General features: G+C 44.5%; 2 protein-coding genes across 8 annotated transcripts in view; both read right to left on the bottom strand.

The window, feature by feature from the left end:
• Positions 1 to 27080: 27080 nt before the first annotated feature.
• snx2 (sorting nexin 2) lies at positions 27081 to 47840 on the bottom strand. Of its 3 annotated transcripts, none has more exons than XM_018758481.2 (16): positions 42790 to 42857; positions 41953 to 42070; positions 41611 to 41774; positions 40131 to 40197; positions 38877 to 38920; positions 38541 to 38682; positions 38198 to 38276; positions 35836 to 35911; positions 34745 to 34858; positions 34165 to 34258; positions 32204 to 32409; positions 31438 to 31581; positions 29749 to 29760; positions 28559 to 28639; positions 28124 to 28195; positions 27081 to 27612 (listed from the first exon to the last, which is right to left on the bottom strand). In XM_018758481.2, the coding sequence occupies exons 1-16, from the start codon at positions 42811 to 42813 to the stop codon at positions 27562 to 27564; spliced, it is 1488 nt and encodes a 495-aa protein (XP_018613997.1). In that variant the 5' UTR covers positions 42814 to 42857; the 3' UTR covers positions 27081 to 27561. The 3 variants fall into 3 exon arrangements, with proteins under 3 accessions (XP_018613997.1, XP_029115398.1, XP_029115399.1); XM_029259565.1 differs by lacking the exon at positions 42790 to 42857 and adding an exon at positions 47640 to 47840 and having other exon boundaries at positions 27082 to 27612; XM_029259566.1 differs by lacking the exons at positions 29749 to 29760; positions 42790 to 42857 and adding an exon at positions 47640 to 47840 and having other exon boundaries at positions 27083 to 27612.
• Positions 47841 to 67282: 19442 nt separating this feature from the next.
• sncaip (synuclein, alpha interacting protein) overlaps positions 67283 to 72089 on the bottom strand; it is a 14245-nt gene continuing 9438 nt past the window's right edge. For 3 of the 5 annotated variants that reach the window (XM_029259632.1, XM_029259633.1, XM_029259634.1), the window contains exons 7-10: positions 71679 to 71804; positions 70619 to 70788; positions 70150 to 70239; positions 67283 to 69128 (exon numbers count right to left, since the gene is read on the bottom strand). In XM_029259632.1, the coding sequence (XP_029115465.1) occupies positions 68162 to 69128; positions 70150 to 70239; positions 70619 to 70788; positions 71679 to 71804 (1353 nt within the window). In that variant the 3' untranslated portion in view covers positions 67283 to 68161. The remainder of the gene's footprint in view (positions 69129 to 70149; positions 70240 to 70618; positions 70789 to 71678; positions 71805 to 72089) is intronic. The other 2 variants (XM_029259636.1, XM_029259635.1) reach the window with 2 other exon arrangements.

The raw sequence follows: 72089 nt of genomic DNA on the forward strand, positions 1-72089 counted from the left end.
CATTAAACATTGCAGAGTGGGATGTGAAACAAATAGCGAAAAAAGACACACAAAAAAAAAAAATCACAGCGGAGCGAGAAACTCCTGAAGTGGCAGGATGCCTTTTCCTGAGCTGACAGCAAACAGACAGAAGACATTCCCCTGATCGAACGACACGGTTTGCTGTGATTTTTCTGTCTGTAACGGGGGGGGAAAAAAAAAAAAAATCAGCGCACATATTTTCAGCACCAGCACGGTAGTAACACTTCATTAGCTGCAGTGTGATACTTTGAAATGTGATGCGCTGCGCTAAACTCCATTAATTGCTCCCAATTAAACTTCTAAAATACCTCTGAGGAGCCCAACACCATTTTTTAAAAATCATTAGGCTTTCCCCGGTCTCGGGGCGGTGAGGACGACACCAGGTGCACGGCATTGATCGCCCCCCCCCCTCCGCCTCCCCACGGCGCCTCGCCAATTGTCTGGATTTTTCTCTTTCAGCCGTTAAAATATGGTCGCAAATTTACAAAAGGGACTTGTTCTGTCTCGACCCCTGCGAGGTACCATCACTCTGCGGAAAACACTGCGCAAAATATCAAAGGGAGGCCGGCGCTGGAGGTATAAACAGAGTAATGATTTCCCCAGAGTTTCCGCTGAGGAGCGTTGTCACTGATAGCGCCTCGGTAAATGGTGACATATCTTCACTTAGAATCCGGGGGAAATCGAATGCTGACATTCTCTAAAACCCCGGGCCTCCTCATCAGCCAATTACCATGGTAACTGAGGAGCGCAAGTGAGCGGCGCTAACCTTCCGAGATCACGGCTGCGTACGCTGCCAAAGAGGACGACCGAGCGCTCGGGCCTCGCCACTCCCGTGCCCAGAGGAGCTATTTATAAATGAATTTCGGATCCTTTGCGGCAGTCCCACATCGGACCTCCCCGTAATAGGGTCTTTTTCACCAGCTGCCAAACAGACAAATGACCATTTCTTTGTTTGTTTGTTCCTTTTCCTCCTTTTCTATCGCCTCTAAACGGATGGTAATGCATGGAGAAACAAAAAAATACATATTTGAAGAATGCTCCCGCTTAACTAAAATCCTAAATAACAAGAAGGCGGTGACAGAGTTTGCCGACGGAGAATAGATGAAGAGGTTAGGCGGGCGATCACTGCGCTGTTTAATCATTAAGATGAAACGTCCACGCAGGACCCATCGTGTTAAATTTATGCATAGTGCCACATTTATCACCGGGCGGATGCGGCGCTCTGAACCTAGAAAAAGAATGTGTTGCTTAATAAATCAGGCGAGGCCGAGCGTGACTGCTTGCGCTTTTCACCTGTGGTGCCTGGGAAAGGGCGCGCGCCAACGCCGCCGCCGCCGCAGCTGGGCCTGGCCTGGCCTGGCCTCGCCTCCGTGTGGCCGTGGGCGCTCCGCAAAAAATGAAAATGAGCGCTTTCGCGCCGCAAGGTTAAAGCTCATTAAGGGGCCCCGCTGACAGCTTCGCTTAGCTTTCCAGGAGCCCGCCGACCACCAGGCGTCGGCCGTCAAAGTCAAGAGCGTGGAATCCGTTCACGTTTTCATTATCGTTCCTTTTAGCAGACGCCTTTGTCCAAGGTGACTTACAATGCGAGACACGCGGCTATAATGAGCTAATTAGTATTATGTACACCCTCCCCCGCGCCGCAGAGCAGCGCAACACGCTCCGAGGGCAATTTATGAGGGGGCACCGTTCGTTCCACCTGGAGAATGTCTTCGGACCGCGGAAGGACACTCGCGCAGACGCTGGGAGAACGTGCAAACTCCGCACGGGCTGCGCTGGACCGGAGCTGCGTCGGAACCCGCAGCCCAGGAAACCGTGTGGCGCCAGCGCTGCCCGCTGTGCCGCCCGCGTTAACGAACACACGCCTTCGGTAAATTCTTACGGAGAACATCTCTAAAATCCCACAACTGTTAGTATTAGCATTATTGTTGGATGACGTGCATGTTTAAAAAAATTATTTTTCATCACTGGTCGCTGCTCGTTTTGGTGCACTCGGAGAGGCCCATCCATGGTACGTATGAGCGAACCGCTCTTTCCACTCGCTTCGTACTCAGACCCAACCGGAGCGAGCCGAGGACCCGGGGATGGGCTCTTATCGGCCCTCGGCGGCGCCATCCCATGGATCGGCTGATCTGCGCTCAGGACGATCCGGCCTGCGTTTGTCTCGCTCGTGTCTTCAGTCTCCTCCTGCACCGAGCGGGACGGGGGGCTGCGCTCTGCCCTCCTCTCCCACAGAAACTAATTACGGCCGAAAGCCGGAGCTCGAGGCAGGTTGTAACGGTGATATGGAGGGAGAGCTGGGAGGGGTGACGCAGGGGGAGGGGGTATTTGGGGGGGTGCTCTCCTGAGGAGCCCACTCAGCCTTGAGACAATGCAAGCTGAGCGACACTGGGTTCGAGCGAGCAATAGGGCCAGCTTCAGAGCGGCAATAACGGAGCCGCCGTTCGCTCGCTCGTCCCAGAATCGCACCCGGAGGCCACTTGGCGCGCTGTGTGTTCTCCGCAGGGTCTCTTCCCATTCCTCTTGTATGAAACGGAAGAAGAACGAACGCAAGGATCAAAAACGGGCGGTTTATTACACTGCGAAAGGTTGTAATTCCGCTGCAAGGTCAAAAAGGGTGTGAAAGCCTGGTGCATCAAGAGGAGGAGAGGATTAACCTGACCTAACAAGAATGTGGATGAGCTAAACCAGTGAGATCTCCATTTGCCTGCCCAGCCCCCCCCCCACACAGGAAATAACACACTTTGGCTACAGATGTATTGATCAATGCATTTATTTACCTGTCCTGCTATAGAGTAAGATACCCCTATCGCCAAACATGCACACTCCTCTTTGTCTGGGGGAGCAGCGGCACGAAAGAGTCGAGGAGGGGTGCAAGGGGCCCGCAGAGTGTGCCCAGTTTTCGCCCACCCACCCCCAGCGTGCGCACCCCCCGCCCCGCCTGCAGGGTCCGGATCGATAGCAGCTGAATGCCATCTGCTTGGGGCAGCAGAACAGCACCAGAAGACTGCGCCATGCATCTTCCCCTATTGAAAGGTTATTTCTATGCGAGTAAACAATTCATCCTCTGGCTGCGTGCTTGATGCTCGTTTACCGCGTCCAATCAATACAATATGCAAAACGAAAAAAAAATTGAATCCTAAGAGTGAACCTGATGCCAAGGTGACGTGTAATCGATCAACCGGCCACTAAACTCTGACATAAGGGTTGGGGTGTTTTATTGCCATGGATGCAAATGATGTTTAACTCTTGTGTGAAAATTTAAAACCTTTTGTCAAGCGCACGCATATGACACATATGATAGAAGAGCTCTGTGAGAATTATTACGGCAGTTCATAGGAAAAGTGCCCAGCTACAGTTTCATAGACTTCCCAACAAAGTATGATAGGGTAGCGGTTAGAGCTACCGCCTTGGGATCCAAAGGGTACAGGTATAATCCCCACCTCTGACCCTAGTGCCCTTTAGCAAGGTACTTACCCTAAAAGTGCTCCAGTAAAATTACCCAGATTAATAAATAGTTGTGACCAGTTGCTCTGGAGAAAAGTGTCATGTAGATGTATTTAAACTATTAATTATTGTATGATCACTGGCTGATACCCACAGTACTTTCAGCGATATGCAATAGATACATTTTCTCTTCAATATACTTTTCAAGCAAGCAGAGCCGGCCCAAGCCAATGCGGTACAGAATAATTTATCTTGTTTCACGCGATGTCACAGGGCAGCGGCATCAGCCGGCAGTTGGGGGGGAGGCTGCACCCGCGGTCTCTCCCGGGTTCCACGGCGGTTTCGGCAAGACCGCGGACGAGCAGGCGTGACGGGGCTGGATGGGCCGTGCGTTCTGGGGGGCATGATCGTTGTGATGGTGACTGCCTGACCCGCCCTCCCCCACCCCCCCACAGCAAGGCGGGAGCAGTGTTGTCGGGGGAGACGCAGACATTTCCACCGCACGCTCCGCTGGTCACACTGAACCTGTTACTGCTCCGGAGGGGATTGCTCGCCTCCTATTAGATTTTCTACAGCACAGCCATTAGTGATAAATGTACTGGTGTATTCACTGTCAAGTTAATCAATGCTGCCAAAGTTTTGTTGACCTAACAGCAATCCATAACGCGAGGCGCTTTTCTCCCCCCCTCTATGACAACTCTGTCCGCCGCCAGGCCTCTAAGAAGCCTGTTTCTGACTCAAAGGGGGGTAGCGCGATTTGAAGCGCTGTCTCCAAATTGAAATACTGTCTTTAAAGGCAGCCAATTGCTGTGATGCTTCGCCTGTCTGAGAAATTGTTTAAAAAGCAGAGTCACTCAAATAGATCCAGTTTGATGGTTAAAACACTGGCAAATCGATAACTTCACAGATGATAGAACGTTGTCAAATAAAAAAAAAAAAAAAAAAGAAAAAAAAAAGGCACGGGATCGCCTTGACAACAAACCCCTCATTTCCACCATCCGCGCTCGTGAGGGATGAAAGACGTTAGGAACTGGTGGGATGTTGGGGGGGGAGGCTGGTGAGTGAAGGGGGCTTATGGGAATAAAATAAGATTTTGTCCTTGCACGTAAGGTTCTGTCATCAAGCAACGGCCACGCGGGCCTCCAAAACAAATTGCCGCCGCACACTTTCACAAGCAATTATGGGTTTATGAAATATGAAAGGGCATCGATTTTGCTCTCCGGCGTTGCTCTGCTCCGCGTGTGAAATATCCTCGGTATAAATTGTGAGAGAGAGCTGACATTACTCGCGCTTGTTTATTTGTGTATTTTTGCTGGGAGAGCGAGAAACATAATCTCTGCGCAATCACAGATAATTCATTGCGGTGCCCGCGGACCGCGACCCTCGCTCCCCCCGTCCGCCGGCGGTGAGGGACAGGCTGATGGTGGGACAGAGAGGCACAATTACCGGGGAGGAAAGAAAGGCCGCTGTAACCTGGCTGGAGAATACTGATTAACCTTTTTTTTTCCGTGCTCCGGCTGACAAATGAATTGGCTCAACAGGGCAAGACTGCATTCATCACTGCCTATCTGCACTTAGGTCCCCATTCAGCTGAAGAAAAATAACAACTTTTTGCTAATAAACCCGACTAGCCTGCCACGACACGTTACGGCGCCGTAGGCCTCACGACCGAGCATCAATCCTCCCCGACCGTCCGCAGAAAAGCGGCACGCTGCTCTATTAGCCAAGCACATTAACAGGTAAGCGAATAAACAGCGGGCATGAGCACGGAGCATAGATGGATGTTCGGCCTGGGAATTTATATTAATTATGTACAGAATGATACGAAACCGTTCGTGTAACTTGAGGTCTTGTTGAGTCGTACCGTGAGTTCGCAGTTGTCGAACACGACGCTTGGCGCCGGTTCAGGGCCGTTGAAAGCGTAGCCTATTCATCCCGGCTGTCGCAGCCGTTCTCCTCGTTTATGACTGACAAATTCACACTTTAAGGAAAATTCCGGAAAAAAAAGCACGACCGTTGTTCTTTTTTTTTTTTTTTTTCCTCCCTCAGAGTCTCCGATCCCGTTATATCAGAGTGAGGCTGCGTCGCGGGACGGAGCGCGACTGTCCCCCAGACGATAAATCGAGCGGCGCAGAGCAGGGGGAAAAAAACTGCCTGTGCGTGCCAAAGGCCGCTTATCTGACGTGTCACGGCGCCATTTGCATTTAATTGTGTGTTTTATTGACCTTGGGCTTCAGCGCTTTGACTGCATGCCATTACGGTGCTCCGGTACCACCGCGTGATGTGTTCACTCAGCAGATACTGCGGCACACACAATTAGCGCTGCTAGCTAATTGCACCGCTCTTTAGCCACGGCCGCGCCGCTGAGCAAAATTAAGAACAATCGGGGGAGATTCGTTTAATTTTCTCCCCGTAATGAGGATTTAAAGGGAAGAGAGCCTCTACAAATGATGATACAATTCGCCCGAGCCGAGCAATGCGTAACGCCATCATCGGCGGCTTGCATTTTCGGCCTTCCTTCTCCTCTCTTTCGCCGGTTTGCACGCGGGCCCGGGCGCCGCCTCTGACGGCGATGCGGACGCGAGGGTTCTCTCGGAAAACAAACCGAAATCAAGGCGCGAGAAGGAATTATTTTTCTTTATTAAGAGACTCGGCTCCACCGGGACACAAAACAAACCAAACAATTAATCTTTTCCTATTGGTTCTGCGCTGAAGCGGCTCCGGTTAGGAGCCAGACAGCTCATACCTGTAGCAGGCGGGGGGCGCAGTAATTAGGTCCAGCCAGGGAACGAATGGACTCGAGCGGGAGGCCCTACTCTGGAGAGATTTTCCCCTCTGACAGCAGGTTGCACTGCTAATAACACAGGCTCTAAGCCATGCCTGAAAATGACCCGACAACAAGTGAATAATTAACAAGGCCCGGGATTTTAAAAGCGTGGAAAAACGTTAATCCCCGCAGCTAACCGAGTGCTTAATCAAATTAAGGCGAGACAAACAGCGTACGCTTTATTACAGAGTTTCAACACTCCCTGGCTAGAGTAACAATAACCGCTTATGTCAATAAGTCTTCCACCTTAGTCCCAGGAGGCTAAATAATACGTGATATTCTGCGATGCAACCAAATGTCGCTCATTCGGATGTCCAATCGAAGCGGAATCGCGGCGTTTGTAACGCGATGTTTGCTTCTCTTTCTCCTTTGCCGAACACCTATGAGTTGTCTCGAGATGCGTGCTGTAAAAATCTACTTACTCGGCTCCATAATCAGCAGCCAAACACCTGCTGACGTTTGTCATTTTGCTGTAGTGCTTCTTGTGTTTTTCAAAATACAGTCCAAGTTGACTTTGAAAACCTGCAACGATTTGACATCGATACCTGAGAAACAAACAGGGAGATCCATATCAGTGTAATTTTTCAGTGAGGCTATTAAAAACCTCATCTCATCCTACTCCTCCCTAAAACCTCATGACCAATTTGTGAAAAAAGGGAGTAATTTTCAATTTCAGGCGGCGAATGGTAGTCGATGTCTCGACGAAAGGTCATTTTCTCCATCAGCTGCCATTAAATTTTTGCCCGTTCGGAAATCTTATTTGTGCAGGTTTATAATATGTAACCCAGCGTGGAATTAGCGTGGGGCCTTTTGATGTGCGTTTAAAGAGCCAGAGCTAAAGCAGATCTCCTGTTCTATATCACTGATGAAAGACCATACTTTCCTAATAGGACATTCTCCAAGTCGTCATATTTAAATGGGGGGCTAAGAAAATATCCACCCCGAGTCTCTTAAAACCGAGAATGGCTGGAGAAAAGAGAATTGAATAGGTACAGCATATCTGGAAGGTGAAGAGTACGCGGATATTTGGCAGGGATACCTGAAAGCGGAAATGGAACGGGAGCCTTAAAACTCACCCTGTGCAATCCTTTAAGGTAAGAAAAAAAAAAAGAAAAGGAAAAACAGATAAGCACTGCCGTGGCAGTAGTCACCAACAATTAAGTTACTAATTTAAATGTTAAACAGGCCCAGAAAAGCGCATTCCAAGTTATTCAGTGAGGGAAAACGGGGAAAAGGTGCATTTCTGCCTTCCCCCTGCTCTGGCTCGGAGGTACGAGAACGGCGGCCGGTTTCCACCGCACACTGACAAATAACAGTGGCCTGTGCGTTGTCCTACATTCCTAAACCGGCTCCCTAAAACCTGTGGGCTCAGGAGAGGAGGAGAGCAGGGTGATAGAAGCAGTGATGGATTTCAGTTATTAGCAGATCAGAAAGATGGATGACGCTCTGCTCCTCCCAATCAACATCATCATCTAGATCTATTTAAAGATACTGTGTGTGCTAATCAACTTATTTAAGCTGGCGATAATATCAGGCCAGAATAATCTGCTGCTTCATGCCGCATCCCCGCCGATCGATAAAATCACTTGAGCCGGCACAAACTGCAGTAAGTAATGACTATTCTGGTCATTAATATTATTTAACACTCTTTTCACGGGGCCTAATGAAGAAGAAAAACTGTGTGCTACGCCGGACCGCGGTGTGACTCTGGCAGCCGGTCGCATCCCCTCCGCAGAATAAAACACGGTCCAAGCAATGCCTCTAATTACAGTTTAACATGCAAATAAAACCAGCAAAAAACAGCAACTTTCCACTCTATAATTGCATTTGCACTAAAAATTCTTGCCATTACACTAATGTGAAATGTGAAATGTTGTAATTAGGTGAAACTATGAAATGCGCAATACTGTATAAGATCAGTGACTGGGCTGTTTTTTTTTAAATTGGTTTTCATTTATTTTCGGCATGTTTCGGAAAGCTGTTATTCTGCGGTGTCAGGTGAAAGGACATACAAGTATAACAAAGGCAAAGTACCAAACGAAATAATTTGATTTTGAAAACATTTCTTCTTTCTTATGCATCTTATGAATTCCATGGAAACCAAGAAATGTTGGCTGTTGAGAATTTTCTTCCAGAATTAGATTTTCTGAGATGATGGTAATTATGCTGTTTTAAAAACTTTTTTTAGATACACCAAGTGTAAAAGTGTAAAATTGAGGGTAAAATCCAACACCGAGGCACAGAGTGCTGGGGGTTTGCCAGCCCATCGAAATACTGCACAGTGGCCATGTCCAGGTGGCCTGGAGTAAAACTGGGGAACTGTCCTCTTTTCTATTACCACCTTTTATACTAAGGCATAGGAAAGTTGGTTGCATACAGCATTTTTCAAATTGGTAAACCTGCGTGGTCATCAGCCAAGGCTGATCCTGTGCTTAAGAAGGCTTTATTTGTTGATGTTCTTAAATTTCTTATCCTCACTCTCAATTTCGAAACATTCATGTGTAACTGTACACATATAGATGGAAGATAGAATGCACGATTTTAGGATTATTTTTTACATAGTGTAGCTGCACTTAGACCTTGAGTACGGATACTCTGCTGTGTAAATTATAGAGATTGCAAGATTTTTTTGGAGAAGAGAGTCAGCTAGTTGAATGAATGAATGAATGAATGAATGAATGAATGCAAATATTGCTCATATTGTACTCACATCACTAGTCTCTTACCACTCCTGGGCTGTGGGTTTGAATCCAGCTCAGTCTATGTGGAGTTTGCATGTTCTCCTCATTCTCATGTGGGGTCCTTATGGCTTCTCAACGTTTCTCCCATAATCCAGAGACTTGAGTTTCAAACATGTGACTATATATATGAGTGATTGTGTGTGTGACACTGCTCTGCCATGTAAACTGTAGATTGTAAGGACTTACATCACTATCTAACACAGTAAACTACCTTGGTGAAGGGTGTCAGCAAGCATCTGCTATATGAATTAAAGTATTGTAACAAGCAGATGTAAATGGTTCAAATGCTACGTAGTTCATGGCTACCATATTGCTGAAATTCTGATTTCAGTTTACATTCATGCCCTTAAAACAGGAAGCGAAAAATCCACGACTTGAAACTTTTAATTTGGGGTTTATGGCGAAAAAGTTTCCAAAAACAAAGCTAATCTGACAAGGCTGCAATAAATACTTCACGGTGAAGTCCTCTGTTATTTTCATTGCTGTGATTTATTAGTTCTAGGCTGCCGCACTGTAAGCTGCTGAGACATTACAACAAAACATGGAGTAACAGAAATGCATAACTGAAAGTCCATCCCTCATAAACAACTGTCTGTGATGTTCCAGAAGAAGGATTTTCAGGAGGGAAACATCAGAGCGTGCATTTCAAGAGCTGAACCAAAGACTCACACAACAGTGCATCCACAGGAGCTCCTCTTCGCTGCAGTGTCACCCTGCCTAATCTCACACTTTCTTCTTCTGAGTCCTCTGCTCATAAAGGGTGTAAAGAAGTTTTTCATACGAATTAAAGATAAAAGTCAGTTACATGTGGATGTTTGTCTGGATGAAACACGATGCGTCTCAGTACTTAATTTAAGAACAAAGAACATGGAGAAGAGCATCATGGACCAGGATACAACCCTTCAGCTCAGTGGTGTGTATCATAGTCAGAAAGCTTTCCTTCCATGTATAAATTTTTGTGAAACTTCTCTCGAAAGAGGAAAATGCAACACGCTCACAGTGTAAACGCTGTGATTTTATAAATAATAAACTGGTGGGCACTTGAGGTGTGACGACCTGCTGCTCAAAGACAAGTCTGCTGGCCAGGCTCCGTTCGGCTTGCTCTGTTTGGCACACGTTCACATGATAGGTGTATCGTGGACTTTCGGTGTCCCCATAGCATCTCGGGTCCGAAGCCGTCTGGTGCTTCGTGGGCTGAAGCGAAGGCTTCGTCCGCGGCAACGTGACGGACCGTCTCCAGGGTGATGATCACAACCATCAGGCCGCTCTCATCACATTGTGTTTGCCACCTCCCCTGTCAGCTCCTGCACCAGCGCTGGACTGGGATACAGGGTCAGCCGTGATTGAGCCTGTGGATCAATATGGCCCTCATACGCTTGACAGCAAAAAAAAAAACTAATCCTGATTTCAAAAGTTAACAAATCATCTACCGTCACATTTAAAGGTTCGCTCATACTTCATAAGGCAAACCATGTTCCATCTAAATAAAAAGATTTGACTTGTTTTGTTCAACGCCTTTAGAAAAAGATCATCTAATTTTTGTGGTTTTTGGGCATCAGTGTGATAGTTAAAGTATTGAAATAGTTCACACATAATGTTGACAAGAAACACATCTTTATTCACTCTCAAAACAAATATAAGGTTTTTTTTTTTTAATTTTATTTGTGCTACAGATTTAGAAAATCCATAGCTAGATCTTCAGGAAGATAAAAATCTCAGCTTAATTATGTAAGTAATCATTATGAAATAAAATATTAGTCCTGTCTACACAGGGTCCTATAAAGTATAGAAAGGAATATCTGCTGATGTAATTTACAACGTAATAATAAGCAGACTCCCTTATCCAGAATTTTGTTCGTTTTATTCGATAACTGGGAAAAGCTCCCCTCCGAAGCTATGCATCCATTCCCGGATACCTTGTTCTCCAAGACCGTGGGAACCTGGTTGCACGCAGTTTATATAATCTGGATTCTCAATCCGCTATAGAAAGGTAGATAAATAGTTGATATTACATTATTAAAGATGGCATTATGTTTTATTATTTTTTTTTCCCTCCGCTGAGGTGTAGCAGAGTGTCTGTCAGAGCAGGTAGCCAAGGCCGCAGGCAGCCTGTAATGGATGGCTGTGGCTGAATTAAGACAAACTGGAGACAAGCCCAGTTTCCAGTAGGGCTAAGCTGCTTACAAGATAAATACTCGCCCAGTGCCCCTTCAGCCCATGATGAAGAGCCCCCCTGCTTCCCCTGGTCATGGACCCACCCTCGGTTGCCAGATGCTGGGGGGGAGGGGAATTACCCCACCGCCTCATGCAGTTAGAGGGGTCCGTTCCACTGCTGCACACAGTGTGGGTTGTCGGTATCTCCGGTACTCAAAGACCAGGAGGGAATACCTCCAAACCCAGTATGACCCCAGTGACTCCAACAACCTTCACAGAAGGGGCTGGAGGTTACAAACACCATCAATAAACTAAAATCTATTATCAATTGGTGTATAGACAGGCAGCTCAATAGCTTTATTGTGGTGTGGAGAAGTGGACGAGCGGACCTCCTGCAGGTGCTGTATGTTAAGAGCGGTAAAGAGCATCATCCACACTGGTGGGATCCTGGAGCGCGTGTCAGGCGGCAGCAACCTGAACAAGATCTGAGTTATTTTTACGTTCGACAAGCGAGTGATTACAGGTCGCGCGAGCGATTTTTCAAGTTCAGCACGTGCAGATTTTCCAGAAGTTTTGAAGAGGAAGTACAGCCCCAGAACTGAGAAAAGGCTAAACATCACTTAGAGAAATAACGTCATCCAAGTGATTCGGAAGTCAGCTGTGAGAAACACCTGCTCTTACTGTGACGGTGTAGCACCGGGACCTGTAGTGGACCGGACACGCTGGTCTGATTCGAGAAAAGTACTTTTAGCTCAATCGTGAACATGAACGTGAACCTCAGCAGCCTGGCGGGGTGGCAGTAAATGCTGAATGAGGTGGACCGTTTCTCCGAAAACCTACCGTACGGTCAACCCCTCACAATCGACAACTTTGGAAGTTTTATGCAACTGGCCATGTCATCAAAAGCTTGACACGTTAAATTCTTAGAGCGTAAATATTTTGAACGCCGAATATTTTACATCATAAATGAATAAACTTCTAAATTAAATGGATCGTCTTGTAATGTTTAAGAAATAATGTGGGAACATAGTAGGTGTTTAATGAACCGGTACCAGTAAATGTTGGGTAATATCAGATAATATTATGCCACATGTGATATAAGTAGACAAATAAAAAAGGAAGCACAAGAAACAGCAAGCAGTGCGTATGTATATGTACATTTAGATTTACATTTATTTGCTTAGCAGACGCTTTTCTCCAAAGAGACTTCCCATGAACTCTGTGTAGTGTTACTAGCCCACACACCTTAGTCACCAAGGTGACTTACACTGCTGGATACACTACTTACACTGGGTCGCTCATCCATACGTAGGAGCAAAAACATAAATGAGAGCGCTAAAAGCAAATGAACGAAAATCTATTTGTGGCACACAGGAGCGCAGACAGCATCCACTTTTATTATTCGGATTATTGTCTGTGCCTGAGCGGTGGATGAGCACCAGGTGCAGCCAAAGTATGCGAGTGAACTGAAAGCAAAAATCAGGGATGGGACTGAGGATCCACAAGACTGGTGGACTTTGAAAGAACAGTAAGAGTCTCAGTGTTACTGCTGGTTGTGGAGGAAAATCATTTTTATCTCTAATTTATTTTCAAATTTCATGCTCTGCACTTTTTCTTTTCAGGTTGTGAGAAAACTCCCTAAGCGCCTCCTCCTGCCTCACGCATGGTCGTTCTGGACCGGACTTGCGTTATTATGTCACAATAGTATTACATGAAGGTACGCTGTTGGAGGTGTAGAAGATATTTCGGTAAAATGTGAAAATACTGTACATATCCGCCATAGAATTATTAAAAAACAAAAAATCATTACTCAGCCTGTGGCAAGTAAGTGGTGTAATGGTTTCAAACTGCTGCCTCTGGACTCAGTGGTTGTAGGATTGAATCCAACTTTCTGCTACAGTACATTGAACAAAGTAGTTATGCTGAAATTCTCCAGTGAAAATGACCCTGCTGTATAAAGGGGTAAATCAGAAAAGTGTCGAACGAATGGTGATGAATGTTTCATTATCTCTAAAAACCAAAAGACCGATTGTGATTTCCACACAAGCGACGCTGTCAAACTTATGTACTCGTGTACTGTGTTATTACCACGTGCCGTTGACCGCATTTCTGTTTTTGGTCTTTAAACATCTTGTAAAATCCTATAGGGTAATCCAAAATGTGAACTAAAAGCAAACATGTAGGGATGCAACTTTTAGACTCTGTTTTCGGAAGCGCTGACATTTTTTGCTCATTTGAAACTTTTTGGAATACGTCCCGTGCTCGTACGGCGCGTCTAAAATAAAACGGACCCGTAGGCACCCGACCAACGCAACTTACGGTCCAGTTGGATGGAGTTTTATTGCGAGGCCAATTAGAGTCCAGGTTTTAGGGCTCCGAGGGACACTTTCTGCACCCTGTGCTAGTGACACCCTCTATAGCCCATCCTTCAGCAGGACCCAGGGTCACCAGGGGCCACTAATTACAATACGGTGACGTGACACTCTTGTCTCTCTGGAGTTGCGAGGTCGGAGGTCAAGCCCAGGGCTCGAGAAGCAGAAAAAGGAGCATCTCGGCAGAGTTCAGACTTAGCTGACAAAGTTAAGAAAGCCACGTGGGATGACTTTCTAAGCGAAAGTGTAATTTCGCCGGAGTGTGTGCAGCATTATCATGGCCAACAGCGATTTATAGTTTGCAGTGAACACTGAACGCTGTGTATTAGTTTTCTTTTGTGTGTTTAATTCTTCCAATACAGAACCAATATTGGTATTGGCATATTCTTCAGATCCATTGAATCATGTAATTGTCAAGCTTATTATTTGAATATTTCCTTCTGGTTTCATTCATTAATTACTCTTAAAGAATGATTACAAATTGACAGAAGAAAAATCAATACAGCGCAATTATGGGTGTTTTTTTTTCAATAAAAACCCCAACATTTAATTTTTCAAGTGGCTCATCTCCTACTGTGTTCATAGCCAGGAAAGTCATTGATTTGCTGTGGTTGGATGATGATGGAATAATTTTTTCTTTTACTTCTGTTTTGCATCTTTCAGCTTGGAATAAACAAAAGATAATCAGTGGAATATGTAATAAATAAACAGACCAAAATACAATTTTTTTTTTTTTTTTAATGTGGCTGTAAAAATGAAGTACTCAATAATTTCTCTTATTGTTTGCACATTACCATGGTATACCTTAAAACATTCTAGACAACGGAATTTTTTACAGGGGCTGGATGAGCTATTGAAAGCAACATTTCAGAAAATGAACTCAAACTGATCCCCAAATGATAAATGTATTGGTCACAAAAAAGTTAAGTTATTTGGCAAGAGATAAAAACATGAGCAGAAATGCCAAAAAAGATCCTTTTCTGATTGGAAAAGAGGAAGAAGCTTCCTGACAGCGTTCCCATATATTTACAGTATTTTTTTTTGCTCTTTTTTTTTTCTTTTTTTTACCAATTACACCTTATTCCAGTCACTTGGAATGAGATCTCTCTCTGTCCTTTTCTCTTGACGCATGTATGATATCTTAGAATCAGATTTGTGGCTCAACGCAGCAATAGTGCACATTTCCCTTTCGTTACGTGTTAATCGTAACTTTTCTGTTGAATGAGGAACTGTGATTCTTCCCAAGAATGTCAGTGCACCCGTGAACAGTAATCCACTCTAATAAAAAGAGTTCTGATAAGAAGATTAATGATCATTTGAGATCCTACAAGCTGTAAAGCCCCTTACGGCTGCACTCTTATCCCGAGTCCTGAGCCGCAGCCTATTACCGCACCTCTTCCTCCTGCACCTGCCGTGTCTCCTTACTACAGCATCGGTGCCGCCTCCCGCAGGTACGCCGCAGCTGTCAGAGGCAGGGAGCGAGCCAGTCTCCTGCCTTCGGTCTTAAAGCCCTAATCTTCGCACAAATGAAACCAGGTGTTGTTTTCGAGCACGTTCATCATATGCATCGATGACATTGACTTTGCCGTGCCCGTAGCATCAGCTCGATGTAAACCGAGAGTAGGTCCACTTTTCAATTTAATTCAATTTTTAATGTTACAAGCAACACCGGCCCATATAAAGAGACAATGGACAGGTCTCCTATAACTTGCTAATATATCCTTGTACATAAACTTATGTTACAGTTATCTGACACTTTCCTCCAAAGCGACTTACAATGTTAAGCTACTTTACAGTTATTTACCCATTTATATGGCCGGGTAATTTTACTGGAGCAATTTTAGAGTAAGTACCTTGCTCTGGGGTACTGGAGTCGGAAGTGAGATTCGAACCTGTGACCATTGGAACCACTAAACTACCAGCTGTCCCCAGGTAAAAAGTCAAAGGGTTACAGTATTTACAGGTATGATCACCTGTCCAGTAAGTTCCAGGAGGGTATCTAGAAATTGTTGAATTGCTCTGAACTGCCATGCAGATGAATGTTAATTTTTCGATCTGAAGAAAGTTAAACACTTCAATCATCCGTAAATCCGTGGAGGCAGAGGAAACTTGAGGTGCGGATCACGACAACAGAATACATTTCCTCGCCAAGAGCGTAAGGGTAAACCTCCCTCGTTCCAAAACTTTGTCGGCAAGAAAGAATTCGCGTTGAGTTTTAGCAAGAAAGAACGATGGGGACAAATCAAACATTTCGCCAAAGATTTTTGGAACGGTCGAGCGAACCCCCTTCCTGGAAACTTGCATCCTATCGCATTCCCGGTCCACTTTTTCAATCGAAAGTTTTTATTCGAAGAAATTCCGGTCGGGCGACTCGGCCGCCTCACCTGTGCGGCCCTGCTGTACCTCGACTGCGGTTACATTGCCGCCGACATCCTCGGAATGAGTGCGAAGAAGGAGGTAAAGCGGAGCCGCGCGACAAGGCCGCCTACTCAGAATCAAGGGGTTCAGGTTGTTCGCCATGCGATCGCACCGCACTTTCTTCCGCCGACTCCTCTCCCGAAGGCTCCCCCTCGCTCGTCGGCTAAAAATAAGCCGCTAGCAAAGGTTCCCCCTTTCCCTCCCGCGCACCGCCCCCTAGCCCTTAACCTTTCCCAGAATTGCAGATGAAATGTCAGCGTGGGGCCCTCAGGTATAAGTTAGCGGCCGAACCGGACGGCGCCCCTGTATGAATCACTGTCTCCCTAAGTGTGGAATCAGCAGTTCCACACCCGTCCTATCTGGACATTTAAAAGGGGGGGGCTGCTCAACAGCTTCAGTATTGATTTTTCCCTGGAACAAAGAGACTTTCTCTAATACATGATACATCATAATCAGGTAATTTGTACCTTTGCGTCAACAGATGAGCGAGAGTTTCGGTTTCAGAGAAGAGGTTGACCTGCAAAAGTAAAAGCTGTCTTTTTGCCACTGGTGTAAACAGCAGCGGAGCAGGAACCAGATCCTCTCGATAGCAAACTCCTCCTTTTCGCACATGTACGCCCAGGTTTGCCTTCCCTAGATCTACCGAATAACGTTTATCACTTAGGGTTTTCGGAGCGCTTCAGGCGAGGACACATTTTACAAGATGCTCTAGTCTTTCCTTCCCGTGAAACCGGAGCTGAAGAAAGTCCACGGCGAAAACGCGACGGACGAAGGACGAGGTGTAAAATCAAACATCTTAAACCATTTCCTGCTCTTTTGTTTTATTTCATAAATATGCTCACCTCCGTTTATGATTTAAACATCGCTCGCGCTCGCTCACGTCGCGTAACATCGTTTCACTTATTGTTATGGGACGACCGCGTGACGTTGGAAATAAAGAGAATGAAGAATGAACGCTAACTGCAGTAGATTTTTAAATTGCTCGTAATCAAATTGCTCATAATACCGCGTTCGTCACCTGTGCAGGGCGTCAGCTTCGTCGGCGATTGTGGCGAAAAGCCGAGCCACCGTTTTATGAGTTCAGGACACTGGGCGCTATGGGGGGGGGTGGGTGCCAAACTGACCTGTGGGGAATTAGGATCCTGGATGTGAGAAACGGGTAACTTGTGCTCTGCTCTCTCAAAGCCTCACCGGTCCACTGGAGAAAAATCCTGAACCTCCTGATGGCCGCTCTGGAATTGTTGGAATCTCACTCCAGCCATAGTAAAAACAAGACTATGAATACACACACATACACACGTGTCATCTGAAACCGCTTATCCCATGCGGGGTCGCAGGGAGCCGGAGCCTAACCCGGCAGCACGGGGCGTAAGGCTCGACGGGGAGGGGACACACCCGGGACGGGACGCCAGTCCATCGCAAGGCGCCCCAAACGAGATTCGAACCCCAGACCTAACGGAGAGCAGGACCCGGTCAAACCCACTGCGCCACCACGCCCCCCTTATAAATACACACCCAATGTGAAAAAAAAAACAATCTGCCAATTAGAAGGCGGTTTCTGTGTTGCCTGCGGTGGAATCGAGCTCTGTGGTGGCTTTCAGCTGATGCACCGGCAGCAAATTCAGAGCCACGCTCAGAGCTATGGCCAGACGACGCGTTGCGGTCCCGACTCCTCCGGCAGTCCAGCAGGCAGAGGGAGTCGAGCGGCACGCTCAGCCGGCTGTGGCGGATCTCCATCCCCTGCTCCGCCGGTCGCTCCGGCACCAGATGCCACGTTGCATCAGAACCAGTTTGCCTCCGGTTCCCGGACAGTCCGAAACACTTTTCTTGATCTCTTTCAACTTGATGTATTGTCAATATATGGATCGTCCTCCTCTCTAATTCAGTGAAAAAATCTAGTTTTCCATTAGTCTCTGCCTTTCTAATTTTCTGTACAGCTTTTCCATGTGTAATTATTAAAGGCAGATTCAAGAAAGCAATTACTGAACTACTGTTTGTATCTTTGAAATCTTAATAAGAGAGGAGAAGATGCTGCGGGCCACAGCGGGAATGAAAAATTCCTCCTGAGGCTGAGTTGGAGGAGAGTCTTTCTTCTGCTCCTCATTACTTCCACACTCCTCACCTCAGCAGGTAAAATCGCTGTAAAGGGCACTTCTCAGTATCGCGGACACGAAACGTTCGCCCGATCGCGAGGTCAAACGACCGTGTCCATGGGAGTCACCTTTATCGGGAACAAATTACTATTGTAACAAATTGTAGCGGTTCACTCATCAGACAGGGTTACGTTGCATTCCAACAATCTCGCCTCTTGTTATTTTGCTCTATTTCCGATGCTAGGGAACACAATATCGAATTTGTTATTTTGTTACACTATTTAATTTGTTATTCATTTCTTTATTTAGTGCCAAACATGGCAGCCGGAGAGAACGAAACAAGATCGGAACGCAGTCCTTTGTTCGTTTGGACGAATCGAATGTCGTCGCGCGTTTGCCTAGACAAACAATCTCAGCAGTTGAAAAACTATATTGATTTAACGATGAAATGAAGCTATAGTTCATTTTTGTTTTCCGGAGGACTCGGCACCAGTTGGAGTGATCTTTCCCGGACGTTTGTGGTACACACCTATTACATTTTCAGACTGATTTACACACACATCGTCCGAACCGCTTGTCCCAACCGGAGGCTAACCCGGCAACAGAGGGCGCAGGGCTGGAAATGGGAGGGGACGCACCCAGGATGGGACGCCAGTCCATCGCAAGGCACCCCAAGCGGGACTTGAACCCCCGACCCACCGGAGAGCAGGACCTGGCCCAACACACCGCGCCACCCAGACTGATTCAGTTACACCCCTCTTTTTTTGAGCCATGACAAAACGATTCTACATTTATGATGGCCACGAGGTGTATGGCAGCATTGTTGGTTATGGTTTTTAGCATACGCAGTCCGAAAAAATGCAGCTTTATTGCTATACATACAGTAATCGGAACTCGGAACTGATTATCATCATGTTTTGCGACAACTTTCTTGAAAACGAGATGCCCAAACTTCGTCTATTTTAGAAAGGCTTAACACGGGGCCTTTGGAAACTTCACCTCGGCCATCGCGTGTATGAGTTTTAGTGATTTTTATCGGAGCGAAGGGAAAACTGTCAAGCTAGTTTCTGACGTGAATTTGCATCACTCGATGACAAGTGACACCAGCAAAAGGCCACAGAAAACTGGTTATTGATCACGGTAAAACTATTCACAGGAGCAGATAAGGTTACGTCTGAGGGAAGCACTTACAAAGAAACACATTACTATCCCCTCCACTCCAGTGCTTTAAGGAACACAACTTCATTAAATCATGCCACTTGCGCTTATATCATTTTAAAGACCCCGTGATTGGTTTGTATAGGGCGCTGATGGAAGGGGCCTGATGCACATCAGGGCTATTAACCGCCGGCCGTGCCCGTTCGTAATCTCGCGCATACTAACATCCCAGCTTGTCGGGCCGCATTTGGCCGAGGGCGGGACACGGGACTGTCACCGGGTGATGGAATGGGGAGGAACTCGAAGCCAAAGCCATCGAGCGCCGACAGCCACCCGCCCTCACAATTACATTAATTCCCATCGCAGTGCTGACCTTTTCCTTGCACGGTGCAGGAGAAAATAGGCAGGAGTCCAGGCAGCTTGGCTCAGCACACCGAAACACACACCTGCTCAATACGTTTCCTTCTAGAGCGGGACAATAGTCTAAGGATTAATACAGGGTGGCAAGGTTACGGGCGCATCCTTTTAGTGAGTGTCTTTGGAGACCTAAACAAAAATATCTTCGGTCAATTTTTTTCCAAATATCTCGCTAAGCGAAACGGCCAGGTTTATTTGTACACTGGCAATTATTAACTTTTTTCGGTCTTATACGTACTTGATTAAACAAGCGTTAGGCTTCAGAAATGGCATTTTTGCCAAATTTTTTGCACTAGCAAAAAAAACAGTGCATAATGTATCATGCAGATGAACTTGTTTCATTCTAATGGCTGCGTTCAGTGGGGTTTTAGAGTTGGAGGAAAATTTCCTTTTCAGCTGAACAAGAAATTATCCGGACTCCTTCGGAGCTTACCATTAAAGTTCTGATTTATTACCCTAGTGATCTGTACGCAGCTAATTTCGATCCTTACCAAACTCAATTAAATAAAGTTCATCTGTAGACGTACAGTAGTTGTGCTCTGTTATTGTGCTCGGAACTGAATCGGGATCAAACCCGTTTGATTAAACTAATTGGTCCGCGCCGCAATGAGCTATTCCACCCGGACTTTGTATCTTTGAAATCTTAATTTAAAATTAGTTCCGGAGCTGCCAGCGGCTTTGTGACTGCGGAACTACACTCTGATGAACACTGCACATCAAATATATCCGGATACATATACTGTATATATTTATCATACGTTTCACCTTTAAAAAAAAAAATGCCGGAACTGTGATTTCTGCGCTGATTTCTGTGATAACAAGCAATTTGTGTGCTTATGTAATAAAACCTGACGCATTCAGGAACAACGTTCTTTTATGCTTTTATAGTGTGCTAGAAGCTCTCATACTGGGAGTCTTGACAGTATCAAATGACCTTCTCATTTCGAAGTGCAGATTCAAAGAAGTTTAGTCGTCACCCATATGGATGGTACTAACCTCGCTCCACTTAGCCAGATCACACACATTAGTTCATATGAATACAGTGCAAGTTATCAGATATCATGTACCCTCTGTGAGGTGACCCTGACAACCATGACCGAGAGCCACAGTAAAGCTGTAAAATTAGGGTTAAAAAACACGTTTAGGGGCGGCGATAGATGCAGTATCTTTATATGAGTACGGAAGGTTCCGGCACGCGCGCAGGCCCGTCCCACGGTGCCGCTTTTAAAAACAGATAAGAAAAACAAATGAATACCTCGGTGGATCAGACTTCTTCCGCCTTATCTTTCAGCACACAAACTCAGCCAGAGGATGAAAACAGGGTAAATCAGAGACCAGGTACATTACATCACCACCACAGTTGCATATGTATTCTGAAATTATTACTGTAACTGATGTGAAAAAAACTAATTCTTCAAAGAAATTAGGACACTTTATGCATTGATTATATTGAGGGTTTCATACGCCCCATGTACCCTAACACCTTAGGTGATGTAAGCGACCACCACAAAAACGGACCCCGACAGGTAAATGTTTTGGGGGATTATATTTTCAGTATATTTTCAGCATTTCAGATGCATGCAGTTAAAGGGGAATTATGTCATTACTATGTAATTTGTATTTCAAATTAACAATGGTAATTAAATAGCACCTTTGTTCATTTTACAACTAAACATCTCCCATGTAGTTTAGACATAGCTGTTCCTTCCATGTCCTTGCTTTTATTTCTTTATATTTATATCTTTGTGTCTGTGATTGTCAAAGGTTTCTGTTGCTCCAGAATAAGACAGGTGATGCTAAAAGCTTGGATTTGCTGTGCCATACTGTGCTGTACTGTATACCGTATACAGTATACTATGCTGTACAGTGTATACGGTGCTGCTGCGAAAGCATCGCTTCCATCTGAAGCCCCTACATTAGTCAGTGTGGGACAAATCCCTCCTAGATCACAGACATGTGATAAATATGCAGAGGAAATACACAGGAATTGCAAGTGAAGGTGAAACGGGTTACACTTAAGCTTTGAATTTAAATTCATACTTAAATTAAATATTATATAGCGACATCCAGTTTAGTTACAGTTAGTGTATAACCATGCAGGACCCAGAAAGCTGTAAAGTATATTTGAACGACAGAATATTCTAACATTTAAATCTTTCAGTGACTGAAATGAGAGTTATAATATTTTAATATAATATTATAACTCTCAGTTGAGCCACTGAAAGGCATACATTCGTTGGCAAGAAATGTGTGTAAACGCAGTTAAAAAAAGTTATTCGGGATGCAACGTTAGGCATACAATTTCAGAACGTTTGGGTCCATTTTGTTAATAGTTATGTATAATAAGGAAAGTCTCGGCCGAACGGCATTTGAATCCCGGGACTAAAGACACCACGAAAAAAAAATGCGAATAAATGAACGTTTCATCGCAAAGAAGACTTGCGCTCGGTAAACTCGGAGGCAAACCTCGTGCGTTAATAATATACACGGGGAGCGCTCTCGTTTCCGTTTATTACGTTCCGATTCCTTAATAAAACGAGGAAAAAACGATGTCACACAATTATCACCCGCTGATAGCAGCCCGGGGACAAGACAAATGTGCGAACGAGCAGCGAGACTGGGGGAGATCCAAGGAAAAAGGGGGCCCGATATTTGCAAGCAAATGATATTTTGGGGAGCTGGCAAGCAGTGTGCATGACAAACTGATGCAATTTCAGCCGTGTCGCGGGACTGAGGTGATATTTGTCTCCCATTGGCAAGGGTTGCTCTCTGGCTGTACGCGGAGGCCCCAGATTTGAATCGCCAGGGGTCCAGAGGCCCTCCTCTTGACAGGGCACAAATAATTACAGTACACCCTTTTCATTGTACTCCATTATATTGCTCTCCTTATCTGCGGACTCTGGGTGCGCTTGATCAAGTGAGGTCACTCGCTGTTGACCATAACGCAACACATAACATTGTTATTTGGAGATATGATAAATAAAGTGGGGTTGTTGTTACCTAGATGACATTTTTATCTTTTCCGCTGCTTTGTTTTCTTTCTACCCCTCCCCCCCCCCCTTTTTTTTTTTCTTCTACTTTACTGTGGTATTACAAGCAGAGGGCAAGGAATGTGAATGGAGAAAAGGTAAAAGAGAAAGTTTTTTGTGCTGCTCAGAGTTATTTCACAAACAGAATCATCTGGCTAATTTTATATAGCAACAACTGGCATCTACCCGTCAATTTGCATCGGCATATGTTTCTGTTCCTCTTTTCATTCATACTCTGAGCCTCGTGCTTTGATATTATTTGGTGAAAAAATGCAGTGATTTTCCAGCAAAGTAGGAAGTACAACTGGTTCCAGCAACATGTCACATTAATACATAAGTGGACATTTGACTGATGCCGAATTACGGAAGAAACCGAACAAGATTGCAGCTAAAACGTGCGTGATGAAATCAGTTAAAGTCTCTCCAAGCAGTTTCATCTTTAACCACTTGAGAAAAACAGCCCGTTTTTTTCATTATCTTAATGATGTCTTTCAACATTACTTCACACTTTCACACTAAAGGGATTCTGCCATTAAGGGTTAAAAACAAAGACTACCAGATAATGCTTGACAGGTTTAATTTTTTAACCTATTAAAATATCCGGAGTGTATTCTGCTTGATCTTATGCTCTGTGTTTCAGAAATAGGCTCCGGAAGAGAGACGCGGTTATGAAGAGTGAGTGAGTGTAAAAACTGGGTGTACGAATCGAGTGATTTTAAATCTTAAGTTCTGTGTGAAAGGGGGGCGGATTTGTCCGGGTCCCGCTCTCCAGTGGGTCTGGGGTTCAAGTCCCGCTTGGGGTGCCCTGAGACGGACTGGCGCCCCGTCCTGGGTGTGTCCGCACCCCCTCCAGCTTTGAGCCCTGTGTTGCCGGGTTGGTCTCCGGTTCGCTGCGACCCCGCTTGGGACAAGCGGTTTCAGACAATGTGTGTGTGCGAGTTCTGTGTGAAATGACTTGGGACTAAAATGATTTTAGGAATATGTCATTTCCATAGATGATACAGTTCCAGCACTCATTACATTTAAAATTTTATGTTAATGCCAATGATGTGTTAGTATAAAACATTTTTTTGTTCTAATTAGCTTAAAAAAAAAATTAATAAGTATTAATTTGGGGGAAAAGCATCACTAGAAGTAAAAGTATCATTTACTTTGAAATTTGTGCAGCAAAATCTTTGGACGTCAATACTACGGTATGCTACGAATATCCAAAATGGGCCAATGAAGCACTAAAGCTACTGGCCACCAGAGGCGCTGTTTCTCAGGGTGTCTGATTTCTCAGTAGGAGGCTCTGCTCCTTGGCTCGAGCTGCCGCACAAGTCATTATTTCCAACGAGGCCCTTTTGGCTTTTCTTACCAGGTCATTAATTTTTTTTTAGAACTGAACCAAACTCATAAAATAAAGTCTTTAACTAATGAAATGGAGAGTCTAAATTCAGCTAAGGATGGTAATAGTGTACTTTCACAAGTACACACGCACTGGCTGAAACCGCTTGGCCCAAGCAGGGTCGCGCGAGGCAAACCTGAGCCTAACCTGGCAACACAGGGCACAAGGCTGGAGGGGGAGGTCACACAACCAGAGCAGGATGCCAGCCTGTCATAAGGCACCCCAAGCGGGACTCGAACCCCAGACCCGCCAGAGAGCAGGACCCAGTCAAACCTGCTGCACCACCACACCCCCCCCCCCTTTCACAAGTATTTAAGTACAAATCCATAACAAACCTGCATGTACATGTAGCACATTATGTATGCTAGACAGCTATCTATCAAAAAAAGTAACTGAACAATGAGTAGATTATCACACATGTATAAGTAATCAGTGAATGAAACACAGAATTAGTAAATTATACTATCCAGCTGGTTGACTGACAAGGTTGTTTAGATTTTCAGCAGTATTTAAATTAGAAATAATTTCCAAGAAATTATGTATACAATTGTCATAACTATGAGCCACAATTATGGATTCATTAAAGCTCATTTAAGACTGAGTTTTTGAGTCGGGGGAATAATTGTACCGCACCGGCACTGGGACATTTCGGGAGGTGCGGCTGAGATGTAGATGAAGGTGAGGTATTGTACATGTTTTTAGAGGACTGACTTCCATTTCCGGAGAAAGTGTATCAAATAATAATTCAAAATGGTGTTTTTAAATCATCAATAAATAAAGGTGCATGTGAATCGACAGAAGTGAAGGTGATACCACTGCTTTTTTTCTTTTTTTTTTTTATACACTCCCTGTAGTCTCCTGCCCCTTGGCCTTTGTGCCTTTGGAAATGCATCAAGGTAGAAACACTCAGGTCTTGATCACCCAACTGAGCCCATCGAAAATCCAGGGGATTTTCTGGGAGTATTAACATTTAATTTTACCTCTAATTCTGCAGGTCTCATAGATGGAAAAAAAAGATTCCTAACTGCTGACGGAGGAACCTGGGTGAACACACAGCAGACGGGCATAAGCGCCTCATCCATCACTCACTAAAAGCCCGAGGTTGTTGACACCTAGGTTCAGCTGAGATGGCCACCCTGCTGTTTTCATTGTTTTCACTCAGCTGAGGTGGAGTGTGACACCCAAGCTGAGGAGGATTAATTCAGTCCTGAGTGTGGGTCGGGAGCTCGTGCGGAAGCGACACCCAGGTCTAACAACCCTGTGTTCTCAACCCGATTCTTGGCAGCAGTGACCTGAAGAATGAGGTTAGAGTAAGACATGGCCCAAGACACCACTCCTATCCTCTTATGTGGCTTTCCTGAACATCACAGAATGTGTCTCAGCCCCTATGTTGGCTACTATTCTTCTTATCAGAAGGTGAAAGTTTCTTACCCCTCAAAAAGCAGTAACCCCCTTGGGAAAGGTCTTCAGTAAATATGATGCTATATGGTGGGGCAAAAAGCAACAATTCGCCTTGAAATAAATGGCACTACTCCGCCTGCCTTCAAACGCACATCCATTCGGCTCCATAATGAGACGTCACGCTGTCGGGGTGATACCGGCCTGTTATTGCCCCAGTGGTATTGAGCTGTCGGTACTACTTTTTACTTTTTAATTTGCATTAGTTGTCTATTTTGGCACTGTTTATTTCTTGCTGTTATTCCAGTGTCTTCTGTCACTACTTCCTCTTTTCTTACTGCTATAGCCTCATGCCATTTCCTTCAGCATCAATAAAGTTATCCATCTATCCATTTATTTACCCACCTCACTAAGGCTCTCAACTGGAATGGCCTCCTCTGTGAGCTTTACAGCTGTTCTATTTGAGCAGTGGCTCTAGTTTGAACAGTATGTAGCTGTAGGTACCACTTGCTCTGTTCTTACAAATCCTTTCACTTAAAGAAAAGCAGGGAAAGACAAAGTGTACAGTATAATGGAAACACCTGCAGCGGAGCACAGAGAGGCGTTTAAAACGGCTGCATACGGTACAGTTCTGCCATGGATCGAAGGGTTCCACAAACCAGATCCTTGGAGGAAGGGACCCTCAGCCGGGACCCTCATTATGGGGCTCAGAAATGAGTTTCTACTTCATGGATACCTAATGCAATGGCTGGATATGACAGCTTATCAATAGGCAGAACCAATATAATACACTGGGTAGCATAACTTTTTGACAGCAATTTGGAGATGTATATGTACAGTCATAAACACCTGACAGGCCTGTCAGAGGTGCGGGTTTCATCCACAGTGAGACTCTGCTGGCCCAGCCTACATCTCGAGAGAAGTGTTATAATGTGGTCTTCCTGTTTCTCTTTACACAAACCTTTGACACAAAGTCGAGAAGTTTGAATCATAGCCACAATTATGCAAACCCCTTTGTCTGCAGCGGCAATAACATCAAATGGTTGAGCAGAAAACAGAACAAATACTGAAATTGTGTGTGCTGTGTGTTTGATTTTGTAAGAAAACAGCACATCAGATTCATAATATTATAATATCTTTGAAATATAAATATTGTATAAATATTTTGCATTTAGGAATATGCAATGCCAAGAGCTGAACCCTTTAAAATGCACTATCCACGAGACCAAGAGAATTACAATTAAAGAAATTAATGAAATTCCATTCACAAACTAGGAAACTAAGATGTCTAAGATCTTTGTTCTCCTGATAATACTGTCTTAATTATCCACCACTAATTGACTATTTACAAACACAGAACGAAAAGCATTGTATGAAATGCATGTTTTTCGAATCAATGAATACAGCAGTTCCACTGGTGGCAAAAGTCAGAACACAATTCAGTTGTAAACAATAACAAACCTGTAAAAACTTTATCCATAACTCTTGTTTGCTTGATACTATGCTGGATAAAAATGCCATCTATGACAGTGATTGAACAAAGACCTGCAGTTTTTAATGTATTGCAAAGTGTGAAATTTAACAAGAAACAATATCAATCACCTTCAGGTACATTCCTTTATTAACACTATAAGTAATCAAATGCTTTCAGCTGGAGAATGTATAGTCAAAATTAAATGAAAAATTTAAAAAGTACTTCAGACAACGCTTCTTTTAAACATACAAACAAAAAAATCATCAGGAAAATGAACAGACTCAACAAAAATTGCACATTAAACAAAGAAAAAACAGAGTCAGGCTAATAATGGGACAGAGCTGAGTCTCAGTCACTTTGGGGGAACAAAACAGATCCCCCACACACACCCTATCCCCAAAAAACAGACCCCAAGCTTCAGTTCTGATCCAAATCAAGACAGGACAAGTTGCCTTGTAGTGAGCCATTGCAAAAAAAAAAAAAAGCACAAAAAAAAAAAAGTGGTTCATTTGGGTTGTCATTTTAGATTTGCTTCATCCGTGCATCTTCTTCAACGTGACATTACAATGTAAACATAAGTGTGATCATCCGCCAGGGTCGAGTTCACAAAAGATGGGCCAAGGGTCGTTTATGCGATAGCTTTGGCTTCCGGTAAGAAGGCCTCCCAGTATTTTATCAGCTGGTTCCAAAAAAAAAAAAAAAACAGAATATATTATATTATACAATCACTACACTGTCTGCTGCCCTCTACCTGAGCTTTCAGAGAGTGAGCATAAGAGTATCAACTGTCAATAGTCTTATCAGGGACTATATGAATCTATGCAGATTTTTGGAAAATATTTTTTTTAAAAACCTATTTAAGCCAATATGATATAAACGTACAGTATCAGTGAAAAGTTTGGTTACAAAGCGTACTCAAACTTTTAACTGGTACTGTATAAATACTGTAAAGGTTATTTAAATACAACACATGGACCAGATAAACCAGATAACGGAACTTCAAATGACTGGACCCGATAGATCATGTATCATGGGAGATGAAGTGACATTATCTGGACTAGTGGGTGTGCAGACATACTCAGTGTGTAGCTGTAGTACCAGACAAGAAGAATTACTGACAGGGTACGAACAGTTAGGAGACAGACAGAACGGCCTGTGAACAGAACAGTGCGGTGGAAGGCACACTCTACCTGCTGTTGGGTATGCACTAGTGATTCCAGGTATTTGATAATGACAACTTTGAAGTCCTTTACTCGTTCTTTCTGCAAACAGAGAAAAAGGTCCTCAGAGGGGATACAATAATGAGCGACATCTAATTAAAAAGCAATAAACTACAATAATGGCTGAAAAATTAGACAAGACTTTATGAGACTAAATAGACTAACGTGAAAATCAACTTAAAACGATTACTGCAGGACATGCAATAAGTAAAACTGTGAATGACAAAACAAGAATATACTGTACATCTCACACAGCGGGGGTAAGCTCACCTAAAAGAAGATCCAGAACTAGGGTTCTATAGCAAAATACCCTTTAAATTTGAACAAAAAGTACTTAAACGACCACGCGCCAAACAGCACTGACATGCCTGACCTTTCTGAAAAGGATGAAGAGAAGACACTTGCCTCAAACCTGCCCACCTCCTTCCGGATGGTTTTGGAAATCTGCTCAAAGTCTCGCTCTCCCTGCTGCACTTTACCCTCCCACTGGAAGTGGCACAAAGAGGGAAGGGAGAGGAGACGTTGATTAAGCCGACACCCCAGGGACAGGAGCACAGGTTCTGTTCATCTACGTGCTTCCCAGAATGCACTGTGCTCCTTGGTACTGACGTACATGCGATGTACCGAACATGGGTACAGGATGCAGTGGCATTTGGAATGGCTTAGACGAGCCCGGTGAGACCATGGCTTTCGTGGCTTTTGGTGTAAATACAAAATCTCAAATTCTTTCAAATTCAGGCTCACGCCAAATACCACAACCAGCCACAAATTTAAAAGAGAGGTTGAAAAATAAGGACTGGAATTTTTCACATTTTCTTTGCTAAGATTTCCTCTTCAAAAGGTTGAGTGTGGCCAAAGACCTCAAACTGGTGCCAACATGTGTCGGTGAACAAAGTATTTCTTTCAGCTTGTTGCAGAGGTACACTACATTTTTTTTTTTACAATGCAATGCCACATATAGGGTGGCAAACCAAACCAGGTGTTTCAGCACTTCCGGTGGAAGGAGTCATTTCTGAAGAAACCTGCACAACAGTTACTGGAGGCACAAACAAAACTGCCATCGGTGGAGCCCGGGGTCAGTGTGAACTCAGACTTCCAGAACAAACTGAAAGGAGTCCAAGTGACAGATTGGACATGCCTACTAATCTAGCATTAAATGGAGGATGCAACTATGAATCAAAGTTGACAAAATGTTCAACGATATGGAAAAAAGGAATCAAAGAAAAAAAAAAAACAAACAAAAAAAACATGAATATAGAAACATGAAGACCAACGCAAGACAAGCTGTAACAGTTGCAAATACAAACGCATCACACGTTCATATTTCTGAATAACACACGTCACATGAGGCTGTCTGTCAAAGAGAGGTCCCTTCCAAGCAATCAGCTATCACATATTAACACCAATGTAACAAATTTTTGGAAAAATGCATTTCTATTGATCCATATAATGCACTAAAAAAACGTTAAAAGCCAAGTTAGGGAAAATCCATGCATTAAAAACAGCCCAATGTGACTGTGGGTGCTGGGTGCAGTGGTCTAGTCATGAGGACTACACCCTGGGGCAGTGAAGAAACAGCAGTCCCTTGTTCCTACCTCCTCAATCTCCTGTGTGAAGCATGGCGGGGAAAATGCAGAAATTAAAAGGCAGAAATGCTTTGTGCTCAAAATAAGTCAACGAAACAAAAAATAAAAATGAATCCACCGCTGTGCTGCACTGGTACAGTTTGGGTTAAAACTGAGCGCCCATGCCAGCATGTGTGTAAAAACAAAGTAAAGAAACTGCATCAATGTTGGTATAACCAATTTGGAATTCATTGTTGGTATCACAGAAACAAAAGAAGAAATTATAAAAATAAAATAACCTGAAAGTGGTCTGCATTTCAGCAACTTTAAAACTTTTAAAATTCCTACTTCAGACAATTTGTGTTATAAAGTGGTGCTTTTTGTGATGACATGTAAAATGGGGGTGTAAGGGGTGCTGGAGCAGGGAAGCAGAGGTATGCTAGCATATCCAGCAAAATGTTATGGGAAGCACTGGCATGACAACCCTTGTGATAAAATCCATCTGAAATAAGTTTAAACTATGGTACATGTCTGTCACCATCCACCACCCACCTGTTTTTCACCCTGGTAAGAGAGGCCTCTGTTTCAGCCACCCACAAAACCCCTACGGCTGTAAGGATGTCAGCCGAAATTCCTTGGCCAGTTAGTCCCAGAACAATAGCTGTTATGTTCTGCTGGTCAAAGTGAGCAAATGGTCTGGACAACATGGGTTGTAGGGAACAGTGTGCCCAACTCCAACAGCAGCCCTTCCGAATCGCGGTGCTGGCAGGCCCGGGTGTGTCGGATTTGCTCCACCACAGCAAATACCAGAATGGTTCAAAACAGAACCTGCAGCTTGAGAACTTCTTAAGTTTTCACTTGGATTGAATGGAATTTGCACTTGGGGAATATGTTTCAGTGATATTGGCAAACCCTTTCATGTGAATTTCTGATGATCAAACATGTTCCTTGATTTCATAGTTGATAATTTCATATGATTCTGATGTATGCATCTGCTGTTGGACTGCACCAGTTCTTTGGGTCAAGGCTGCTGTTCCCCTCAGAAAAAACATCAAGTGGGACTACAAGGGAATGATGTGGTGGAGATGGGATACTGGGATGTGAACTCTTCCTGCAGTGTTTCTGGGATATTTTACCATGTTTTCAGTTTAAACTAGTTTATAGGGTTTGAGTAACTCAAGTTAAGTTCATTATTAATGCACTTAAAGAATGTTTAAGTTTATCATGAATTTAACCATACCAATCATTAAACTGATTAATTCAGCAGAGGGTGATCAAAAACACTTCCCTCTCCAACCTTTATTCAGAAGAGGTGACACCCTGATCTGACTGTGGACGCAAATTGGAAAAACTCCATGATACCTCATCTTCTTTCTGGCCAGTACAGTTGAATATTATAGATGATCACACCATTAAAATGGGAACAGAAAGAATACAAATACTTTTCATTATAGTCAAAGCATAGTAAACAATATTTTTACAACCCTGAGTTTTAAAGTGTCTTCAGCTTTTATCCAAACTGTCGCGTGTGTGTGTGGTGCTCACATTTTCACAACATCCCTATGAAAGGCACAGCAGGGAAACAAAGTGGAGCACAGTACCAGGTTTTAAGTCCACACAGGTCAAGATGACCTTCTTTAGACAGTGCAAAAACACTGCTGCTGTGGATCAGTGCACACAATCCTACTGGATGACGGGTGTGATGCGGCGCAGCCTTGCCTCCTTGATCTCATCCTTGGCCTGTTGCAGCTTGTCTGGCTTGTTGGCCAGGTGGAGTTTGGCTTCTGCCTCCCTCTTCTTTTGAAGCATGACCTGGGCATCCTGCCACTTGGACCAGGTCTTCATGCGTTGGTCAAACACACCCTATGGGCAGTCACATGTGAGTCTGGTGAGTGCTCACAGCTAACTGTACTCCACACTGGTCGGATGGCGTGACACGACAAAGTTAGTGTGGGTATTGACAGTGCCAAAGAATAAAAACCCAGCCATTGGCTGATTCACGTTATCATTCACATTTAAATATATTCATTTGGGGGGGGGCACGGTGATGCAGCGGGCTTGGCTGGGTCCTGCTCTCAGGTGAGTCTGGGGTTCAAGTCCCGCTTGGGGTGCCTTGCAACAGACTGGCATGCCGTCCTGGGTATGTCCCTACCCTCTCCAGCCTTCTGCCCTGTGTTGCCGGGTTAGGCTCCGGCTTGCCATGACTGCGCTTGGGACATGCGGCTTCAGTCACTGTGTGTGTGTGTATTCATTTAGGAGATGTTTTTGTCCTAAGGTACTAACAGTTTCCTACAATTATTTATCCACTTACCCATTTATATTTTTTACCAAAGCAATTTAGAGTAAGTACCTTGCTCAAGGGTACTGCAGTTGGAGACTGGATTCCAACCTGAAACCTTTTGGTTTTACCACTGAGTACTACTGCACCAAGCCCCTATCAGACACACTTCTTATAACTCCTGATGTCAATCTCAAGTAATCGCACCTTGACCGCAGTGATAAGACGCACGTAGTCTCCCAGCAGCTCGGAGAACAGGTAGAAGTCGGCATAGGCCTGCTCCTGGTGCAGCTGGTCAATCTTCTCTTCCACCTCGGCCAGCTGCGACAATGCCCGTGACAAGGCTGTGTGGTCCTCCGAGTTGCCCAGCATGGCTGCACTCCTGGCAAAGGATGCCGTGTTCACCGACAGCTCTGGGGGGAATTAAGAGATCGCTGAGCACCGGTGATACACGTCATTTAGATGGGCATACAGCACTATGTTAATCTGAAAAACTAATGTAATTATTCTGGCTATTAGTATCTTTAAATACAGATCTTCTTCAAAGTTGCCTCTGGGTACAGATGTAAACAGGTAATGTTTTCTTCAAAAAAAAAAAAAAAAAAAAAAACTTCTTATAAAAGCCTTCTCATATAAAAACATTAAAAGTTATTTCTGTAACTTGATTTTGAATTAAAATGCACCCCTCTGCAATTCTAGTGACATATCTCTGGGGTTAAATCATCTAATAGTGAGACATGGTCACACAGAAAGAGCAATGTATCTGTACTATCCATACTTTACAATTCAGAAGGCCATCATTTTTCAAATATCGCATTGTGTTGGATATGAACAAGTAGGATGAGGCATATCTTACAAATGACCTCAATTTAACCTGAAATGCGGATATCCCTCTTTAGGATAAACAGAAAACAAGCTCAACTTAGTATAATCAAGTGAAAGACTTGGCTGCTCAGAACCCTGTAGTTTATGTAAGGTAAAGAAAAGATAGGAGAACACAAACCTTACCAAAACACTTCCTATTTTTTGGGAAGGATGCATTTCAGCAGGAAGCCTTCAGTGTACTGTTCACAGAAATCTTATTCCTGGGCTCAGACTTACTTACATAAGGCCAGTTTTTGTTTAGAGTCACATTCATTCCCTCTCTTACTTCTGCTTTGAAACAGGAAGCTTAATTTGAATAATGTGAAATAAATGGAAATTTTATTAAATATAATAAAATAGCCAACGGTAATATATGAAGCATTATATACAGTATTATATTCACACACGAATCCAGAAAGTGTTAAAATCTTTCAATTTGTCGCAACATGAAACTGTAGACTAAAGGTTTAAGAGAAAAAAACCCATGAACAGGTGGGGTATTGGTTTTCTGTTGGAGAGGGGTGTTAGGGATCAGAACCATGTTACTACTGTCTTGCTGCAACCCAAATTTCCAACCAAAGGTCTCACACTTGCACCCATGCAAACAAAGAAATTGTCATCCATTACCCTTGAACTGTGAGAGAGCCACTCACAAATCAAATTTTTTAGGAGGCGTGAAACAAAAAAGCGAGAGAAATCAATCTCAATGGTAATTGGACAGTAACGCGACTTGCTATTTGCCCATTGTGGTTTCATTAGTCTCCAGAGGGAAGAGTCCTCAGCTACGTTCACACCAGGGACAGCAGAGTAATCGATGGGCAAGAATCTTGTCAATCCTCAGAACCACAACCATCTCATCGGCACTGCAGCGCATGGAACTTTGTACATCTTCATTTACCATCTGAACAACTTCTACAGAATGCATTGTTTACATGTGCCATTTACATTATAAATAACAAAGTCTGTTATCTGGCATTTCAAAGCAGGGTGTGTGATAAACGCAATGTTATAAATTACTAGCAGATGGCTGTGGATAAGGACACAGGTTATTATCTGAAGGCTGCAGATCTGAGTGCTGGGAAAAGAAATGCAGCAGAATATGATATATTAAATTTCTGCAGTATGAAATTGTTTAGTAGTGTAAATGGGTCAAATAAAGTTGCTCTGAAAAAAATGTGTCAGCTAGGCAACGGAAGCATTAATAATATTGATAATACAGAGTCAGCGGGACCTGACACATTCCAGACAAAAAATGGCCACCAGAGAGAGTTGAGTGAGGTGGTGGAAAGCAGGCTGAGGTTTACCCTTTCTGTGGCACACAAGGGCCTCTACGCTGGCGTGAAGCTTCCTCAGCTGCTGGTCCAGGTTCTCAAACTGCTGCTGTTTCTCTTCAAACCACTGAATGAAACCAAAGTGGAGAAATACACACATAGCGAACGCGCAAGCAGCGGACGCCCCCAATACCCACAGCCATGTGCTGCTCACAGATATAATCCAACATTATCAATGATGACAGCAGCTCAGTAATAACCCTAAAGACAACAGAAGTTAACTGACTCAAATATAACAGAAATAATGGATTAACTGTACATTTGGGAATCTATCAACAAGCCTCTTGGAGTTTAAGCGCAAACTGAAAGAGGATGGACATTGTTTAGAGGAAAAAAATTACCCATGCAGAGCTTTCAATGAATAAATCAAAAAGTGCAGAGCCTGATATATAAATAACAAGAACACCAGAAACTACAAGAGGCCTGGGTCCTGAACGCTGTCAGCAGGGAACTGCCTGATCCTCCCGGCCTTTTCCACTGGCGCAGTCTTAAGATTCAAGTGGAGAGGCTCATTAATTCGTCTCATTATTCAAGTCCAAAAATCAGCCCTTACCGCATCCGATTCATTCATCTTGATTGTCATTTTGTTGACAGCGTCGGCAGCTTTGTTTACCATCCTCAATATTCCCGCCCCGCTGAGCGCCTGGGTGCTAACCGCCCGCGGCAGCTGGAACAAAATGACAAATAAGGGCAAACAAACCGGTTAACAGGCTGGGGCTCGGACCCCCCCGCCCGTCCCCGGAGGAAGCCGCGGCGCTGGGACCAGCGAGGGGTTTTCTCCACTCCCATACATTTCAATGCCGCAGGATCTCATTTAATGCGCTCGCTCGTGGAAAGCTCTCCGAGGGACGAGCAAGCAAAAATAGCTTTCAATTGCTTCCAGACCCTCCCCCTGCTGCCCCCAACCCCGACACTCCCTCAGCAACGGTTAGTTTCACCACAAGGTGGATTAATACAGTCGTTCCAGGGCAACATGGACAGACGCGAGCATGAGCACGAGTACACTGGTGGACGGGGGTGACACTGAGTGGCTGAGAAATATTGATGGCACCTTCCCACTGTTTCTCAAAAACCTCTATGACCAGACAGGAAATCCATCAGAAATCTTCATTGGCAATATCTGGTATTAGTGGAGGTGAGAAGATCAGCATGAGCAAATGAAACGCTGGGCAGCAGGAAGCAGTACTGTAACACTTCCCAGAAATTCACAAATTACAGGTTTTCTTCCGCCAATGTAAAAGGTAATATTTCATTTACTTAGGTGACCCTTTTCTCCAAAAAACATGCAAACTTACTAAGCTACTTAGAGTGATTTACCATTTATACAGCAGGGTATTTTTACTGGAACAATGCAGGGTAGGTACATTGCTCAAGGGTACCATAACATGATTCGAACGTGGGTTTTTGCAAGTTGTTGACTGTAACTGCCACAGCACCTGCTGCGCTAGGTAATAAGCATTATTGTGACAAAACCCCTTTGGTTTTTTCACTCCAAGGAAGCTGTAGCAGACTGCGATACCTATACATGACGTGCTAGATGACTAGAGAGCTACTGGAACACTGGCACATGTATGATGTAAATTGTAGAAACGGCATCTGTACTATGAAAACCTTTAAGTATCCTAGATATTAGTGACTGAGTACCTCTGAGCTCTCCAGGAACTGAATAACATCAGGATCCTGTATCAAAGTGGGATGTTTCACTGTCCTCATCAGGTACCTGTGCAGAAAAAGGAGATGAGGTTTAGGGTGAACCCCGGGACACCTTATTTAAAGTCCATCCTGGGCCACCTCACTGGCAAATGGCAAAGACCATGAAGGAAAAGGTGAAATAATGGACTCATTGAAATACATATACTAATACCATCATTGCTTCAACAGTACACAAAATATACAAAAACTAACAATTCAGCTTTAGGAATGTTATTTTTAAAATTTAAATTTATTAAACTCTAGATAAATTATCCTTCTGACTTCAAATTATACATTCATAGATAATACTATAACTACAGATACTTAGCTGAATTGTTGAAAACGATGTCATGACATTATGTTCATCATTAATAATTCATTGCAGACAAAGAAAATGAGGCCAGAGAGACTTATTAATAGGCCCTTAAAATTAATCAATATTTCTGATTAAACTGTCTTCCTGCAGATAAGACTGATTGCTCTTACAAAAAAACAACCCCTGTGGAAAAAGTGTTTTGCTCACAGAAGCCTCAAGCATGATGTTTGCTGGAGTGGCCAGAAAATAAGTATGTGTCGAAGGAAATTGTTTCAGCCATCAGGATCCAGTTCTTTAACAGTTGAAGTCCATAAACGGACGTCCTCTGTCCTGCCGTTAACACTAACCTTCACGTCAATCAATATGATTGCAAAAAAGGGCAGAGAAATGTCACCCCCTCACTTTATTTAAATTTCCACTCGATTCGTCAGCATGCGCAAAACCCCGGCAATCAACGCCATGTGAAAATACCAGGCGTGTCAGAGGACGCCGGGCCGGGCGCGATCCGACAGGGCTTCCGGGAGAGAAGCCTGCTCGCGTACCCTTGCGCATCTGACAGCGGTGCGTCTGACAGCAGCGAAGCCCATGAGTTCAGTGATAATTGTTTATCTAATATTGTCTTGCTTAACCTTTCAGCCATAAAAGACCAGAACAAGAATGCTCTTTGCACCAAGGTCTTTTCACACAAAATTGGATGTATAAGGGTACACATTCCCAAGACGTAAAAGAACAAAAAACTACTCTATTCAATAGCTACAACTAAAAAAAAAAAAATGACCCAGTCCACTCCAGTCCTGTTACCCACTAACTGACATGTACTTACATTATACTGTACCTGTTCTCATTGGACCAAAATTTTACTTTGCAATAAAAATTTAAAAAAAACATCTTAGCGAAAGGACTAAACATTCAACAGCTTTCCAGTGTTTTTCAACGGCTTCTAAACACTTGGTGACTGTAAAAATGTGGGAAAATTTAGACATTCTTTAAAATAATGAGAAGAAAAATTAGACTCTAATGAAGTATCCCTTCTTCTTCAGAAACCACTTGGCTTGACTAAACCCAGCATTTCATGCCATTTGTGGACACAAGCGTTTCATTTGGTGAAACAGTGAAAAATAACATGAAGAATTTCTACCAGAGTGAAACAAAAAAGGAACCGTAAATACAAATTAATTTAAATTAATCCATTATTCTTAAAACAATCTGCAAACACCTCATGCCATGGACACTTTTCTCTGGGCACTTCTGTCCCATGTTTCTGATGGAAGACAGACAATGAGATGAATTTAATTTATAATGAAAAGTTAAAAAATTAACTTTTAAAAAGGATTGCTTGAAGACAAGCCTTAAAAATAGGAGTTTATGGAATAAACTACAGTGTCTGCAGGATCTAGACCTTTATTCCCCCATATATTTACTAAGAAAACTATAAATACACAATCCATATTTATGCTGTTTATTGCACTTTGCAGAACTGACACAAAGTAGGTCAGAACTGTGCTAATTTTACCTAATGTCAAAAATCTACGATACAGAAATTCTTTAATAATAAACACATTGTTTCAAACATGCAGGACAGTATTTCCATATCTCAAGGCAGGACCCTAAGCCTCAGGCCAGTTTCTTCTTCTCTCAAAAACTATTTTGTTGAAAGCAGGGTGTAGTGTCTGATCATTAAAAGACACTAAGAGGAGTGGTAGGTCAATTGGACTAGGTGTCCATGGGGAAATTAAAAATACCACAGTTACCGAACACTCCAGCTATTCCCAAATGATTTTGAGTCAGATTTTCGGCACCAAATCTGCCATGAATCATCAAGAGAGGAGGAATTTCCAAAGCAGCCTGGAATTGCCCTTATTGGGTGCCATTAAGGGAAAAAGTGCCTTCCTTTATTCGTTCTTCCTTTGCCTGATGCCTTTGTCCAGGATAAATGTGTGGCTGGACTGCAACTCAGCAGTTAGTCCCTGCAAACACAATTTGTTTTCATACTCGCACCTTTCCAAAGCCGATCGCCGCTTCTCCACAAATTCAGTAGATGACAAGTCCTCCTTTCCCACCTTGACCTTCGTCATGCCTGGCAATTCAAACATGATAATAAAATTAGTCTCTCCTACACTAACGAAGTTCAATTTGCGTGCCCATAACACTGTCGTCTGAAATTAGTAAGACATTTAAAATTTTTCTATATATTTTATTTAAAAAAAAAAAAAAAAAAAAACTTTGCAAGAAAGCACATCCAATTTAAGACGGGAAAAGCACACAGGTAACAATAATGTGCCGTTCCTGATACATGACAAAGCCATATACAGTATTGTCTTACCTGCGATGAATGGCTTACCTACAATGCTTTTCTCCGGTGCAGGTGGAACTATGTATCCGATATGCATGTATTTGGAAGCTAGCTTGCTGTGTAAGCCCAGGAAATCACTAAAGCGTCTCTTCACAGAGAATTCGCTCTGGTTAAAAATTGTCAGGGAGGTCTGGACAAAATCAAGGCAAAATTAAAGTACTTCAGAGGAGCAATCGATTTAACATCAAAGAATTTAGTGCATTAAAAGTCTGTTTAAAAGGTATGTTTGAGAAGAAATAGAAAATATTGCACATTAAAGGTAATACTGAACACTATGAAATATTTTCAACATCCAAAACATATGCAAAAGCTGTTTTCCCTTACCTTTGTGGTTACTTTGTATGCCATATAAGCATTCATTCCGTCACCTGTTAAAAACAACTAAATCATAACGGTTCATATAGACTGAGGACACAGAAATACTCAGTCTGACAAAAAATACAAGGAATTTGAAATATATGCCATAGAGAAATTATAAGTAATACACTTGTGGGAAAAATGACAATAGCAAAATTGTGGAGGAATTGATCTCTGGTCACCATTGATGGATGGCAGGATAATTGCAACACAAGACAGCGCTGCCTTGTGAGAAAAGGAAAAACAGACCTCAGATATTGGATATAAAAGATGCAACTGACTCAGATGGTATAAAATACCATACATTTTGCAACAGTTATTTTATATAACAGTTTCTTTCTTCTTTATGACACCTGCAGTACATGCAAAAAACTTTTTGGTTGTGATGTTTCCATTATTAATGCCAGTATGCATTATGTGTGGAATGATGCTCAGGTCATAAGCAGAGACATGTGCCCTGCAGGCAGGTATGGTGCTTTGCTGATGTCAGCAAAAAAAAAAAAAAAAAAAAAAATATATATATATTTTCAGTGGAGAGTTCATTCATATGGCTGCTCATTCTTTGTTAAAATCATTTTTTTAGGATATGGCAATTTGATTTTAGTATAAAAGTAAACGAGTGCTTACTACAGTATATTACACCTTGAAGGCTGTGTAGGTGTATAAGGAAAAAAAAAACTAGTATAAAGGAACATTAACATTACTCAGGGAAAACCATACACCTGAAACATTTCACTTTTTCTGTTGGCAGTAAAAGTATGTCTTGTCAATACAGCAGATACCATTAGCTGTGTTGTCCCGTGACTTTACCATAATGGACCTTGAGGTCTTATTTAGCAGTAATAATTACTAATTTATGCTGCTCAAGACTGCTTGCTATCAATCATTATTAAGATTAATCTTGCATCCAACTTTATGCATATATAATATATATATTTAGCTACACTGCATATTCAGCACAAAGCTGAGCACAATTTGTGTACAATCAAGAATTCCAGGGTAAACAGGCTCTCCAGTGAATATGCTCCTGTCATGTGCAGCAGGCCACCCAGGATCATGAGGCACAGCCTGTCAAACCACTCCCCATATTATGACACAAGCAGTTGTCCAGAAAGGGGGGGACCTCAAGACACCACCAAAGGCATCCCTGGTTGATACCTCACAGCAGCATGAAGGACAGAACTCAAACAAAACAGCATGACATGCAACGTGGTGCCTTACCAACTTTCTCTGGATCAGAGACCGAAATGTTGATGTCAAACAAGTCCCCGCCAGCTTCCTCCTCCACCTGTGCAAAAATAAAGCACGCTGAAAATGAGGATTTACTCATGAGTTAACAGAAAACATTTGACATTTCAGTGATATCAACACTCCATAACTCCCAATACCCGCCTTATTAAAAAGTGTTATAAAATGGGTCATTTGAAGCATTGCGTGTCTCTCTCCCATTTAGGCACAGCTTGGTCCAATCATCATAAGAAAGGAGTGGACCACAAGGGTCAGCTGTGTCCCTGGAAAAAGAGGAGGCCTCAAGCTGCAATATGGGTGCTTGAAGGTCTAGACTGAGTTGTTCTATGAGCCCAAAGAGAATTCAGGCTTTATTTCTTCAAAAAATAAAGGAAGTCTGTAGCGTAGTGGTTAGAGCTGCTACCTTTGGACCCAGAGACTGCAGGTTCAAATCTCATCTCCAGTTACAGTACTCTTGACCAAGGTACTTACCCTAAATTCCTCCAGTAAAATCACCCATCTGTATAAATGGGTAAGTAATTGTAAGTAACTTAACACTGTAAGTTGCTTTGGAAAAAGCCATCAGATAAATGTAATGTAAAAAGGCTGCGTTCACCTAACCTTTGCTTGGTTGTCCGTGACCCAACCTTTTTCTCGCAATGGTGCTGGATACATATTCTCACAAAAAAAAAAAAAAAAAAAAAAAACCATCTAATCTCTAGTCCAGACCCTTCTTCTGCAAGTTACAATATCTCAGATCCCCCAATGTTTTTCAGGTACTCGCCTCTGGAGAAGGCTTATAAACGATAAAACGCAGTAACGTACTTTTGTGAAACAGACCAAATTTACGGTTCCCCTGAAAACCGGATGCCCCATTTGAGGCTATTAGGTCACTATTATCGATTTTGTTAATGTTACAATGTCAATAAGACCAAAAAAGAAAGGTTGAAACTCCTTTTAGGGCAGCAGGAAGTGTACTGGTTAGAGACACTGCCTCACACTCCAAAGACCCCACTTTGATTCCCATTTCCTGCTGTATTACCCTTGAACAAGGTACTTAACCTGAATTACTCCATAAAAAATGACCCAACTGTATAAATGGGTAAACCACTGTATGTAGCTTAATAATGTAAATCATTTGGTAGAAAAGCATTAGCTAAATGAATAAATTAAGACTCACTGAAGATGTATTAAACACTGCCGAGGGAAGATACATACTTACTTACAAGCATTAGCCTTACACAGATAAAGGTATACCGTGTGTGTGTGTGTGTGTGAGAGAGAGAGAGAGAGAGAGAATGCCCGAGTGTAATGCCTTTGCACTGGAAGGAAGGAGGGAAGGGGAAAAAAAAAAAAAAAAACTCTACATGGGTCAAATTTGACCTGAACACAATCAAAAGGTTAAGAGTGAGTGCTCTGCTAAGAAAGATGAGCCCAAGAAGAGAGGACTCCTTCACATTCTACAGTTACACACCTCATCCAGGGATCGCTCAAACATGCTGGGAACTCCAATGACTTTGGGTTCAATGCGATTCGAAATGAGTGCTGTTGGGGTCACGGGGGTGATGGCAGGGGATGGACCATCAGAGAGGATGGGCTCACGCTCAGGGCTATCAAGGGACACCTCCTCGGTGGCCTCTGTGGACAGATGTCACCACATGCAATTACAAAAAATATGATCAATCAGAATGTCTGGTTATTAAATAAAACCTCTCATAACTTGAGAGCAGTAATGGCACAATTTATTATAAGGTAGAAATAATGCTGTTATATCACTATAACTATTCAACTACACCAGTGAAAGCAGTGAGCTTGCCAGCAAAGAGGTCGTCTTGATCATCATCAATCAGGATCTCCGCTGTTTTGGGTCCATTGGAGTTTGCACTGACATCTTCCACTTGGAGGCTGGCTGGTTCCGGGGACGACGGACTGGACTGGGATCGGATGGAAGGGAAAAATACATGAATGAACAGCAAGCGAAGGATCACTCTTCCCTAGCACAATGGTCTCTGTAAAACATCTAAATCTAATTTTTTCTGCCCAGTGACACTAAACTCATAAGCTGAAAATAGGGCATGCTTGTAGTTGTTCTAGTCATGACACAAACACACTGCTTAAAGTCTGCAGAACACAGAAGCTGACGGAAATCTGGGAGAAAGGCAGGAAACCTATAATGCCTGTCTATCTCAACTATAAAAATCTTTAAAACTGAAAGTCATAGCGGGTGGTGGGACAAGGGCGATGTACATTAAAAAAATATACATATAACTGCAAAGAAGTAATGAGCTACATGAAAATCTTAAATTATTTAGCCTTACAATGTCTGGTTTTTATAATAAGCTACTTGTAATTACTTGTTCATATAGGCAAGTAATTTTTTACTGTATCAATTTAGGCTAAGTACTGTACTCAAGGGTACTACAATAGGAGTGGCATCTGACCCCAGGACCCTCCAAGTGCAAAATTATAGCTGGAATCACCACACTACCTGATGTCCCCTTTACTGAAGCACATAACCTATTAGATCTATTTTTCTTTATTATGCCGACACAAAAAAAACAACTACCACCAGATGGAGTTTGGACTTGATTCAAATAAAACTTGAGTTGGAGGCAGTAAATTTATGGCACCATAGCCCATAAAGGATACGTACATGATTTTTGGCTTTATGTGCCATGTCAATCCCAGAAATCCCCAAGACAGTTACAACTGTAATGTAAAAAAGGGAACAGAATAGTTCATCTCTCATCAGATATTGAGAACCCTGGGACAACAGTTTGCATGACGGTTATAAAGCCATTGCTCTGCAATCGGAAGACCATTTGAAAGACCCAGGTTCAAATCTCCCGCCTGCTGCAGTACCCTTGGTCAATGTACTTACCCTGAACTGCTTCTGTGCCAATTAGCCAGCTGTATAAACAGTAAATAATTATAGTATAGCTAAGTATAAATTAGTTTTGTTCATTTAGCTGACGCTTTTCTCCAACGCAATTTACAACATTAAGGTTACAATTATTTACCCATTTATACAGCTGGGTAAATTTACTGGAGCAATTTAGGGCAAGTACCTTGTTCAAGGGTACTGCAACTAGAGGTGGGGAATCGAACCTTTGACATTTGGATCCAAAGGCAATAGCACTAACCACTACGCTACCAGTCACATATCACTGTCACTTGGAAGAGAAAAGTGTGAGATGGATGGGTGGATAGATAGACAAATAAACCTTAAACAATTAGGACATACAAAATCATATCTAGTTAAACGGATTTAATGTCATTAGACAAAAGTATACTGATAATGTGCAGATAAAACGGTACAATGGCAATGAGGAAAATCAGCCGAAGCAAAAACACTTGTACCAAAAGATAAGTGTATCTCCCACTTTCCTCTCTGGAGTAAAGAAGACACGCCAAGGCCACTCCTTGCCAAAAGAAGCATGTGGTAACATATAAGGCAAACTGAAAGGGTCTCAGCAGGAAGCGCCCTGCTTTCACAGGGTGGTTAGTGGGATATTCTGTGCACGAAAGCTGGAAATGGGTCCAGAAATCTATGCATTTGGAGAAAGAATCACATAGGAAGCAAAACATGGGAAAAAATACAGCTGATATCTCAAACAATGGCACTTTTTCACGCCGTTCCTTAACAGACACGTTTGCACGAGCGTACTCACATGTCTTTTATTACCACAGTCTGTACTCATTTCTGCTGAAGGGATTAAGGCTAAAGGTCTTGATCAAGAACACAACAGCTTGATTGACTGTAACCTTGGATCACCCATCCCCTCACCAAAACCAATTTCTTAACCGCTAGCATAAGTCTGCATACTTAGGGAAAAAGGACCTCCTCCATCCATTACTAATGGTTCGATGAGGAGAGGATAGAAGGTTGCTGATAAAGTGTTTCTTCAGGCTACTCACAGGAAGAGGAATGGGAGGCCAGGGGTTTTAAAAAAAAAAAAAAAAAAAAAAAAAAAAAAAAAAAAGACAGGAAATGTCTCAACACAGTGGATCAGTAATTATACAAATCTGTCTTCCAAAAAGGAAAAGATGATGACAGATTTCCTCTCATGTTCGCTTGGTCAGCTCAAAGTGTCCCACTGATGGTCAACTTTATGTTCCGCTCTAATTTCTAACGTTTCGGTTGTTGTGCACAACTCTCATTCTTGATGGGAAACGGCCATGAAGAACGATCAACAAACCTAACCCTGAACTCCCCATCAACACCTTTCCAGTAAATAAGCTAAGGTCAGCAGGGACCAGGATGGAACTCAAACTAAAAGCAAAATGGAAAACTAAAAAGTTCAACTTATGAAAAAAAAGAAAAAAGAAAAAAAAAGTTACCAGATTCTGACTGTGAGCAACTGGATCTAACAAAAATAGAACAAAAATCAAAAAGAAAAATATTAATACCCTTGTCATGCCACAGAGTATTAGCTCTCTGAATATATTTAAACTTGTGTATTTTTAACTTTGCAAAAAATTCAAAATTACTTTCACACAGCTCTTTTTGGAACATTCGCTTGGTTGGTCAAAGATTTTGCAGGGAGGCTAGGCTGGTTAATGTATACATCCACCTGTGTGTATGAGTTGCTGCTTGTGCTGTAAACACACCCAGACATAAAGAGCTCACAAGGAAAACGCATGACCGCCTACCATTACCAGGAAGGCCGATCAGTAAACAGCTGCGAGGTGCTGGTGATACACCTCGACTGCATGGACATGCAGATATGATTCCAGCCCTGAAAGCAAAGAGCAGGTTTCCAGGAACTCAATTTCCAGCTGCTTCAACCTTGAGCCTAGTGGTTTCAAATCAACATCATGCTTAACACTCAAGACCTCAAATGGACTACAATCAATACAACAAGCATGTGTCTGACCAGCCAAGTCACGTGTAAACATTAACTAATTCCTAGTGACATCAAAGTGTCAAAGGAGCGTGATGATAATATAAACTGCAGAAACATCTAACTTTTCTGAGAAGGGCACAGGGTCCAGGAGGACTCACTGCTGTGTATCAAAAGACAACCTGGTCAGGACTTGTCACTGAGTCCGCAAAACAACAAACCCTTAAGCAAATTCCCTTAGCAGTTTTGTATCTACAATGCTGCTTAAAAGTAGCAGGGCTACTCTAGAGAGATTAGCATTATTCTTCCAAAATATTAAAATAAAAAAATGTCAAATGTGAAAATAAACTTAAATTAAGATGACTGATTTACACAACTGATTCTATTTACTTGGTTTAACCAATGCAACTTGGGGTTCACTTATTTTTGCACCTGCTCTACTTCAGTTTTTCTACTACATGCATAATTTCTTCTAAACCAACATATAGATTATGATAATTACACATCTATTATATCAAATGAGAAACAATGGTTCTCACTTAAAACAATTTTGTGGCAAAACTAAGGGACACAAGGGGCTCACATACTTTCAACTGTATATCCTCTTAAGACCCAGCAAAAAAATATTTTTTGGAGGCACTTATAGAAATTTCAGAAAATTGCATAAACTCCACCCCCGAGACATGACATATCATTTAGTCACAGAATTTCCTCTGCAAGGTGCATTAGGACTCAACAACACCGCATGTGCAGTTTGCGGCATGCACTTAAAAATATGTCCTCTACAGTGGACAAAAATGAATAGATCTCAGGAGGATTTTCCTGGCCAACCAATGCGCAGTGAACATAAACACAGTGCTGTTGGTTAAGGTCACCAAAAAGGAACTGCTGACTTGCAGTGTGGACTGTGTGGACAAGCACAGCCTATCCAAGTTGCTTTGGATAAAGGCATCTGCTTAGCAAGTACTCTAATTTCATGATAGGATTATAAGTAAGTGGCAGTAATGCAAATGGAATCCAACCACCAGATAGAAAACGGCACAGTTAAGGAAAGAGGTCAAGTTGGTTTCCTTCACCATAAGGTCTAAAGCAGGGGGTCAGTGAACCCTGTGGGGGTCTGGGCATCGGCTTCTGAAGATCTGTGAAGCACAGGCCTGCTAACTAAAAAAAAAAGCTGAGTATAAAATTACTGTGTTTTAACAATGATATCATTTCATATGAAGGTGACCCAAGTTCCAGCACATTAAACTGGGTGCAATATTCTCTCCTAATTTATTTATGGAGATTTTTCTAGGAGCAGTCCTTAGTTTTCACGAGATTCCGAAAAGGGTCCATGGCCTAGAAAAGGTTAAAAACTTCTGTAACACAAGTTTAAGTCACTGATTAATTTTCGCCGTTTCAGATAGTGGAAGTCTGCGCCGTTCAACTGGTCGGCCAACATTAATTAATAACCGAGACGATACGCGGGCGCACAAAAGGAATGCTGCTGTACGCGGGCCCCAGCTGGATCTCCTCGGCATGGCACCTGTCAAATACACAGAGCAAGAAGTACGTACAGGCCGAAGCGTAAAGGAGTCCTCGCCACCTGCATGTTCCCGGTCGCGTGTGGACCGATCACACTTGAAATGCCACCCCCCTCCAGGTCCAACCATATGACAGGAAATTGGTGCCACGCTCTTACCTTTCCTGCCAAGTCCTGCAGCACATCCACACAAATGAGTGAAGGAATGAACAAACAAACAGTATGAGAGTTCAAGACGACGCATCGGTTTTTCCTCACGAGCGATACGTGCGAAAGCAGATGGTGCGACACGCCAGACATAACAGCTCCGCGACACTGGAAACACCAGAACATACTGATCGACGTTCAACCGCGACGTCCCGAAATGTGCAAACGCATTAGGATTGAGGCCCGTTTAGAAACACCCGGGGAAGCAGATGGCAAGCGAGCTGGTGAAACTTTCCCATTTCCACACTGACGGGATGAAGGAAGCGAGGGGGGTGGGGGTGAAGAGCTGATCATTCCTCAGTCTGTGTGGGAAAACAAAAGAGGTCTAGCAAAACAAGAACTAACAACTCAGCTAGTCACCAGTCATCAGTGTAACACACACTTCTATCACCTGTTCACCTCAGAAAGTGCAGTGACGTCGTCACATCTTTAGCTCGTCATCTGGCATAACACTTGAACCATTATTAAGAGACAAGGTCACCATTGACATCATGGTTACCCCAGAAGAGAGCAGAGCGGAGACGCGTTAGTAAATACGTGTAACACTAGTGACACGGTGCTACACATCGAAGCGTGTCACAATTCGGAGCCGCACATACTGAACGCGTACATTTCTGCCTCAGGAGCCGAACAGACGCTTGTGAACCTTACTGCGTCGCGCATGCGCGCTGGCGGCTAGCTCGGTTAGCTAGGATAACGTGCAGAAAACGGGCGGACAGCGGCTCGCGCTCGTTGACCCGCGCCCGCGACGCGTGCGTTCCGCCCTTCCGGAGCCCCCACGGGCGCGCCGGCCTCTGCGTGTGTCCGCGCGAGCGCTGCGAGCTGGATAGTCGATATACGCCGCGTGTGTCGCCGGGCATCCACGTCTGAGCGGGACAGCTCCGGCAGTCTCTCCCCTCCACCTCCCCCGCCCCCCGCGCAGCGGCTCACCTCCAGTGTCGAGGCGGTGCTCACGAATAGGTCCTCTCCGTCCTCCGGCTCCCTGAAGTCGGCGAGCCCCGCCGCCGCGCTGCCCAGCGGTGGAGTGTCCCTCTCCGCCGCCATCTTACTCCGCCACTGAATGACTGACGGAGCGAAAGAGGGGGCCGGCAGGAGCGAGTCAGCAGCTCCTCGGCCTGTCATGTGATTCGCGGGAACGGGCACGGTCTTGTGACAGGAGGGGGACCGTGAACGCGCAGGGGCGGAGGGAGGGAGCGCAGCGGGACCTCGGGTCGTGAATGAGCGAGTCTCCGAGTTCGTCCACGGCCCAGAACTGCGGGATGAGATTATCAAGGGCCAGATATTTATTTTATCATTGAAATATCATTACGGGCGGCACGGTGGCACAGCGAGTAGCGCTGCTGTGTCATAGTGCCTGGGTGGTGCGAGAGGACGTGGGTTCGATCCCACTCAGTCTGTGGAGTTCGCATGTTCTCCCCCCGCGTCTGTGTGGGTTTCCTTGGGTGCTCTGGTTTCCTCCCACAGTCCAAAGACATTTTGTGTAGGTCCCCCCATAATGTGAGTGACAGAGGGAATGTGTTCCACTGATGTATGGATGAGTGACCCCTTGTAAATAGTGTATCTAGCAGTGTAAGTCACCTTTGCATTGGTGGGTGGACTGATAACACTACATGGAGTTCATTGGAGGTCACTTTGGAGAAAAGGCATCTACTAAATAAATAAATGTAATCTAACCAACCAGGTGATCTGGAACCGATTAATTATCATGGGCCAAACAATTGCCTTGCTTCTCTCTATGTATATATGTATACCGTATATATAGTAGAGGGGGGGCGTGGTGGCACAGTGGGTTGGACCGGGTCCTGCTCTCCAGTGGGTCTGGGGTTCGAGTCCTGCTTGGGGTGCCTTGCGACGGACTGGCGTCCCGTCCTGGGTGTGTCCCCTCCCCCTCCGGCCTTACGCCCTGTGTTGCCGAGTAGGCTCCGGTTCCCCGTGACCCTGTATGGGACAAGCGGTTCTGAGAGTGTGTGTGTGTATATATATAGTTACTTTATATAGTAACGGTAAAAAATTTGTCATAGTCTTAAGCACATTTTTGATCTAAAGGCTAATGCTTGAAATTTAGTTGATTCCTTTATGTTCCCAATTTCTTTCCAAAAAGAAAAATTTTACATCAAAAAATGGTGAATTCCTCCAGTTCCTCCCACACAAGCGGTTTTCATTTGTAACTTTAATAGAATTTAGAGTTGGAGACTGTTGAGCCATTGTGTCATCCTAAAGACTATGTGAGCCTCTTACGAAGTTATGAAGTGGAATTCCTGTCGTAGCTCCAGTATGTTGTTGATAGGAATCCCAGCATCACTGGATAGATACACACCTCAACCCCAGTCTGATTACCTCACTCTTCACACTGTGACTATAACCATAGTTCTGCTCAGCGACTATATAAAAGAGTGACCTTTGCTGCACTCGTCCCTCTATCCGTGTCCTTCCTTGAAACCAAGGGGCAGGAAAAATCAGGTTTAAAGGTGTGTGGAATTTTTAATTTTCTCGAAACATCTGTAGGTCATGCTATTTGTCTACCAGCTGGACCTCCTTTTCTGAATGAATTTTATTACGATCAATGTTCTGTTTCAAGTCACTCCATTGTTGGCTACGGCTCGTTCGGTCTCTAACATTTCCGAGGGCCAAGTTAGAATATTTCAGCCGCGTTTCCTGTTATGATGAAGAGGACGCTTTCATGCCTTAACTAGGAACCTGGCAAAAATAAGAAGCCTCCTGGGGAAAGCAGAAACGCTTCCAGTGTCGTCAAAACAAATAAATGGACAAAGCGATGAGTCTTCCGAAACGTATGAAGTTGACCTGGATGAATTGCTTCTAACAGGACTGCGGGAGACCGGCGAAAACTGCCGGCTGGAGAAATCTGTCTTGTCTCTAAGTAAATGTCAGCGCTAAAAGTCATTTACCGAGATGTAGCAGGACTGGGCGCTGAAACGCTGTGGACCTGCAAACTAAACTGTCGCCAGAGCGCAAGCCCTGTCAGCGAGAACCCCAGAGAGGAACCCCCTGGGATGTGGGATGTAGACCCTCCTCGAAACCTTTGTTTCCCCTCAACAGCAGGAAGGTTTTGCGAAGCACCGAGGGACAAGTCGCTTCCCCATAACACACACAAACACACCCAGAGACAGCCAGCCTGTAATGTGACACTTAAAGATGAAGGGCCGAGGTTAAAGGAACTGCTGGGATCCAATAAATAAATACCACGTTCTCACTGTGAAGAGTGAGACGAATCACATCGCAGCAAAGCGAGGCAGGACGAGTGTTCCCCTGGACACCTTATCCCATTCTCTGGAGATCAAATATAACTGTCTTATACTTTATTCTTTAGTGGCTATAGTAGCTGTTATAATTACTAATGTGTTATAGGAACAACAACACAAAACACACATAAAGAAAACCCTTCTTTCTGAGCGACTAAAAATTTTCTGCATGAAATCACTGTTGTTCATTACATTTACATTTATTCATTTAGCAGATGCTCTTCTCCGAAGCGATGTACATCTCGAGAAAAATACAACGCAATGTGTAAAATACAATGAGTGGTCATGGTTCGATGACCCAGAAAAATGTCATATCATTATTGTAAATTTAGTGTAATTTTAGCCCTTCTGTCCCTGAAGAAATAACATTGATAATATTGTATATTAGTCATATTGACTGCAGTTTGTCTTCTGCTTTCCTCGCTGGTCCTGTGCTTCACCGCTTTACATGGCAGGCAGCCTTTGAAAGAACCTCAGACGCAGGTAAGGAAAAATGCATCGTGCTGACACCAACGGGCTGACTGACAGATGGGCGCTGTGTTTTAGTCGGGGTCAGGTTTTCGAAAAACACAAAATTTGAAAAATAAAAGACAACTGAACTGCATTGTCCCCAGGATGAGACTTGTCAGGCAAAGCTGCTCGCGCCATTTTTCAGTGTAAGTGGTTTGACAACAGGTCACAGGTCACGCTGGCGAGCGCAGATGCACTGTTCAGCCCACACATTCTGCTGACTGACAGAAAAGGGTGTCTTTCCAGAAGGCCCCCCTGCAAGGCCTCCCCGTTACCTTAAAACAAGGGAGAAAAACTATCGGTCTGTAGCCACTCAGGGCAAATGATGTAACTGCTCCCTGTCTGAAAGTCAATGTTTTTGTGAAATGTTTTCAACTCTAAATACAACAAGTCCTTATCCAGCAAGCAAAAAAAATCCTTATATACACAAAATCATTGATTTCAGCTTTTATTGTCATGTGTATTTGATAAGTACAATGAAATTCTTCACTGATATGTTGCAGTCTTCTCTTCCTACAGCAATATATATTGGGGGAAAAATATAAAACAAGCAAGAAACAAGACAACTGAGCAGGACAAGCTGATACAGGTCAATATAATAGAGTAATCCAAGGACAAGACAATAGAAACATTGTGGGAACACAACCTTGTGTTTCTTTTCACATGGCATGTTCACAGTGTGAGGAGCAGCAGTTGAAATCCATGTGAAGCACAGCTGCTCGGGGATGGAATCCCGCAAAGTTTCCTGTTTTCTACATGAATTTGCACAGTAAGGACAAGAGTGACGACCGATGAGTGCTGATGGCGGAAAACCTGGGACACGCAGAGAAAGCGCAGTTAGGGGTTCGGATCCAGTCTGACGCAGTGATTCGGCCAGAAATTCTCTCCCAGAGATTCTCCTTTGCTTTCAAATTACAAATTCAGCCAAGTTTGTTGTGCAGTCAAAAGCTCGCAAAACAATTAATGACAACAGCATTCCTTAATCATGCATCTATGTATACACACTTGTACCACATCCCTGTCATGTTGGTGATGAAGGACAAAGGGATGTGGTGGCATGGTGGCACCGTGAGTAGTGCTGCTGTTGCACAGTGCCTGGGTGGTGAAGGAGGATGTGGGTTCAATCCCTGCTCAGTCTGTGTGGAGCTTGCATGTTCTCCCTGTTTCTGTGTGTGGGTGCTCTGGTTTCCTCCCATAGTTCAAAGACTTGCTGTTCAGGTTCACCTATAGTGTGTGTGTGAGTGCCACCGGATATGTATACAATACTATCAGTGTAAGTCACCTTTGTATGGGCTAGTAACACTATATGTATAGAGTTCATTGAAAGTCACTTTGGAGGAAAGTGTCTAGTATGAACGCTTTCTGCTGAGATACAGTGGCAGTGAGAAGTGTTGGGGTGGAGGGATGAACTGGACAGAAGAGTGAATGTTAAGAAACCCATTACTAGTGTCCTACATCTCTGGGGTCTGCTGCCCAAGAGCTGGGAAGACATGGCGCCTTATTTCTTGATCACACGTTTTAACCACGCCTCGTACAAACTAGTTTCCAGGGGCTGTACTCACACTTTTGATTGGTGCCATACATGTATGAATGAATGAATGTATGAATGCACCCTCTCTAACACAATCACTTGTAAACACTGCTGTTGGAATAAAGTCTTTCTACTGGAAAAGTCGTGACACGTGTCTCACTAGATTTCAGTTATTTTTTTTAACTCATCCACGCGTTAAGCGAGGCACGCGCTGAGCGTCGGCTGTTGCACTTCGGCGCACGGGCGACAGGGGGCGCGCGTGAGCACAGTTCTACTGCGAGACGGAGCGGCGCGCGCGTTTCTTTGCTCGCGCGTCGAGACCACGGTGAGTGAAGGGATGACGTAATGGCGTACGCAGGCTCGTATAATAATTCACTTACAATCGGGTTTTGTCATAATCTGTGCGTGCGCCGTTGAAGAAGGTCACTCCAAAAGTTGTAAATAATCAAACCTCACCGTCCTCATGTGGATATTTTCTTTTTCAACAAACATCCAGTTAGTTGCGTTTTTTTCGTGCCCCTTCATTATTATATATATAATATGCCCGATGAGATTTTTATTTCTAGGAGGGAAGAAACGCGTGCAATTTAGGCTTTTTCTAGCCAGGTGCTGCATTTTGCTTTGTTTCGGTCTTGCGACGTTCACGTTTTTCATCTAAATATTGATTGATCGCCTTATATATTTGTAGAGTCTAAGCTTATGACACAGCGAAGGCGTTCGTTTAGCTGTGTTAAAGTAAATCCACTTTTAAACATTTTTTCAGGAGCAAAGCGAACTTCGGAAACAATCGGGACAAAGTAAAAAATTCAGAAGTCCGTCTGTTGGGGCGGTTTAACACTATAATCGCGATTTGTCCAATACAAACCATAGCAACATTAAATTAAGGATGGAAATTAAATACAGCATCGGTGACGTGCCGATGAACGTGTGTATTAATCAATTTATTTAGATTTAAATGAACCAAATTACGTCATAAATGTGTTGTATTTGCATTCTGAGATGTTGAAGTCATGATAAAGAAGATGGGTTACTAATGTTGAACTGTTAAATAATACCCTGATATCCAAAATGTGAAGGGCATTATTATTATTATTATTATTATTATTATTCACACCTGTGTCCCTCACTGAAAAAAACGGAAAGTAGCCCTACTGAAAATACTAAAACAATACATTTACAATCAACTTAATACATGTATGTTTGAGAGGAGAACATAATTGCATATGCAATGGACACAAGTTCAAGTGAAATTCAACACAGTCATCAAAAAGTGATACGATCATGCCGCAATAAAATGTTCCAATCTATTTAGACTTCTAACAGAGGGTGTTCACTCAACATGATTTTTACTGCTTGTCCAATTTACTTAATTAAAATTAGTTAATGCAACACAATTCTTTTGCATTTGTCTCAACTTAATTTCATTGTGTACAATCCATCTACATTTACTTAATCCAGTTGTGTTGGGATTATGGGACTAATATTTGTTGGGTCAGTCAGTGTATTGCTGAAACTGAACTGAAAAAAGGAGGCCCTATTAAAAATATATATACATTTTTATAGTATATTGCATTATATATAGTAATAATTTATTATATAATATAGTTTAACATTCTACCACTTTATGAAATATGTATGAATGACACGTAATCAATAATAAATGTAATTAATAATGTTATGCAGATGACATAGGGATACATGATGTTTTTTCTGTCTTGTTTTCTCGAAAAAAGGAGAAAACCTCAAGCTTCTTTTCGAGGTGATAAAAACAAGACATGAAATGTTGGCTTCAGTGTCATGTTCCGAGTCTCAACTGTTTGCGAAGGCGTGTTTCCAAGGTTTAAACACACACACACACACACACAAATGTGTTGTGTGTTTCCAGAAGATTTATCACACAGCTTCATTTCTATGGAGGAAAAATTAGATGGACTTCTGTTGAAACGCTCGCTGCCCATGTATTTACCTTGTATTCAAGAAATATCACGTTTATTCCTCACATATTTTTGTTTCTGCCTTCTGCGAGTTTTTTTGGGGGTTTTTTTTCGTTTGCGCGGGAACAACTTCAAAGTGAGCGAACGCGCGTGCGCTTTGCAAAGCACGATCGTTGGTCTGGAGAGCGACGCCTGAGGGGACCTGGTAATTCAGTAGAAGGTAAGAATTGCAATAAAAATGTGGTAGTATTCTGATAATAGCTCTCCACCTAACGTTAAATACAAGAAATTGAGTTTTAAGAAAAGCCTACACTTTTTTAAAATCTAGTCGACCTTTAACAGATTGGGCCTATAGTTTCGCCGAGTGTCGTGATCGTCGTATCGCGATAGTTGCGACAGTTAATCGCGAGAGTGGCCTCTCGCTGCGTGTCGGTGTTTCAGTGCTGTTCCTCGCAGTGATTTAACCCACCTGGCAGGTGTGTATGCGGCCTGTTTAACTGGGACTTCGGCACACACAGCTGCGGGTCCCCGTTCAGGCCGCAGATCTTTAAGGATGAATGAAGTTTGATGAAAGCTTTCAAAAAAAAAAATCTCCCAATTAGTTCCCACACACAGGACCCGAGGGGGGGGTCGGTCTGCGCAAAACAGCGCGCATTTCAAGGTTTCCCAGCCAATGAATGGATTTATAGATGGAAAAGTCCAACTGAGATCAATATAACTGTCCGAATAGTGGCATGTTTTGGATATATGTTGGATAAATATACCGTGGTGAAGGATTTTAGACACTCACTGGTGTCTGTGGATTCGGACCAAGGAGGCTCCTTCATTCAGACTCACCTCCTGCATGAGGCCTTGTCCTCGGTACAAATTATTTGTGCCTCAGACACACAGAATGAATATATTCAGCAAAACATATTTTGAACAGCACCTAGGACTAAATACCAGGCTCCTCCAGGAACCGGGAACCACTCCACCTTTGCTATTCCATTTCATATACAAACTCAAACTGAATTACCTGCACGATCTTGCGCGTTACATTGCACTGTTACGCACCATATTGCGCTACGTCTTATGCCGCACAAATTTTTATCATTAGATATTTATATATTTTGGTCTTACATATGCATAAATAAATTGTGTGTATATTTTTTTTTCTTTAGATTTTAATACCTGTTATTTGTCTTTCAGGGGGCGTGGTGGTGCGGTGGGTTGGACCGGGTCCTGCTCTCCAGTGGGTCTGGGGTTCGAGTCCCGCTTGGGGTGCCTTGCGACGGCCCGGCGTCCCATCCTGGGTGTGTCCCCTCCCCCCTCTGGCCTTACGCCCTGCGTTGCTGGGTTAGGCTCCGGTTCCCCGCGACCCCGTATGGGACAAGCGGTTCAGAAAGTGTGTGTGTGTGTATTTGTCTTTCTAAATTATGTCGGACAGCTGTATAAAGCATTTCGCTGCACGTCGTACTATGTACGGTTGTGTATGTGACAAATAAAACTTGAATTTTGAAAGTACCCTTTTCTGTTCACAAACACATGCTGGTCTTGCATACAAAATGTATTTTCAGGAAATATAATCAGTACGGAATGTAAACATATGCACTGATACGTGGAATGAATGGTTTGGGGATTCCTCTTACTTAGGCATCATATCAGCTTACATTCTGAAGGCTGCAGAGCGAAAAATAAATAAATCCAGTTCTTGTCATATGCTCCTCTCACCAAGGTGCACACTTTTAAAGGAGCAAATTTGATGTACTGTGGTGCTTTGTAAACACAAGTATATATTTTTGCATAATACCTCTGAAATTTAAAATCTGTGTGAATGCATCGATTTTGGTCATTATATAGGGTTTTTTTGGGTCATTCTGTACATGCAAACAAGGGAAAATAACCAGTTGATGTTTGTGGCTGTAAAAAAACCTCCGTAGGACCATATTGCTAAAATACAAGACACAGTAATTAGGAACCATATCGGTGAAATAAGGCATTCAGTTCCAGTCCACTGCATTACACAGGATTCCCATCATGAGCATCAACAGCGACATATTCAGTACACAAGGTTTTTTAAACATGACTCTACTAATACTTTAGAGTAGGATAGGAACTTTAGGCACTTTATTAATCCCTGCAGGGAAATTCACATTAACTCTGTTGGTGTGCTCTATGTCTCTCAATGCTACTGTGATAAATTCTAATTTAGTTTCAACAAATAGCTGCGAAGACACTCGGCTTTCATTCGTATCCCTTTCGCAAAAGGCCCACGTTTGCCGATGTCACCTAGACTAAACACTACATTGTTGATGCGTTACTCCTTTCAGATTAAAAAGTACTTTTTTAGAAAAGCACTACACGTTACTGCCAGTCTACCTGATTTGATTGTTGCGCATATCTTTACTCTCTTAGCCGCCTTTGTTCCCTGCTTCCAACTAGTTAGTAATTATTTGGAAATCCAAATATGCATTATTCGTTTATCTAATAGCTCAGTAGTGGTTTCAGTTACAGTAAGTTACCCTAAATTAAGTCCTGTACAATTATATATATAATATATATATATGGGGGGGGTGCGGTGGCGCAGTGGGTTGGACTGCAGTCCTGCTCTCCGGTGGGTCTGGGGTTCAAGTCCCGCTTGGGCTGCCTTGCGACGGACTGGCGTCCCGTCCTGGGTGTGTCCCCTCCCCCCCTCTGGCCTTGCGCCCTGTGTTGCTGGGTTAGGCTCCGGTTCCCCGTGACCCCGTATAGGACAAGCGGTTCTGAAAATGTGTGTGTGTGTGTGTGTGTGTGTGTGTGTGTGTGTGTGTGTGTATATATATATATATATACATATATATATCTGTACCAAATTTGTATAACTCTTCTCCCTTCTGTAGAGAGTAAAGTGGTAACATCAAGACATGGAGTATAATTGTATAACTATTATGTGCAATATCATTACTTCTTTCAATATTACTAGCAATATAACCATCCAATATCATGTGCAATTGTTTTTAAATTTTAATATAATGGTGTAATATAAGGTGTAATATCATGTGCTGTATCACTTTCTACCTTTCACTTTGCTTTTTTACTTTTTTTGTGTACTTTTTTTTGTATTTAATTGTTGTCGTTAATTTGTTTAAGCAATCTCTGGCACAAGAATTTCCTTCGGGATGAATAAAGTTTTATCTTATCTTATTACCTGTCACATCCCACGGGGTCACTGCCCCTCCTGGTCAGAGGCGGCGCCACTCAGTGCCGCTAGCTAACGCTCACCTATCACCTCACAGTCTCATAGGACATGGAGGTATAAAAGGAGCCAGCGGAGCAGAACTAGTCGCGGATTCTTAATCAGCAGTTCTCTTGTGCTTCGTTGGCGATTGGTAGTCTCTTGTTCCCTCAGTTTGTTTTCTAGGTGTGCATGTTCCAGTCCCGAGTGCCCGTCCCGTCAGTTCCTGCCTCTTGTTCTTCAGTCCTGGTCCATCGTTCCTGTCCGGTATTTCGTCACGTCTCAGGGTTGCGGTCAGACTCACAGATTAGCGTTTCACTGTTCACCGTAGTTCCAACACCGTGTGTGTTTCCTGGTCTCGTGTTTCTTGTTTCACTTCCACCGAGTGTCTTACAATACTCACCGTACACGTCTAACCTCACACTGCACGTGAAGTCATTATATATTTCGTCTGTGTTTGGACGTAAGAGCAACGCGCGTCCGTGTCGGACTCCCGTCCGGACGCTACAGAAGAATCCGCCTGCTAATATGACTTCAGCGGAATGGCGTGAGCTGGCGGATCTGACAGAGGCGAACCAAGAACGACTCCTGGTTTGCACAAACGCCGCTAGCCGCCTCACAGATCAGTTGGAGCAGTTGACACGACTCCTCAGTCACGGTGGGCGGGGCGCCGATCCGACCAGTTCGCAAACGCATGATGATTGGCGGACATGTCTTTTTGATCGTCTTTATGCTTCCTCGGGTCCTCGCGCGGAGCCCACGAGCCCTGTGCAGACCAATGGGATCAGCGCTACTGAGCAGCTGTCCGTTCCCTTCCCGGAGGCTTTGCAAGGTAGTAGAGGTGAGAACCAGAATTACACAGAATACTCAATCTCCAGTCCAGCCTCTCTGTTCCCAGGGCCCTACTCTCCAGAGTCACCCCCTAGCCCAGACAGAAAGACAGAGAGACAGTTCTTCCCCAGCACCAAGAGTTTTCAGGTGCGTTCCAGGTCTCCAGTGGAGAAGACATCCAGCCCCCGATTGTCAAGACCACTCTCTCAGGAGTTCTCGCCGGATTACCGGAGCAACTCCGGGTCCAGCCGGACCCCGACGCCGCCAGGGCAGCAGGTGCCCTACAGCCCTGTGGACAGTGAGCCGGCTCAAGCATGCAACCTTGTCAGCTGTGCAGGGCTCGAAGAACAGTGCGTCAGACAGGGAATAATACGACTCAGTAACGGGCGTTTGACAGAGGAGGAAAGGAGGCGCCGTTTTCTGCAACGCTTGTGCTTTTACTGTGGAGCTGCGGATCACGTTCAGGTTTCCTGTCCAGTGCGGCCACCCCGTGGACCCCAACGGACCGACTTACTGGTGAGTGATGTATCTCTCCATACCTCCCTGTTGACATTACCAGTTACAGTATCCTGGGGTTTCCAGCAGCAGCAGACGGAAGCTATGGTAGACAGCGGCGCTGCAGGGAATTTCATGGATCATGATATGGCCGCGTCCTGGGGCTTGCCCTGTGCCCGATGCCCAAAACCCCTGGCTATTAAAGCTATTGATGGCGCTCCAATCGGGTCGGGGCGTGTAGAACAGCGCACAGAGCCCGTTACTATGCAGGTAGGGCCACTCCATAAGGAACAGATATGGTTCTATCTGATTAAGTCCCCTGATAACCCCATTATTTTGGGATATCCATGGTTATGCACCCATGACCCTATTATCTCTTGGAGTGAGGGGAAACTGCTGTCTTGGGGACAGCAGTGTCCCAAACACCTGGAGACGTCTTGTAACTCCACATCCATAGAGAGCCCTAATGCAGATCTTCCCCTGCAGCTTCCAAGGGAGTATGCAGATCTAGTGGCGGTGTTTAGCAAACACAAGGCTGCAGAACTGCCTCCTCATAGACCTTGGGATTGTGCTATAGATCTTTTTTCGGGCACTACACCCCCTAGGGGGCGGGTATACCCTCTTTCTCAACCTGAACATCAGGCAATGGAGGCTTATATAACGGAGGCACTAGAAGCCGGATTCATCCGGCCGTCTACCTCTCCAGCTTCCGCTGGCTTTTTCTTTGTTGAGAAAAAGGACGGGGGTTTGCGCCCCTGTATTGATTATCGGGGGCTAAATGCCATTACTGTGAAGTACCCGCACCCCTTGCCTCTTATCACGTCGGCCCTCGAACAGGTTTCCGGTGCTACCATCTTTACTAAACTGGACCTTAGGAGCGCATATAACCTGATTCGCGTTAGGGAAGGGGATGAGTGGAAGACCGCCTTTAGCACCGCCCTCGGCCATTATGAGTACCTGGTCATGCCTTTTGGCCTGGCGAATGCACCTTCCGTATTCCAGGCTTTTGTTAATGAAGTACTCAGAGAACTAATTAATCGCTCAGTATTAGTGTATCTGGATGATATCCTGATCTTTTCTCGGTCCCGTGAGGAGCATATTGGACATGTCAGGGAGGTGTTGCAAAAGCTGGCAGCACATAAGCTGTACGTGAAAGGGGAGAAGTGCCAGTTCCATGTGCACTCTGTGGATTTCCTGGGGTACATCCTAACACCCAACGGGGTCACGATGGATCCACAGAAGGTCTCGGCAGTTCTGTCATGGCCCCAGCCAAAGACAGTAAAGGACCTGCAACGGTTCCTAGGTTTTGCGAATTTCTATAGGCGCTTCATAAGGAACTTCAGTTCCGTTGCAGCCCCGTTGACTGCTCTGTTAAAAGGAGCCCCTAGGCGCCTGACCTGGACTCCTGAGGCGAGTCAGGCCTTTGAAGACCTAAAGAAGCGTTTTACTTCTGCCCCAATCCTGAAGCACCCTGATCCCAAACTGCCCTTTATTGTGGAGGTTGATGCTTCTGAGGCCGGGGTAGGGGCAGTGCTCTCACAGCGCCAGGGAAGTCCCCTGAAGCTCTATCCATGTGCGTATTTCTCACACAAGATGTCGCCTACTGAACAGAATTATGATGTAGGAAACAGGGAGCTCTTAGCCATAAAGATGGCCTTAGAAGAGTGGAGACATTGGTTAGAGGGGGCTACGCACCCATTCTTAGTGTTAACTGATCACCGGAACCTGGAGTATCTGCAGAAGGCAAAGAGGCTCAATTCCAGACAGGCGCGGTGGGCCATGTTCTTCACCAGGTTCCGTTTCACGGTGACCTATCGTCCTGGCTCCAAGAACGGCAAGGCCGATGCCCTGTCCCGTTTGTTCGAGGTATCGCCTCAGCTCTCCCCACCAGACACCATCTTGTCCCCGACGCAGTTTGTGGCTCCTATCCGTTGGGCTTTATTGGACGATATCCAAGCAGCCCAACGTCAAGAACCCGGTCCCAACGAGCAGCCCCAAGACAAAGAATACATCCCGTCCACTGTTCGGTCCGAGCTCCTACACTGGGCCCATGATGGTCCAAGTACAGGACACCCAGGGGTCAACCGAACCTTGAAGCTTCTCGCTGAACGCTTCTGGTGGCCATCCATGAAACAGGACGTACGAGACTTCGTCCTTGCCTGCACCACATGTGCCCAGGCCAAGGTCCCACGGCAGCTGCCAGCAGGGCTTTTAGAGCCACTCCCGATTCCCAACCGTCCATGGTCCCATATAGCGGTGGACTTCCTTACTGATCTTCCGTGTTCTGATGGAAACACCACCATATTGGTCGTCATAGATCGCTTTTCCAAGGCCTGTCGACTGATTCCTCTGAAAGGTCTACCTACAGCCCTGGAGACCGCGGAACTGCTGTTCCAACATGTCTTCCGGCTGTATGGCCTGCCAGAGGATGTCGTCTCGGACAGGGGACCCCAGTTCACCTCAAGAGTCTGGAAGGCCTTCTTTGCCCGCTTAGGAGTCTCAGTCAGCCTCTCCTCTGGTTATCATCCACAGTCTAATGGGCAAGTGGAACGCCTCAACCAGGAGGTTGGACGTTACCTGCGGAGTTACTGTGCTCAGAATCAAGCGGATTGGAGCAGATACCTCCCCTGGGCAGAGTACGCCCAGAACTCCCTGGTCCATTCGTCCACAAACTTAACTCCTTTCCAGTGTGTGCTCGGTTACCAGCCTCCGCTGTTCCCGTGGACGATGGAGACCAGTGGGTTGCCAGCTGTGGACGACTGGTACAAGAGGAGTGAGTCGGTGTGGGAATCCGCACATGTCCGTCTCCAGGAGGTGGTATCCCACCAAAAGGAGAAGGCCGACAAAAGGCGTAGGACTGTATTGTACCAGCCAGGGCAGAGAGTATGGTTGTCCACCCAGGATCTCAAACTGCATTTGCCCTCGAGGAAGCTTGCCCCCCGTTTCATCGGCCCCTTCAAGATCCTGAAGAGGATCAACCCGGTTTCTTACCGTCTTCAGTTGCCCTCGCATTATCGTATCTGTCCCACGTTTCATGTTTCGCGCCTCAAGCCCCATTGTGTTTCCGCCCTGCAGAGCCCAGCAGTTGCTCCACCTCCACCGTTGGATGTGGATGGTTCTCCTGCCTACTCCGTCAGGGCCCTCCTGGACTCCAAACGGAGACGGGGTACGCTGTACTATCTGGTCGACTGGGAGGGCTATGGGCCGGAGGAGCAGTCTTGGGTACCAGCACGGGACATCTTGGACCCAGCTCTTATTGAGGACTTCCATGAGTGTCATCCAGATCGGCCTGCTCCGCGACGGCGGGGGCGACCGCCTACCCGCCGGCGTTCTGCGGCTGGAGCCGCCCCTGGAGGGGGGGGTACTGTCACATCCCACGGGGTCACTGCCCCTCCTGGTCAGAGGCGGCGCCACTCAGTGCCGCTAGCTAACGCTCACCTATCACCTCACAGTCTCATAGGACATGGAGGTATAAAAGGAGCCAGCGGAGCAGAACTAGTCGCGGATTCTTAATCAGCAGTTCTCTTGTGCTTCGTTGGCGATTGGTAGTCTCTTGTTCCCTCAGTTTGTTTTCTAGGTGTGCATGTTCCAGTCCCGAGTGCCCGTCCCGTCAGTTCCTGCCTCTTGTTCTTCAGTCCTGGTCCATCGTTCCTGTCCGGTATTTCGTCACGTCTCAGGGTTGCGGTCAGACTCACAGATTAGCGTTTCACTGTTCACCGTAGTTCCAACACCGTGTGTGTTTCCTGGTCTCGTGTTTCTTGTTTCACTTCCACCGAGTGTCTTACAATACTCACCGTACACGTCTAACCTCACACTGCACGTGAAGTCATTATATATTTCGTCTGTGTTTGGACGTAAGAGCAACGCGCGTCCGTGTCGGACTCCCGTCCGGACGCTACACTTATTACCACTTCTTGGTCTGCATGTCAGCGAATAATAATCAAATACCCCCTTGTGATATTTTTATGTTATGTTATTCTATTATATTATTTCCTAGCTTCTCCTCTGTGTCCAGTGTTAACAAGCAAGATGTTGGGCATGTCGAACAAAAGATTTAACATCTGTTTCAGTTGTACCTCATAATCACTTCTTACCCACATCCATATGCACAAGATCACAGGTGCAGGCAACTGTAGCTTATGTTGGAGACATCATAGATATACTCCAGCACTTTATTAAAAACACAAATTCTGCCCCCGGGCCTTGGGGGGGGGGGGGGGGGGTTGCCAAGTTTTAACTGGACTATTTTGAGATCACACCCCATGTAAATGTAAAACTCAAAAACCTTTACAGTTTAAGTACAGAGTGCAGTACACATTGATTTCTCGATGTAGAATTATTAAACCCGATCCATAGAGAATAAGAAAAGATACTTTATTGTCATTGTATGCAATACAATGAAATTTTGTGTGGCAGTCCTCAGAGCAGCGGCAGGAGAAAGAACATGATAGATAGATAAATAGAAACTTTGAATTATTGTCGCTCTTGTTCTATCTGACAGGGAACTTTTCTCAGCCTTTTCCTAGGCAGTTTTCATGTTTTTTTTTTTTCTTTTTAAAAAAACACAGTAATTTAAATACAGTATCTGTAATGTAAGTGAAGCTGCGTGTTCTTTATGTTGAGAAGGGAAATGGCTCCCTCTTGTGGCCGCTGAGAGTATTGTCACCCCCGTCAGCGCACCGAGTGCCCGGACAATCACGCCTGTTCATTATTATAACTAGTGGAACGTGGTACGTGAAGCATTTTGTGGGAATTTGCATGAAGCTGACATTGAAGACTTTTTAAATTCCTTATTTACGCGAGCATTTCTATAAGTATCTATTTTGTATATTTCCTGTATTGGATACATTCACAATTTGAAGTCCCGGACTGCGTAAATGCAAAAAAATAAATAAATAAATGAATAAAATTTAAAAAAAAAACCCTGTGTAATGCCGCGCATACAAAGCACCTGCCTCTCCTCAGGTGAGAATACATGCCTCTATTCCAGACATGCACGCCTTCTAACATATGCATGGGAGTTCAGAAACCTGATGTATGAAAGCGATATTCCCACTTTTTTTCAAAGGTTGTATTCATCAGTATCCATCATCTGTGCTATTACATAAATTAATACGGTTGAAGGGGGGAAATATTTGTCACAGGCTTGGCAGAAACGTTTCCCCATCCTTCACCGGGAGGAGTTTCTTCACCGGCTCTTTCCCTGGCATTAGCCGCTGTCATCCGCGAAACAAGGGAGCCCAGTGGTGTCAATTATATTTGATTGACTGAGTAAAGCGCACACAAATAAGCCAAAACAATGGACACAAAAATCTATACATGACTCCCCCTGTCAAATCAAGGCCTTGTCTCCTCCATTTTCATGCTGCACGCCGGCCTCTGCCACCGCAGGCCTTAAACGTTTTCCTTCAGAAGCTCATAGGATCTCCAATTAAACGGGCCCAGTCCTCGAAGGTGTGGAAGGTCTCCCCTGGCGACCTGCTCGAACTGGTGTCTAATAAATGAGCTCTAATTTATTACTTTAACATCACGTTAGATAAACTAACATCCCCGAGCACCATTCAGTGTACCCCCCCCCCCCCCCCCCCCCCCCAATTCGTTTGTGTTCCTCTTCTCAACTGCCGGCGAAATTCCAATACGGTAACAATTAGACAGAAAACCTGAAACAATTTCACTTTTTTTTATGCGGTTAAGGAGGACATATTTTGTATTATGTCCCGAATTAACCTCAAGGATGTTAAATGCAATGAAGCGAAAATTGGATTCGGATCTACTGAAGCATTTCATTTTGAACTGATAAAATATGTAATGAAAATATTTTGCTTCATAAACACATTGTTTAAAGACATTATTTAAAAGTATGACAACATATAACCCTATACATATAGTACCACAATGTAGTTGTACTATATATAATAAAATATTTATACTGTATATATATTATACATATATAAACCACTCTTGTGTAGGGACTGTACTTGGTATATACATAGAGTATAGTGTACAGCATAGTACAGCATAATTTTATTATTAATATTATAGATACCGAAAATATCTATACCAAACTTACTCCTGGGCATATGGTGGTAAACTTACCAGGCTTCACATCTTTAGTTACATATTTGAATAAAAAATTAATCAACGCACACTTGAGCCAGTTTAACAGTTGAAAGTTAACGTGGCTTCTGACTTTTCCGAAAATGAAAACTCTTCCCCGTCAGTCGCCAAAGGGTGAAAAAATGATCAGACATCAAGTCCACGTGACAATGTGCAAATGGCCAAGCGCGTATTTCCGGCAATATCTGCGAATCGACCTCGTACGCGGCTGCTTTCTGTCAAGACACGTTTATTTAGCATAACGGTCCAGGGGTCCCTGGTCCACCTCGCCGTGCGGCTGTGGCAGATGCTCTCTTGACAAGCCTCAGCTGCAGCTCCTGCGAGCGCCTCCGCTCCGGCCTGCCGGGAACAGGTCTCTGCACCTTCCCGGAGCTCCCAAATGAAACGGGGGCTTTGGCCCGAATCCAGACCAGGGCTCAGAATTGCAACAGAGGGGCCTACGGTGCGGTACCTCGTGCGGTGCGGCACAGCAGGTAGATCTGGTGCCCCGCAATTCCCAGGCTGCGGATTCAGACGTGGGTTCCTGGGTTTGTATACTCTGGTTTCCTCCCACAGTCTGACTCTGAACTGCCTGTAGGGAGTCTGTGTGTGTGAGTTTGCGTGTTACACCACACTGTGGTACAGATGGGTGAATGTTTGTTGAGTGTTTAATGTAGCATGTCTAGCACTGTAAGCCACACACACACACACACACACACACACACACACACACACACACACACACACACACACACACACATTTTCTGAACCGCTTGTCCCATACAGGGTCACGGGGAACCAGAGCCTGACCCAGCAACACAGGGCGTAAGGCCAGAGGGGGAGGGGACACACCCAGGATGGTCCATCGATGGCAAGGCACCCCAAGCGGGACTCAAACCCCAGACCCACCGGAGAGCAGGACCCGGTCCAACCCACTGCGCCACCGCGCCCCTCTGCCGCCTATACACTCGATGATAATCATTATATGCCGCACTGGAGGAAAGCTTCCGCTAAAGGAATAAACACACGTTATTAGGGGCGGCCTTGGCTTCATCTGCATTTCCGAACATGCGAGGCCCCGGGGTCATTTCCCTGCCTCCTCCACCGGTCGACGACTTCAAAGTGAAAAATGAATTTTGATAAACCCATCAGGATAACTGCCAGGCCTATTTATGTAGTTATGTTTATAATCACTGTCATTACCATTACCATCATAACTAAGATTTTCAAACGGACATAATTCGGGACTCTGCACCAATAAAAATCCCCTTTGAAGTTTCGAGAGATTAAATGGAATAAAGCAAAAAGTGCAGCACACTCAAAAGGGTATTAGCGTGACACTGGTGCAATCCATCTCACGCAAAACCCTCTGTTAACTTAAAATTATGGCATTTATTGGTAAAGCAATATCCATAATTCATTCAGCAGTCAGCTCTTTGTATTTAGTCCGTCTGCAAAGTTTGCTAAAGTGAACTGGGAACTCGGGAGACAGGCACACTGCACATTAATATTTCATCCTTCCCCTTAATTCTCTCTCTCCCCGCTCAGATTTTTCAAACGCCGTCGTAAATTCCTTCTTAAACGTCAGCATCGGGTCGGCGTGAATCGCCGTGAAACTGCACGCTTTCCCCGGAGGCCCACAGTACGCGGTGAGACGAGAGGCCTGCTTGGTCACACAGTGCCAGAAAGCAAATAAAGTGCGGTACAGTACTCACCCACGCAGTGCGTAGTGCTTTGTTTGTGGTGACAGACGTCCCCTTGGGGACAACACTGTTTACCATATTCTAATCTGAAACGAGCATTTCCAGTACTACAGTACAAGTGGTACTTTAAGGGGCCAGCAGGTGGCGTAGTGGTTAGAGCTGCTGCTTTGCACTTAAAACACCTGCATTCAGCTCCTACCTCCTCCTGTAATACCCTTCATCAAGGTACTCACCCTGAAGTGGCACAGTAAGAATCACCCAGCTATACAAACGGGTAAATATCTGTAAGTAGCTCAGTGTATAAAACTTAACGAAACGAAAGCACATCACAAATATCTGCAAATGACTCAAAAAAAAAAACGGAAAGTTAAGCCACATTTCGTTATGCATTCACAAAAACGGATACAGGCGGGGCACGTGGTTTTAGATATCTCATTACATTTATTGGGATTTTATTAACAATAGTATCAATCAGGATTATTTCTTTATAAAAGATTATAAAAAACAGAACTTTAAGATTTAAGAAATGTTAAATTTACAAACCATCAAAGGGTACAACAACCTTATCAACAGTTTGAACAGACAAAAGTCATGAGACAAAAATGTGTGCGAGTGACACGGAGAGTGTGTGTTCCACTGGTGTATGGATGAGTGACCCAGTGTAAGTAGTGTATCTAGCAGTGTAAGTCTTCGGGTGCTCTGGTTTCCTCCCACAGTCCAAAGACATGCTGTTCAGGTTCATCCATAGTGTGTGAGTGACAGAGAGAGTGTGTGTTGCACTGATGTATGGATGAGTGACCCAGTGTAAGTAGTGTATCTAGCAGTGTAAGTCTTCGGGTGCTCTGGTTTCCTCCCACAGTCCAAAGACATGCTGCTCAGGTTCCCCCATAGTGTGTGAGTGACAGAGAGAGTGTGTGTGTTCCACTGATGTATGGATGAGTGACCCAGTGTAAGTAGTGTATCTGGCAGTGTAAGTCACCGCGGTGAATAAGGTGTGTGGGCTCATAACACTACATAGAGTTCATTGGAAGTCGCTTGGAGAAAAGCATCTGCTAAGTAAATAAATGTAAATAAAAAAATAGCAGCCTTCACAATGAGGCACCCACCTCCCCGACTGCTGTAGTAATGAAAAACAGTACTTTAATTCATGCTTCTCCCATGTCATGCTTTGTTTACCCACCTTTTCATAACTGTAATAAGAACAATAATCATAAACAAAATAAGTAACAGCATTGCCATAAAACTGCCCTTAACACTGCTGTTGTTAGAATACAGGTGTTGTGATTCCAGACCAAAAAAAAAGAACTTAAATGATCCAAAGTGGAACAATTCCAACATGGAAAACATCAGCAAGTGTTGCTTTTTAGTTTTTTCTTTTTTTTTTTTAAATATTTACAGTATACACTGCATTGGTCTGATTGGCCAAAGGTACATGTAAAAAGTCCAAACAAAAATATACAAGTTTATTTCATAACTAAAATTACTGATCTCCAAAATGTTAAAAGACATTTGGATCAAAACTAACAGTAGATATTGCAGTCTTGGTTAATAGTGGAGTAATTCTATATACACTGGCTCCGGTACAGTGGTACAAGTGTACGAACACCAAGTGCTCCGTCTGCTTTTACGTTTACTTAAAATAAAAATAAAAAGAAAAAAAAAAAAGGAGAATCCCCGGAGCAATCCGTCTCGTCTTTTGCGTCAGCGGAAAGTCGTTCGGTTTCAGTGAATGAAGAGCTGGTTGAAGTCGTTCCCTCCAGAACCCGCCACTTACGGGAGGGGAAATATCCTGCTTTCAGGCCTGAAAAAAATCTCACACTTGTGAAGTAAGATTAGGGTAAGATCAGGGTAAGAGCAGGTTGCTCGTCGGGTGAACCGCGCGTTCACCGAAGGCACTTACTACACGGCACTCGCCTTGCCCTTGGATTTGGACGGGCCGGCGGGGCTCGATTTAGCGTCCCACGTTTTCCTGCCGGGCGAGCCGTGCGACGCGCCGGAGACGCACTGCTTGGCCGCCGAAGCGGTCTGCTGATTGCTGTTGTTGCTGTTCTGGTTCCCGCCCAACGACTCCATAATGGAGCGGAAGGTTCCGAAAGGCCGCTTCCACATTTCCCCGGACTCGGATCCCGCCGAAGTCCTCGCCCCTCCTTTCTCGGCGTCCTTGCCATGCGCGCCCTTAGCCTCTCCCTCCTGGCCTTCCTTGTGAACGACCGGCTCGTCAAACGTCACCCTGAGTTTGAGGTTCTGGGAGGTCTTCCTCCTGGAAGACGGCGACTTGAGGGCGCTCTTGGGGCTCGTAGTCACCTTTTGCCCGTCGCCCGGCGTTTCCGATTTCGGCTCGTGGTCGTGATCGCTGCCGTCTGAGGTTGGAGAGGGGTTGTACCCGTCCACGGACTTCGAGGTGCCGTGGGCGAAGGAGAACTTGCGCTCGGCGGCTGCGCCGTGCCTCCTGGCCGGCGGGTGCGAGCCGGCGGATTGCTCCTCGCCGTCCGCGACGGCCAGCTGCCGAGGCCTGTCGGGTCGGCCGACGGCGCCGGAATGCTTCTGCTCTTCGCCCGGGTAAGCGTCGGAGTCCGACTCGCTGAGCGACCGCTGCATGAGCTGCTTCAGCCTGGCCAACTTGAGTTCGCGGCGGCCCGTCAGCGCCGCCCCCGGCCTCCGCGCCGCCTCCCGGGATCCGTCGCGGAACTCCAGCGACAGCCTCTCCTGGGTACACACCTTCTCCGCTATCTCCTTGCCCAGCAGCTGCCGCAGCACCGCGTCCGTGTCCACGTCCCGCTGCCGCAGCACCCACTGCCCATCGCCGGCCGCTGCCTCCACCGTCAAGGTCATCTCAGGCCACGACCCCAAAGGTGGGACAAAGGAGCTGGTGGAAATAAAGGAATCGGTCAACATGTACGGAGGGTTTTCGTGCGAGTTCTTGAGTTGTTGATTTTAACAGTTGATATTTAATGGTCATTTTAGAGTTTCGTGTGGTGTTTTCATGAATGCATGTTTCAGTGTTTTTTCTTTTTTTTTTTTTTTAACAGATAATCGAGGAGACATATTTTAAGAAATATAAAGTTGGTGAGTGACCGATTTTATGCTGCAGACCTGTTAATGGTTTAATATAAAGATTTTTTTTTTAATATTCGATATCCTGTAGTTGGGGGGTGCGGTGGCGCAGTGGGTTGGACCGCAGTCCTGCTGTCTGGTGGGTCTGGGGTTCGAGTCCCGCTTGGGGTGCCTTGCGACGGACTGGCGTCCCGTCCTGGGTGTGTCCCCTTCCCCCTCCGGCCTTACGCCCTGTGTTGCCGGGTAGGCTCCGGTTCCCCGTGACCCCGTAAGGGACAAGCGGTTCTGAAAATGTGTGTGTGTGTGTGTGTATCCTGTAGTTTTATATTCTGTCAAACGAAACAGAATTTTATGTTTTAAATTTCATTCATCTGTCATTTCACTGAGTGAATGGAGTTTAAATTTTTTTCTGAGCTTTGGGCATCTGTTGTATTTGATGTGTTTTAAATACTTGATTAATACTTAAATTAAGGAAAAAGAAATTATGTGCATACCATCGGTCAAAAGGCAAAAAGACCCAAAACCGAGCTGAAAATTTTTACATAACGGTCCCGGGTCTATCCATCCATGCAGACATAATAAAATATGATAAAACAAGACAATTATAAATTCTTAAAGGTGATATCAATGCTATGCGTTGCATAATAATGTAATTACATAATTAGAACCCAAATCTCAACATACCGTCGGTTCAAAGCGGTGTAATAAAACCCCGATCCCTCCTACTTCCACTCGACGTCTTAAAATCATCGTTATAAAGAAAAACGCAAAACGGTGCAGAGCGAATGTGGACCGAGAAGGAGCAGGACCGGCCGGGTGGCTGCGGGGCACACCTGGGTGACAGAGACGGCGAGCCATCCAGGTGCGGCGATTCCAGGAGCTGCTGCATCTGGTTCTGCAGGGTCATCCTCTCAGCAGTCTGCCTGCAGTCACACACGTTTTAACAGCGAGCGCGGGAGCGCAAAGAACCGCAACGGGACAGGCCGGCTTCTCTCCTCTCGGGAGACGTTTATTAAAACGAGAGCGACGTTCGGCTCCATCTACGTCTTTGCCATTTCTGCTGAAATATACGCCCCGCGAAAACAGCGGTACGAGTTAAAGGTAACTCCTTGGATTATTTCTACTCCGAGGACACCACCGGAGGACACGCGGTCGATGTGCTCAAGAGTCCACTCGGCGGTACTTCGCTAAAAAAGTGATTCGTGTCAACTTAAACCTGAATTTGCGTGACCGGTACACACGGGCGGCTTCCGCGGAGCGGGATGGGGACCCCCGGCTGAACCGCATAACCGAAACACTCACTCATTAAGCTGCTTGGTCAGCTTGACCACCTGGGAGGCCAGCGACATGCAGGTTTCCACCACAACCAGGTATCGCGAGCAGGTGGTGTGGCCGTGCCGCTCGGCAGTCTGGGAAGGCCGGTCCCCTTGCTGGTTCTGCACGGTGACGTTGGAGCCGTACTCCACCAGGGTCTGGCAGGGAAGACATTGGGGGCATCTTCAGATATGGGGAGTCCACAGTTCTGCTTCGAGGAATGCGAGCCCTACGGGGACTGTCATTATTCTCGTTTAAAACATTAAAATAACTTCTAAATCTTAAACATAGTTTATAAGTTAAATATAATAAAACAACAAACTAAAAAAATGAATAAGAGCATGATTTACACACCTGATTCTACTTACCAACTCGGTTTAACCAACGCAGCTTGGGGTTCACTTATTTTTGCACATTCGCTACTTCCGTGTATCTACTACAAACGTAATTTCTTCTACGGCAACGTAAGGAATTTATAATCACACCTATTATGTCAGATGCGAATGACTGGTTCTCATTAAAAACAATTTTATGGTAAAAGTGAGGGACACAAGGGGTTCACATACTTTCAGGCAGCACTGTGCATGTTCATAAATAAATATATAACTTTAGACAAGTGTTACAAGTGAGAAGCACAGGAAGGAAAAAAAATTGTTTACTAGTCCAATCATAGTTAATATTAATGATTATTATATATTAAATATAAGCACGCTGCAAAACGAACATACAAATTGCATCATTATGCGCCTGACTTGCAAATGAAAACTTCTGTTTCTCAGTGATGGAAACGCTTAGTGAGAAAAATGCGTATCTGCTCATTAATGACTTGCAGAACGGAGCTACCGCGCAGCTTTGTTTCGCGGAAACAAAGGATCTGAAGGTTTTCCCCAAAAGATGGCGCAGTTGGCTCAGTGCCAACAGCGTCGCTCATTCACGCCAGAATTCCAGCGTATCATTTTTTAGGCCTTGCTGTGATTTCTGATCCTTCTTATAAGGAAATGAGCTCATCTTCTACGTCTGCACGTGTGCGTCGGGCAAGCGGCGCTACCTGAATGCAGCCCAAGTGTCCGTGCTGAGCGGCCACGTGTACGGCACTGTTCCCCTGGCCATCCAGCTCGTCCAGGGAGATGGCCTGTTCCTGCATGAACTGCAGCAGCCACAGCAGGATCTTCTCCTGCGGAAGGACAACCGGACCTCTGCGTCTCGCACATTCACTTGAATCGACAGCTCACGGTAAACAAGTCCATTTCACAGCAGAATAAGGAGTAAAGAAGCACACGCGCGATCGTCAAAGCGCAGTTCGTGCTGCGCGTGGTACACGAGTAGCTGCCTATAGAACCGACACTGAACGGAAGCAGAAAAATGACAGTGACAGATGGTGCGATGCAAATTTTTGGAGCTTGTAGATCAGTAGAGAAGTGGGACTAAAAGAACTGGGTTAAGACCCCTTTTATTTTTT

The sequence above is a fragment of the Scleropages formosus genome, chromosome 17 (assembly GCF_900964775.1).
Source record: "Scleropages formosus chromosome 17, fSclFor1.1, whole genome shotgun sequence".
Lineage (NCBI taxonomy): Eukaryota > Metazoa > Chordata > Actinopteri > Osteoglossiformes > Osteoglossidae > Scleropages > Scleropages formosus.

Bases quoted from the DNA above. Each gene is read 5' to 3' on its own strand.
- snx2 (XM_029259565.1), bottom strand. From the start codon at position 47,831: ATGACAGGCCGAGGAGCTGCTGACTCGCTCCTGCCGGCCCCCTCTTTC. The intron at 31,582-32,203 runs GTGCGATTACTT...GACTGCCCATAG, and splicing joins GTCTTATCACTGCGGTCAAG to GGTGTGTTTGACCAACGCAT. The intron at 28,196-28,558 runs GCAAGTGTCTTC...CTCTGTTTGCAG, and splicing joins AGGAGGTGGGCAGGTTTGAG to AAAGAACGAGTAAAGGACTT.